This window comes from Symphalangus syndactylus, chromosome 24, assembly GCF_028878055.3.
Source record: "Symphalangus syndactylus isolate Jambi chromosome 24, NHGRI_mSymSyn1-v2.1_pri, whole genome shotgun sequence".
Classification (NCBI taxonomy): domain Eukaryota; kingdom Metazoa; phylum Chordata; class Mammalia; order Primates; family Hylobatidae; genus Symphalangus; species Symphalangus syndactylus.
The window spans coordinates 42,011,086-42,082,443 of NC_072446.2; the positions used below are offsets into that span (position 1 = coordinate 42,011,086).

General features: G+C 47.0%; 1 protein-coding gene across 2 annotated transcripts; it reads right to left on the reverse strand.

Moving 5' to 3' along the window:
* Positions 1 to 31,620: 31,620 nt before the first annotated feature.
* Positions 31,621 to 47,415, reverse strand: SLC52A3 (solute carrier family 52 member 3). Of its 2 annotated transcripts, none has more exons than XM_055266049.2 (6): positions 47,385 to 47,415; positions 39,758 to 39,943; positions 36,665 to 37,282; positions 35,043 to 35,548; positions 33,241 to 33,364; positions 31,621 to 32,780 (listed from the first exon to the last, which is right to left on the reverse strand). In XM_055266049.2, the coding sequence occupies exons 3-6, from the start codon at positions 37,229 to 37,231 to the stop codon at positions 32,568 to 32,570; spliced, it is 1,410 nt and encodes a 469-aa protein (XP_055122024.2). In that variant the 5' UTR covers positions 37,232 to 37,282; positions 39,758 to 39,943; positions 47,385 to 47,415; the 3' UTR covers positions 31,621 to 32,567. The 2 variants fall into 2 exon arrangements, with proteins under 2 accessions (XP_055122024.2, XP_063490220.1); XM_063634150.1 differs by having other exon boundaries at positions 39,758 to 39,940; positions 47,385 to 47,403.
* Positions 47,416 to 71,358: the final 23,943 nt, after the last annotated feature.

Consider the following 71,358-nt stretch of genomic DNA (forward strand, 5'->3'; position numbering starts at 1 on the left):
TCACGCCACTGCACTCCAGCCTGGGTGACAGCAGAACTCTTGTCTCAAAAAAAAAGTATCAGAAAAAGTGCTGTCTGGATATTGGGAAATGGCCATCAGTCTATGCACGCTCAGGAGTTCCATGTCTAGGAGTGTGTCCTATAGGTTTGCTTAACCCATGTGACATTTGACATGTTTACAAGGTTATTCACTGCAGCATTGTGACAGCAAAAGACTGGAAACAACCTAAGTGTCCTGTAATAGGGGACTAGTTAAACAAATTATGGGACATTTATACAATGGAGCATGATGGCCACAAACAAACATGAGGCAACTCTCAATGCACTGATATGAAATGGTATTTAAGATGTTTCACTTTGGTAAACAGTTTGGCAGTTTCTTGTAGAGCTAAACATACACCTCTCCTATGACCCAGCAAGTTCACTCCTAGGATTTTGCTCAAAATAAAAATATATATGTATATATAGCTCCACAAGGACTTCTATGCAAATGTTCAACAGAGTTTAACATGTGATAGACAACAATTGGAAGCGACCCAAGATCGAACAGCCAGTGAATGGATAAACTGGTGAGTCAAATATTACACTGGAGTTTACATGAGTGATCCAATGCATGCAGCCACATGGATGAATCTCAAAACATGCTGAATGAAAACAAGCTGGATACAAAAAATAGCATATTGTAATGATGCCATTTATATGAAATTCTAGAAGAGGCAAAACAGACCAATCTATGATGACAGAAAGCAGAGCAGTGGCTGCCTCTGGGGTGGAGGGATGGACTGGGAAGGAGCATAAAAGAATTTCTTGGGATGCTGGAAATGTTCTGTATCATGATTGGGGTGTTGATTGCACAGGTGCATTTCACTGCATGTAAATTATACCTCGATATTTTTAAAAAGCAGGGTGCAGAACAGTGTTTAAATTATGGAATCTGGTATGTTTAAAAAGCAAGGAAATTTGCTTGTATCTGCATTGACTGTCTAGAAGAGACTTGTAATAGTGATTGTCTGTGGGAGAGGAACTGGGTAGCTGGGGGCTGGGGAAAAGGGACACTTTGGGCCATATCCTGTTTTACCTGTTGAATCTTAAACCAGTTGAATGTACTACCTAATTAAAAACTAAAACTGAAAAGATCAGTTAGATGCATACGTGACATCACCACATTCACGTTTTAAATCTCCTAATGGCTCTTCCCGGCAATCTGGACGAAATTCAGACTCTGAGCTGTCCTGGCCTTATGTGGCCCCACTCAAGCAGCATCCTCTCCAGCCACTTTCCTGTTCCCTTCAGAGACAGCTCAGTGCCTGGCTCCCTCTGGTTTGCCTAAGTGCATATGTACCATTCCCTGATGCTCAGCTCCTTGGTGAATTCTCCCCAGCCCCCTGCCTGAGTTGGTCCCTCGGGGGGTCTCACTGGACCTGCTGCACTTTGCCTTCCCCTCTTCCTCATCTGTCAGATCAACACATGTTTCCCAGCGCTCTCTGTGAGCTGGACCCCAGAGGCCTGGAGATGTGTGGGAGCCACCCTTATGGGGGAACCTGCTTTCATGTTTCTGCTTCAGACAGCAGGCTTCTCCTGCCCTGAGACTCCCAGCAGAGTCCCCTCTTCCCAGGCCCAGATCTGGCCTGGGGTAGAAACTCTGATAAAATGTGCTGTCTTTAAGTTAAATATGGCTGCATAAAGAATGCATTCCATAAGAACCAACAGAGCCCTGGTTTCTTAGGAAATACAGAGAAAACACACTGTTGTGGGAGAATTGTGTCTGCCAAAAAGATACATCCCAGCTCTAACCCTGGGACCTGTGAGTGGGACCTTATTTGGAAACAGGGTTTAGGCAGATGTAGTCAGGTCAGGGTGAGGTAGTACTGGATTAGGGTGGGCTACTCCAATGACTGGTGCCCTTAAAGAGGGAAACAGAGGAGAACACCACGTGACCACAGAGGCGAAGATGGGAGTGATGCATCCACAAGCCAAAGAAGGCCAAGGAGGCTTGCAGTCATAAAAGCTGGGGAGAAGCGAGGAAGTGTCCTCCCTTAGGGCTTTCAGAGAGAGCATGGCCTTGCTGGCACCTGATTTCAGACTTTTAGCCTCCAGCACTGTGAGAATAAATTTCAGTTGTCTTAACCTACCTGGTTTGTGGTTATTTATTTCTTTTTTTTGAGACAGTGTCTCACTCTGTCACCCAGGCTGGAGTGCAGTGGTGTGATTTTGGCTCACTGCGACTTCCACCTTCTGAGTTCAAGTGATTCTCCTGCCTCAGCCTCTGGAGTAGCTGGGATTACAGGCACCTGCCACCACACCTGGCTAATTTTTGTATTTTTAGTAGAGACAGGGTTTCACTATGTTGGCCAGGCTGGTTTTGAACTCCTGGCCTCAACTGATCCACCTGTCTTGGCTTCCCAAACTGCTAAGATTACAGGCATGAGCTACCGCGCCTGGCCTGCGGTTGTTACTATAGTCCCAGGAAATGAATACACACACAAAACCAGTTAATACCTAAGACAATTTCAGCTAGTGGCAAGTGCTTTGGAAAAACAAAACAAAACAGGTGAGAAGGACGTGGGATAGAGAGGGACTGGGAACAGTGCCGCATTAGCCAGGGTGGCCAGGGAAGGCCTCTTGGAGGAGGAGGCGTTTCAGTGGAGAGGAGAAGCCCAGCATGTGAGGACCAGGCAGAGGTGCTGGTGAGGGGGCACTTGGTGGGTGTGAAAGCTACTGGATGCAGCTCTGACAATGGAGGATACTTGACTGGGATTTTGGGGGAAGTCTCCAGGAATGAACCAGGAAGGGGCTATCCTCTCTTTGCCTCTGCAGGTCTCAGAACTTGCTGCATGGCTGCTGCAGGCTGTCCCTCGGCCTAGGCCGGCTGGCAGCCGATGAAGGAGGCCAGCCTCGCAGCTGACATGCTGCTCTCTAATTGTGATTAACTACCAAGTCCTCTCCTGCTCGGGCCTGAGGCCGCTGGTATGACAGCTGCAGAGTGAAGCAATGAGGCCAGGAAGGGGTTAATGGGCAGCCCCTCCATCTGAGCCCTTCAGACAATAAGGGGAGGTGGGGAGGCCTCTGGTGGGGGTGTGTGGCATCAGCTGGGGTGAGTGAATGGAGGGGACAGAGGCCTTGTCCCTGGGGACAGGGTGTGAGTGCTCTGTGGGGAGAGGGGTCAGACCCCCCTCCCATTATTTTCATCCACCTCCATCGTCCTCTCCCCTCCCCCACCCAGCCAGAGCATCCCAGACAACTGCCCTCTTGGCTCCAAAGTGTGCAGCATCTTCAGCCTTACGGAATTCTGAAGCAGAAATTCTAAAAGCCAAAGAACTGCAGAATCATGACATATCACCGCTGTGGGAGAGTCCGTCTAGTCCTGTCATTCCGAAACTTTCTTTTGCAGTGGAACCCACAACTCCCACCCCACCTCATTTCCCCCCAAAATAATAGTGCATTGATAACATTGAGAACAGACTCTGGTACCAGCCTGCTTCATTCATCCTTCATTCAGCCCCGGTTCTACCATGTACAGCTAGGGTAACTTGGGGGTATAATGCATAGTTTATAGGGGGGTGTGTGTGTGTGTGTGTGTGTGTGTGTGTGTGTGTTTTCCCTAGAGACAGAGTCTTGCTGTATTTCCCAGGCTGGTCTTGAACTCCTGGGCACAAGCAATTCTCCAGCCTTGGCCTTCTGAGTGTCTGGGTCTTACAGGCTCACACCACTGTGTTCAATAGCTCCATAGGTTTTGACAAGTTTGTAAGTTATGTAACCACCACCACAATTAATATATAGAACATTTCCATCGCCGAAAAATGTTGCCTCATGCCCCTTGTAGTCCATACCCTTCCCTGTATTACCTGATATAGTAGCATGAATAAAGGTCATCTAGAGTTAGTGACTCTAGGCTGGGCAGGGTGGCTCATAACTATAATCCCAGCATTTTGGGAGGCCGAGGTGGGTGGATCACTTGAGGCCAGGAGTTTGAGACCAGCCTAGCCAACATGACAAAACCCCATCTCTACTAAAAATACAAAAATGAGCCAGGTGTGGTGATGCACGCCTATAATCCCAGCTACTCTGGAGGCTGAGGCAGGAGAATCGCTTGAACCCAGGAGCTGGAAGTTGCAGTGATCCGAGATCACATGACTGCACTCCAGCCTGGGCAACAGCAAGGCTCTGTCTCAAAAAAAAAAAAAAAAAAAAATTAGTGACTCTAACCCTTGAATTGTGTAAATGTTACCTTATTTGGATAAAGGATCTTTGCAGATGTAATTAAGAGGCAGAGGTTGGAGTGATGTGGCCCAAAGCAAAGAACACCAGGAGGCACCCAGAACCAGAAGGGGCAAGGAATGGATTCTCCTCTAGAGCCTCCAGAGGTAGAGTGGCTCTGCCAACACCTTGATTTCAGACGTCTGGCTTCAGAACTGAAAGAGAATACATTTCTGTTGTTTTAAGCCTCTCAGTTTGTGGTACTTTGTTACAGTAGTCTTTACAAACAAATATAACTAGCAACCACCATGCCTTGTTTTCTGTCTGTATAAGTTCTGCCTTTGCAAGAATGTTACATAGACAGAATCTTGCAGTATGAAGCTTTTGTGAGTTTGGCTTCTTTCACTCAGCATAACACAGTTGAGATGCATCCATGCTGTTGCATGCATCAGAAGTCTGTTGCTTTTGGATGCTGAGTAGTATTTCACTGTTGGATACACCACGGCTTATCCATTCACCAGTTGAAAGGCATTTGGGTCACTCCTAATTGGGAGCATTATAAATAATGCTGCTATGAACATGTGTGTATAGATCTTTGTGTGGACATACACTGTCATTTCTCCAGAGTAGATACCTTGAAGTAGAATTACTGGGTCATATTGTAAGTGTATTTATAATTTTATCAGAAATTATTACCCAGGCGTGGTGGCATGCACCTATAGTGCCAGCTACTTGGGAGGCTGAGGCAGGAGAATCCCTTGAACCCAGTAGGTGGAGGTTGTAGTGAGCCAAGATCATGCCATGGCACTCCAGCCTGGGCAACAGAGTAAGACTCTGTCTAAAAAAACCAAAAAACCAAAAAACAAAACTACAAAGAATCTGATGTGGCTCATGCCTGTAATCCCAGCACTTTGGGAGGCCGAGGTTGGAGGATTGCTGGAGCTTAGGAGTCTGAGACCAGCCTGGGCAGCATGGCAAAACCTGATCTCTAATAAAAGTATAAAAATTAGCTGGGCGTGATGGTGAGTGCCTGTAGTCCCAGCTACTCAGGAGGCTGGGGTAGGAGGATCACTTGAGGGTGGGAGGTGGAGGTTGCAGTGACGTGAGATTGTGCCAATGTACTCCAGCCTGGGTGACAAAGTGAGACCCTGCTTAAAAAAAAACCCAAAAAACAGAAACTGACAAACTGTTTTCCAGTGTAGCTATGCCATTTTGCATTCTCTCCAACACTTAGTGTTGTCAGGTTTTTAAAAATTTAGATATTTTAGGCCAGGTGCTATGGCTTATGCCTGTAATCCCAGCACTTTGGGAGGCAGAGGTGGGTGGATCACCTGAGGTCAGGAGTTCGAGACGAGCTTGACTAACAGGGAGAACCAGATACTCGGGAGGCTGAGGCAGGAGAATTGCTTGAACCTGGGAAGCAGAGGTTGCAGTGAGCTGAGATCACGCCATTGTACTCCAGCCCTCCAACCGGGCATCAAGAGCGAAACTCTGTCTCAAAAAAAAAAAAAAAAGCCTTCCTTCCTTCCTTCCTTCCTTCCTTCCTTCCTTCCTTCCTTCCTTCCTTCCTTCCTTCCTTTCTTTTCTTTCTTTCCTTCCCTCTCTGGCGCAGCTACAATCTACTCGGCTTGCTGCTGCCCGCGCCGCCGACTGCCTGGGACTGCCGGCGCGCGCCACCGCTGCCTGCCTTTTCTCCTTTGGATGCAGGCACGCGTTCGTCATCTTGGCCACGCTGGTCGCCAGCTCCTGACGCCGAGTGCTCTGCCCGCCTCAGCCTCCCGAGGTACTGGGACTACAGACGGAGTCTCGCTCACCCAGTGCTCGGTGTTGCCCGGGCTGGAGTGCGGTGGCGTGGTCTGGCCTCGCGGCAGCCTCTACCCCCCGGCCGCCTGCCTTGGCCTGCCAGGGTGCTGGGATTGTAGCCCCTGCCCAGCCGCCGCCCCATCTGGAAGGTGGGGAGCGCCTCTGCCCGGCCGCCCCGTCTGGGAAGTGAGGAGCGCCTCTGCCCGGCCGCCCCGTCTGGGAAGTGAGGAGCGCCTCTGCCCGGCCACCCACCGTCTGGGAAGTGAGGAGCGCCTCTGCCCGGCCACCCACCGTCTGGGAAGTGAGGAGCGCCTCTGCCCGGCCACCCACCGTCTGGGAAGTGAGGAGCGCCTCTGCCCGGCCACCCACCGTCTGGGAAGTGAGGAGCGCCTCTGCCCGGCCACCCACCGTCTGGGAAGTGAGGAGCGCCTCTGCCCGGCCGCCCCGTCTGGGAAGTGAGGAGCGCCTCTGCCCAGCCACCCATCGTCTGGGAAATGAGGAGCGCCTCTGCCCGGCCACCCTGTCTGGGAAGTGAGGAGCGCCTCTGCCCGGCCGCCCCGTCTGGGAAGTGAGGAGCGCCTCTGCCCGGCCACCCATCCTCTGGGAAGTGAGGAGTGCCTCTGCCCGGCCTCCCATCGTCTGGGAGGTGAGGAGCGCCTCTGCCCGGCCGCCCCGTCCGGGAGGAAGTGAGGAGCGCCTCTGCCCGGCCGCCCCGTCCGGGAGGAAGTGAGGAGCGCCTCTGCCCGGCCGCCCCGTCCGGGAAGAAGTGAGGAGCGCCTCTGCCCGGCCGCCCCGTCCGGGAAGAAGTGAGGAGCGCCTCTGCCCGGCCGCCCCGTCCGGGAAGAAGTGAGGAGCGCCTCTGCCCGGCCGCCCCGTCCGGGAAGAAGGGAGGAGCGCCTCTGCCCGGCCGCCCCGTCTGGGAAGTGAGGAGCGCCTCTGCCCGGCCGCCCCGTCCGGGAAGAAATGAGGAGCGCCTCTGCCCGGGCGCCCCATCCGGGAAGAAGTGAGGAGTGCCTCTGCCCGGCCGCCCCATCCGGGAAGAAGTGAGGAGCGCCTCTGCCCGGCCACCCATCTTCTGGGAAGTGAGGAGCGCCTCTGCCCGGCCACCCACCGTCTGGGAAGTGAGGAGCGCCTCTGCCCGGCCACCCACCGTCTGGGAAGTGAGGAGCGCCTCTGCCCGGCCACCCACCGTCTGGGAAGTGAGGAGCGCCTCTGCCCGGCCACCCATCGTCTGGGAAGTGAGGAGCGCCTCTGCCCGGCCGCCCCGTCTGGGAAGTGAGGAGCGCCTCTGCCCGGCTGCCCCGTCCGGGAAGTGAGGAGCGCCTCTGCCCGGCCGCCCCGTCCGGGAGGAAGTGAGGAGCGCCTCTGCCCGGCCGCCCCGTCCGGGAGGAAGTGAGGAGCGCCTCTGCCCGGCCGCCCCGTCCGGGAGGAAGTGAGGAGCGCCTCTGCCCGGCCGCCCCGTCCGGGAGGAAGTGAGGAGCGCCTCTGCCCGGCCACCCACCGTCTGGGAAGTGAGGAGCGCCTCTGCCCGGCCGCCCCGTCCGGGAAGAAGTGAGGAGCGCCTCTGCCCGGCCGCCCCGTCCGGGAGGAAGTGAGGAGCGCCTCTGCCCGGCCGCCCCGTCCGGGAGGAAGTGAGGAGCGCCTCTGCCCGGCCGCCCCGTCTGGGAGGTGAGGAGCGCCTCTGCCCGGCCACCCATCGTCTGGGAGGTGAGGAGCGCCTCTGCCCGGCCACCCATCGTCTGGGAGGTGAGGAGCGCCTCTGCCCGGCTGCCCCCTCTGGGAAGTGAGGAGTGCCTCTGCCCGGCCACCCATCGTCTGGGAGGTGAGGAGCGCCTCTGCCTGGCCGCCCATCGTCTGGGAAGTGAGGAGCGCCTCTGCCCGGCCACCCATCGTCTGGGAAGTGGGGAGCGCCTCTGCCCGACCACCCATCGTCTGGGAAGTGAGGAGCCCCTCTGCCCGGCCGCCCCGTGTCTGGGTAGAAGTGAGGAGCTCCTCTGCCTGGCCGCTCCGTCTGGGAGGTCTACCACGGAGGCCAGAAGCAATGTGGGGGCTGGAGGTGGTGGCTCACGCCTGTGGTCCCGGCACTCTGGGGGGCGAGGCGGGTTGATCACTTCCGGCTAGGAGTTCGAGACCAGTCTGGCCAACTTGGCGAAACATGAAGAATACAACAGACAAACCAACCAACCAACTCAATGACAACAAAACAGGTCTACCCTGGAGTCATACTCTAATTTTTTCTATTTTCCTCCCTTTCTGATCCTTTATCCCACTTTCTTTTTCTTCCTCTTCCTTCTCCCTCTTCTTTGTCAAATAGAGGATTGAGTTATTATCACTGATCCATATAAAGTCCCTCTCTCATTTATTTTAACTCCCACCCCCATTTCTATTCCCTGACTTCCCATGTGCAACCTTCCTAATATGTTTGATACGCATCTTTTTGTTTGTATGTATTTTTAGAAAATGTTTATTGTTTTTTTTTTGTATGCAAAAAAAATTAATAAAAAAAAGATATTTTAATAGGTATGTAACAATCATAGGGTTATTGTGAGAATGAAATGAACATATCTGAGAATACTGCCTAGCACATGGCTCCTGGCTTGGAAGGGTGGGCTCCTCTTATTGCCATCGCTATGGGGTTATGTCCTGTCCAGGACAAAAGCAGAGGTGAAAACTCAAAAAGGGCCAGGAGGAGGCTGTGGGGAGCCAGTGAGCTCATGTCCCATCTTGAAGGTCAAGGTCCCGGGAAGCAGCTCCTGAGATGGAAATCTGCATGTGGGTGTTTTTCCAGGGAGTGCTGTTACGATCTTGGAAGAGCCAGGGAAGTAGGCTCAGGCAGTTGCAATAGAGGCCTTGAGCAGTCCCATCAGGAGCTGGGCCAGCCCTTAGGACATGTCACAGCCTGAGACAGGGAGGTCACGCCTCTGTACTGTGCAATGATCAGACTTTGGAGTGGTTGCCCACAGGAGAGATGTTATTAATATCTTGGGTGAAGCAGCCCCTTTAAGCTGGTGCCTTGATCCGGGTGATGGCTTTGAGGTGGAAAACAAGCCTGAGTGGTTTCAGCTTTCAACTTTTCAAGAGAAGCTATGTATCTAGATTTTGATGTTAACTCTCCAAACTTTTTTAAAATGCTGGAAACTCTAGACTGTTCAAACCTGCTGTGAGGGGCTCATGTGCCAGGCACAAGGGCTGGAGGGGGCCTGTTGATGCCCCTTGATATAAAACCATGCTGGGCGCAGTGCCTTATGCCTGTAATCTCAGCACTTCAGGAGGCCGAGGTGGGTGGATGATCACTTGAGGTCAGGAGTTCAAGACCAGCATGGCCAACATGGTAAAACCCCATCTCTACTAAAAAATAAAATAAAATAATAATAATAATAATAATAATAATAATAATTAGCTGGGTGTGGTGGCTCACCCCTGTAATCCCAGCTACTTGGGAGGCTGAAGCAGGAGAATTGCTTGAACCCAGGGGCAGAGGTTGCAGTGAGCCGAGATTGTGCCATAGCACTCCAGCCTGGGCAACAAGAGCAAAGCTCTGTCTCAAAAAAAAAAACCAAAAAAAAAAAAACCAAAAAAGGAAAATCAAACAAAAAAACCCCCAAAACCTGCTGTGTCATCTGACATCACGCTAGTGTCTGGTTGCCCCACTGGAGAGGACATCCCATGGGGCAGGAATCTTTGGGTTTTGATCTCCACCACATCCCCAGCATCTAGGGCAGGGTCCAGGCCTGGATGCAGGATGAGAGAAGGAACGCAGGGCCCAAATGAGTAATTTGCCTCAGTGTGCAGGTTATTTAATTGCAAAGAGAGGAAAAACGACAACAAAAAACAACCAAATGAAAAAATGAGCAAAGGATTTGAATAGACATTTCTCCAAAGATGTACAAGTGGCCAATAAACACAGGAAAAGATGCTCAGCATCACTAATCATTAGGGAGATGCAAATCAGAATTGCAAGCATGAGATACCGCTTCACACCTATTAGGATGACTATTAAAAAACAAAAACAAAACAAAACAAAAAAATCAGGCAGAGTGCCGTGACTCACACCTGTAATTCCAGCACTTTGGGAGGCCGAGGTGGGCGGATCACCTGAGGCAGGGAGTTCGAGACTAGCCTGACCAACATGGAGAAATCCCGTCTCTACTAAAAGTACAAAATTAGCCGGGCACGGTGGCGCATGCCTGTAATCTTAGCTACTCGGGAGACTGAGGCAGGAGAATCGCTTGAACCCGGGAGGTGGGGTTGTGGTGAGCCGAGACCACGCCATTGCACTCCAGCCTGAGCAACAAGAGCAAAACTCAGTCTTAAAAAAAAAAAAAAAAAAAAAAAAATCGCAGCTCTGACTGTGTGACCTTGGGCAAGTTGCTTAACCTCTCAGTGCCTCCATTTCCTCCTCCATAACATGAGACTAAAAATACTACTCATACCTACCCATAGGGCTGTCATGAGGATTGAATAAGTGCATAGGTGCGGACATGCTTAGGACAGTATCAGCACATGCAGGAATTACATGGGAGTTGGCTGTTAATATTATTACAGGAGTGGATCAAATCCATCTCTGCCATGGACTTGCTGTGTGACCTAATGCAGGTCACTTTGCCTCTCTTGGTCCAGTTTTCTCACTTGTAAAATGGGATCATATTGCCACTATCCATAAGGCAAGTGTGCGGATTCGAGGAGCTCACATGTGAAAGGCCCCCTTCAGGCGCAAGGTTGGTCCTTGGTTATGCACGTATGTGAGCCTCTTGGCGTGCCTTCATATGTGGGGCATAGGCAAGCACTCACGTGGCCTGGACTCCTATCTCGGCTCTCAATGCCCCCGCTTCCTGGCCTGGGATCAGCAGGACCTCAGTCGATCCACCATCCAGGCACGTCCCTTTCTTTCCCTGCTTTTTTCCTGCTTCTTGGGCGGCACCACCACCTACTGGCCCAAAGCTACATTGCAGCCAATGTGCATAGGAGGGCGGACGGAAGGGAATATGGACTTGGGCAGCTGCTGTGCGCAGAATATTTACCTCTGTACACACTAAGATAGGTGTGATTACCTCTATTTTATATAGGCTGAGACTGAGGCTTAGGGGGCTCACACGGAGAGAGCCAGCTGTGAAGCTGGGGTTAGAATCCCTGTCTTCCTTTCACCTCTACTCCAAACACCCTCTTAGAATGGGAACTCAGTTCAGGTTCTGCCTTGGGCCCTAGAGGATCCATCCCTCCCTTCTGAGTAGGGAGCCAGGAGCTGAAGTCCAGGGTCCTTGGAAGTATGTCAGGGTTGTCCCCCCAGGGTCCTGATTACAGAAGAAAGAACACTGGACTCAGAGTCCAGAGGTTGGGGGTCTAGCTTTGCCTTCCCTACCCCCAACTATCAGCAGAACAGCCTTTGGAAAATCCTCACCCATTTATTCTAGCACTTGTCATTTTGAAATATATTTACTGTGGGAAAGCATTTAATGTGAGTGTTAGGTTCTAATGCAAGGAGAAAATTATAAAAATAAACAAAAGAATTTTAAAAACTCCTAAAAATCCTTTGTCACTCATAAAGTACAATATGGGCAGTTTTCTAAATATAGTCCTTTGCAGCAATAAATGCATGGACCATAAAGAACAGCGGTATATGGTGGTGATTGCATGCATTTGCAAACTGTAATTTTAGGTTCTGTTCTCTCTCAGGGGTGTGTGGGATTCTGCGCAGTGGATCCACACCCCCACATCTTGCTCACAGCTGGGATCATGTCCAGGCAGAATCGCCCACATTGTGTACATCATTCTCCCTTCTCTCTCTCTTTCTGAGCACACATAGCTGCATTTCCGAAGTTACATAATAAAACAGCTAACATTTATTGAGCTTTTATTATGTATTAGGCACTGCTCGGAGCCCTTCACTCATGCATTAATTCATTAATTCAGATAATCCTCCTAACAATGTTATGAGGTAGGTAGTATTATTATCTCTTCTCCTTACAGATGAGGAAACTGAGGCACTGAAAGGTTAAGTAACTAGCCCAAGGTCAAACAGTGTACCACCCAGCCCGAAGGGGTTCAGCTTTTTCCTGGGTGGGATCGCAGAACTGGTTAAGCTAAGTTACCAATCTGGGTGGTGTCAGCTGATCCATCAGCTGCTGTAGTGCAGAGTCTGCAAAATATCTCAAGCACTGATCTTAGGTTTTGCAATAGTGATACTGTCCCCAGGAACAACTTGGGGAGGTTCAGACCCTTGCTGTTGGAGGCTGCATGGCCCCTAAACCTTGATTTCTAATCTTGTAGCTAATTTGTTAGTCCTACAAAGGCAGACTGGTCCCCAGGCAAGAAGTGGATCTTTTCAGGAAAGGGCTATTATCAATTTTGTTTCAGAGTCAAACTATAAACTAAATTCCTTCCAAGGTTAGTTCAGTCTATTCCCAGGAATGCACAAGGACAGCTTAAAGGTTGGAAGCAAGATGGAGTCAGTTAGGTATGATCTCTTTCACTGTCATAATTTCCTCAGTTACAATTTTTGCAAAGGCGGTTTCAACAGCCAGTGAGTGGTACAGCCTGAATTTGAAGGCAGGAAGTCCGGGACCACAACCCACACTCTTGACTGGCATGCTTGCCACCTGAATGGAGGCTCCATAGAGCCATTCGTGCGTGCTTGTGTACATGTTGTCAGCCCGCAAGCTCCGTTAGGCAGGCTAGAACCTGATCCAGGTCAACTTTGCATCCTTAGTGCTGGTCCTTTCTGTCCAGGGCCCCACTCAGGGTATATGATCAGTGACTGTTGTACAAATGCGTAAAGCTCACTTTGCATAAATTTCACTTCAGCTTCTGTGTCTAAGACAAGAATCAGAGCCAGGCGCAGTGGCTCATGCCTGTAATTGCAGAACTTTGGGAGGCTGAGGCAGGCGGATCACGAGGTCAGGAGTTTGAGGCCAGCCTGTCCAATATGGTGAAACCCCATCTGTAGTAAAAATACAAAAATTAGCCGGGTGTGGTGGCACGTGTCTGTAATCCCAGATACTCGGGAGGCTGAGGCGGAAGAATCGCTTGAACCTGGGAGGCAGAAGTTGCAGTGAGCCAAGATCATGCCACTGCACTCCAGCCTGGGTGACAGAGCAAGACTCCATCTCAAAAAAAAAAAAAAAAAAAAAAAAAAATAGAATCGAAATCAGCTCTGCAGATTGCCGGAGGCTCCGACAAGCCCATTGGTGGGAAAACTCTCTTTAAAGACATTGATGTGGGCTGGGCGCAGTGGCTCACGCCTGTAATCCCAACACTTTGGGAGGCCACGGTGGGTGGATCACTAGAGGTCAGGAGTTTGAGACCAGCCTAGCCAACATGGTGCAACGTGTCTCTACTAAAAATACAAAAAATTAGCCAGGTGTGGTGACATGCACCCATAATCCCAGCTACTCGGGAGGCTGAGATGGGTGAATCGCTTGAACCCAGGAGGCGTAGGTTGCAGTGAGCCAAGATTGCACATCCGCACTCCAGCCTGGGTGACAGAGCAAGAGTCCATCTGAAAACAAACAAACAAACAAACAAACAAACAAACAAAACACTGATATAGTTTGGATTTGTTTCCCCTCCCAAATCTCAGGTGGGGTTGTAATCCCCAGTGTTGGAAAGGGGCCTGGTGGGAGGTGATTGGATTTTGGGGGCAAACATCTCCCTTGCTGTTGTGATAGTGAATGGATTCTTATGAGATCTGCTTGTTTAAAAGTGTGTGGCACCTCCTCCTACCCTGCTCCAGCCATGTAGAACATGCCTGCTTCTCCTTCGCTTTCTGCCATGATTGTAAGTTTCCTGAGGCCTCCCCAGCCATGTTTCCTGTACAGCCTGCAGAACCGTGAGCCAATTAAACTTCCTTTTTTAAATGAATTACCCAGTCTCAGATAGTTCATTATACCAATGTGAGAACAAACGAATACAGACACTAAATTCTCCCTTGCCCACCTCCTGCTTGGTCCCTTCTTGAATTTTCAAGCTGCTCAACTAAGTGGCCTGCACCAGCTTGGGAGAGCTAATTGTGTGTATCTGTACCTAACTCTACATTCAGTAACATCATGTTTGTAGCTTGAAATCAGCAATGGTGAGTATTTACACTATGGCAATAGGCAGATGCTTCAAACAGGAGTTTTCCCCTCTAGAGATGTTAAACGTTTGCCAGGAGGAAATGAATCCTCTAATGGCCCCCTTCAAGGAGGCAGCACAGTGGCGTGACTACGCTTGTCGGCTCTGGAGCCAGACCACCTGGGTTCAAAGTCCAGCTGTGTGACCTTGTTCAGTTACTTAACCTCTCTGAGCCTCATTAGTCTCATTAGTAAGATCATTACCTATTTCACTGGGGACTCAATGCCATCTTCCATATAAATGCTCTCTCAATTAATGTTACATATTAATATCAACCAGCTTAGGAGGTGGGGAAGCTTCCTTGTTTTCCATCCTAGGAAAGGGGGTGCTGAGGACAGGACTTGCAGTGTCAAAAAGGAACCTCAAAAATGGCAATGTGTAACTCCAGGTCTGGGCCAGTTTTGAGGGTCTCTTGAGCACTGGCAGACCAGATCTTTATGAGCCAACACAGGTTGTGCGTGTGGGGGTTAGAGGAGGAGAGGCCTTCTCAGTTCTTTGCAGGAAAGGCTACTGTTAGTTCTAGAGCCTAGAACAGATTTAGGGGGAGAGGTGATCTAACCAAACTTGACCTCTGCCCTCGGCTTGCCAGTCTTTTTGCTAGTGAACACTCCTAGTGTGAGGTAGAGGGTTCCCTGTTTCACCTGCTTCCTCCCTCCGTAGAGGAGGTATGCTTTGGGGCAGGTGTGTGTAGGGCTCTCCTGGGGTGCCCCTCCAGGGACTCTTCCCATCTTCTCCAGCACTGCCCCATCTGACATCCTGCCTGAAGCCACAGGTTTCCCTTGCAATCACTAAAGAAGCAGGAGGGAACAAGCAGAACTCTCTGCCCATGTGCACAAGAGGTGATCCAGAAACTTCAAGGGGAAAATCCTGCTCTCCACCCCAACAAGCATTGATTTTTGGCTGCCAAGATTACAATCTCTCTCTTTCTCTCTCTCTCTCACACACACACACACACACACACACACACTCCCGTGTGCCAGGAGGTTCCTGGAGGGTCCTCACTCCTCGCATTCAGGTGCTCCAGGGCTGGCCCACTCCTGGGAGGTGCCCACAACTGACCACGATGCCCACAAGACTGTGGGAAGGGTTGCCCCATGTGCATTTGTGCCCCTCCCACTGGATCCCAATGAAGGTTCTTTTCAGAACAGGAATCAGAGCATGTCACTCCCAACCTGTCTAAACCCTCCAATGGCTCCCACCACTTTTGATCAAGACCTAGATCCTTTCTGAGTCCACCCCGTCCATACAGGGTCTAACCTTGCTTCCATCCCTGTCTTCACCCCTCATCCCTCCCTCTGGGCTCCTCTTCAGGCCCTTGAGGTGCCAAGCTCACTGCTGTCCTGGGCCTTTGCTGCTGCTGTCCCCTTGGCCTGGAGCACTCTTCTCTGTCCTTTTTGCCCATGTGAGCCTGAGAGGCAGACAGAATCATGATTGCTAGTGTAGAGAGGCCACACTACTGGAGTTTATATTTCAGTTCTGTCACCTTGAACTGGGTGACCTCACCCATCTCTGCCTCCCTTTCCTCCCTCTATACAGTGGGAAAGATAATAGCACCTACATCTTAGGGTGTATGAGGATTGATTGAGATAATCTGTATGGTTTGTGGCAGTTTCTGAAATGCACTGTAAACTGTCTGGTTCTTCTCCTATCGGAAAGTGAGAATCTGACTGCTCCCCTTGACTCTGGGTGAGAGGGTAGGGCAACAGCAATGCTCCATGATTTCAGAGGCTGGGTCATAAAAAAGGTCTGCAGGGGATTCACTTCCAGAACAGTGGAGTGAGGAACACTGCAGACTGCTTTCTGGTGAAAACGACTGATGATGATTTCTAAAAAACAATCATTTGAAGTCTCTGGAAATTGTCCTAAGAGCATACAGCAAGTGAAGAAACACTTATTCAAGAAAATCTACTAAATCTAGGTAAGAACAGTGAGTTTGTAGAATTTGAGACACAATCCACTCTCTGTCTCCTCTCCACTCCATTCTACCGTTATGGAAACTCCACTGTGAGCAGCCAGGGTCAAGAAGATGGGAGTCATTTTCCCCAACGCTCCTAGTCGGTGGGTTACAGCATCTCCCCAGGAAGAGAAGGCTGCCAGCATTTGTCATCCTCCCCACAGCTATGTCTTACAGAGGCTAAACTCCAGGTAGGTGTGGCTGGGAGACTGGGATCTTCCTTCCTCTACGCAGTCCCCACTCATAGGGTGGTGGCTATGCCAAGTTCAGCAGGCTAAGAATATTGAAGCCCCAGTTGCTTTTGTCTTAGCTTACTTGTTAAAGCAGAGGTTCCATGCCTGGAGATGCAAGCTGAGAAGACCAGAGACTAAGACTACTGCCCCAACTCAGCCCTGCTCATAAAGCAAGAAGGTTACTCTGGGAGAAGTGAACCATTGTCCCCGCCCCCAGCTCCAGGGCAGTGTCACAGATGCTTTGCCCAAGAGAGAGGCAGGTCATAACAACACAGATCTTTAAAGTTGTCCGTAAAGGAACTGACTTTCTTTAGAACAGAGTATGCAGAAATTTAAGCTTAAAAGTGCCCTCAGAAGCAGTGGCGATTTTGACAGTGATCAGGGACCCAAAGTTGCTATAATATATCATCTTAAATGTTCATTTTCCAGCAAAGAATTTCAAGACTTGCAAAGAAATAAACACATGTGACCCGTACACAGGGAAAGACCAGTCAACGGAAACTACCTGTGAGAGTGCTCAGAGGTCAGACTTACACAGACTTCAAAGCAACCACTGTAAATATGTTCAAAGAAATAATGGAAGCCATGCTTAAAGAATAAGGGAAGGTAGGCTGGGTGCAGTGGTTCATGCCTGTAATCCCCGCACTTTGGGAGGCCAAGGAGGGTGGATCACCTGAGGTCAGGAGGTTGAGACCAGCCTGGCCAACATGGTGAAACCCCATCTCTACTAGAAATACAAAAATTAGCTGGGCATGGTGGCAGGTGCCTGTAGTCCCAGCTACTTGGGAGGCTGAGGCATGAGAATCACTTGAACCCAGGAGGTGGAGGTTGCAGTGAGCTGAGATTGCGCCACTGCCCTTCAGCCTGGGTGACAGAGAGAGACTCCATCTCAAAAAGAAAAACAAAAACAAAAAACAAGAATAAGGGAAGCTATGATGACTATGTCTCACAAATAGAGAATGTAAACAAGAAGATATTATTTTTAAAACCTTAATGGAAATTTTGGAGTTGAAAAGTGCAAAAGAAAAATTCACTAGAGGGGCTCAACAGTAGATTTGAGCCAGCAGAAGGAAGATTCTGTGAATTTGAAGACAGGTCAATAGAGATTTCACAGTCTGAAGAACAGAGAGAAAAATATGAAGAAAAATGAACAAAGCCTTGGAGAAATGTGGGACACAGCTAGGTGCACCAACATATGCACAATAACATATGTAACAGAAGGAGAGGAAAGAGAGAAAGGAACAGAAAAAAATGTGCAAAAATAATCACTTAAGCCTTTGCAAATTTGATGAGAAACATGAATTATGCATTGAAGAAGCTTAATGAACTCCGAGTAGAACAAATGCAAAGTGGTCAACAACCAGACACATAAAAGGAAAATGTTGAAACCCAAAGATAAAAAGAAAATCTTGAAAGCAGCAAGAGAAGCGCAGCTCATCACATATAAGGGAACACCAAATAAGATTGACAGCAGATTTCTCATGTGAAACGATGGAGGCCCTAAGGCAGTGGGACAACATATTCAAAATGCATAAACAAAAACTACCAAGCAAGAATCTTACATCCAGCAAAATTATCTTTCAAAAGTGATGATGAAAGAGATATTTCCAGATAAACATAAACTGAGAATTTGTTGCCAGGAAACTTACCTTACAATAAATACTAAAGGAAGTTCTTCAGACAGTAATTTGAATCCACACACACAAAAGCCAAAGTGCTCTGGGAAAGGCAATTAGATCATTATGAAAGGCAGTAAGAATGCATATTTATTCACCTTCTCTTAACAGATTTTTAAAAATAATTTGTATATAATTGTATTGTGGGACCAAGACATATAGAAATGTAATATATTTTGATAATAATAGCACACAGGAGGTGAGTGGGAGCAGAGCTGTATTGGATTAAGAAAGTGAGACCAGATGGGAACTGGAATCCACAGGAACAAATGAAGACAACCAGAAATTATAAGTAAGAAAGTTAATAAAACAAAGTCTTTTAATATATACTTGCTCTCCTTTCTTCTCTCAGCTTCTTCAAAAGACATAAAACTATATAAAGTAATAATTATAACAAAGTACTGTACTGTTGGTTTTGCAACATATGTAGATGTAATATATATAAAAAGAATAGTGCAAAGAGGAGGAAGAGAGAATAGAGCTATATAGGAGTCACCAGGCACGGTGGCTCACACCTATAATCCCAGCACTTTGGGAGGCCGAGGCAGGCCAATCTCTTGAGGTCAGGAGTTTAAGACCAGTCTGGCCAACATGGTGAAACCATGTATCTCTACGTATAATACAAAAATTAGCCAGATGTGGTGTCATGTGCCAGTAATCCTAGCTACTGGGGAGGCTGAGGCATGAGAATTGCTTGAACCCAGGAGGTGGAGGTTGCAGTGAGCCAAGATCACGCCACCACACTCCAGCCTGGGCAATAGCACAAGAATCTGTCAAAAAAATAAAAGATAGAAATATATAGGAGTAATATTTCTGTATATCACTGGAATTAAGTTACTGTAAATCTGAAGTCAATTCTGGTAAGTTAAGATGTATATAGTAAGCCTACACTGGTCATTAAAACAAACAAACAAATAGAACAGTGAAAAAGCTATTAAAGAAATTTAAGGCCGGGCATGGTGGCTCACACCTGTAGTCCCAACACTTTGGGAGGCCGAGGTAGGTGGATCACCTGAGGTCAGGAGTTCGAGACCAGCCTGGCCAACATGGCGAAACCTCCTCCCTACTAAAAATACAAAAAATTAGCTGGGTGTGGTGGCAGGCACCTATAATCCCAGCTACTTGGGAGGCTGAGGCAGGAGGATTGTTTGAACCTGGGAGGTGGAGGTTGTAGTGAGCTGAGATCATGCCATTGCACTCCAGCCTGGGTGACAGAGCGAGATTCTGTCTCAAAAACAAAAACAAAGACAAAACAAACAAAAAATCCAAAAAACAGAAATTTAAATATTACACTAGAAAATATTCATTTAGTGTAAAAGATGTTAAGGAAGAAAAGAGGAACAAAAAAGACATGAGACATATAGAAAATAAAAAGTGAAATGGCAGACATAAATCCAACTTCTCTCAATGATAGCATTAAATGTGAATGGATCAAGTCAAAAGGGAGAGATTTCCTGACTGAATAAAAAGCCAAGATCAACTATATACTGTGTGCAGAGGATACACTCAAGATTCAAAGGTTAAAAGTAGGTTGGGAGTTAAAGGATGAACAAAATATATCACGCAAACAACAACCATAAGAAAACTTGATTTGCTATATTAATATCAGCAAAAAGACTTTAAAGTGAAATATGTTACAAAAGATAAAGAGGAACATTTTATAATGGTAAAAGGATCAATCGATCCATTGGGAAGACAAAAAAATTATAGACAGATATGCCCCTAACAACAAAGCCCCAACATATATGAAGCAAAAACAGACAGAATTGAAGGGGCAAATAGACAATTCAAAAATAATATTTGGAGACTTCAAAACTCCACTTTTAATAATGAATAGAACAACTAAGCAGAGGACTAAAGAAGGCAATAGAGGCTGGGCGTGGTGGCTTATGCCTGTAATCACAGCCCTTTGGGAGGCCAAGGCGGGTAGATTACCTGAGGTCAGGAGTTCGAGACCAGCCTGACCAACATGGAGAAACCCCATCTCTACTAAAAATACAAAATTAGCCAGGTGTGGTGGCACATGCCTGTAATCCCAGCTACTCATGAGGCTGAGGCAGGAGAATCACTTGAACCTGGGAGGCAGAGGTTTTGGTGAGCCCAGATCACACCACTGCACTCCAGTCTGGGCAATAAGTGTGAAACTCCGTCTAAAAAAAAAAAAAAAAAAAAAAGAAGGCAATAGAAGACTTGAACAACACTAAACCAATAAGACCTAAAAGACATCTATAGAACATTTCACACAACAACAAGATAATACACATTCTTCTCAAGAGTACGTGAAAAATTATTTAGGACAGATTATATGTTAGACCACAAAACAAAAACAAACATCAATGATTTTTTTATCTTTTATTTTTTTTTTAAGATGGAGTCTTGCTCTCCAGGCTGAAGTGTTGCCCAGGCTGAAGTGCAGTGGCATGATCTCAGCTCACTGCAACTTCAGCCTCCCTGGTTCAAGCAATTCTTGTGCTTCAGCCTCCAGAGTAGCTGGGATTACAGGCACCCACCACCATACCCAGCTAATTTTTGTATTTTTGTAGAGACAGGGTTTCACCATGTTGGCTAGGCTGGTCTTGAACTCCTGACCTCAAGTGATCTGCCTAAGTCAGCCTGCCGGAGTGCTGGGATTACAGGTGTGAGCCACCGTACCTGGACAATAAATTTTAAAAGATTGAAATCATACAAAGTACCTTCTCTGACTACAGTGGAATGAAGCTAGAAATCAATAGAAGAAAACCAAGACAATTCACAAATATGTGAAAATTAAAAACACTCAAACAACTAATGTGTCAAAATAGAAATCACAAGGGAAATTAGAAAACACCGTGAGAGAATGAGAATAAAAAATAACATACCAAAACTTACGTGATTCAGTGAAAGCAGAAAAATTTACAGCTGTAAAGACCTGCACTAAAAACGGAGAAAGAGGCCAGGCGTGGTAGCTCGCGCCTGTAATCCCAGCACTTTGGGAGGCTGAGGCAGGCAGATCACTTGAGGTCAGGAGTTTGAGACCAGCCTGGCCAACATGGTGAAACCCCATCTCTACTAAAATATAAAAATTAGCTGGGTATGGTGGCACACGCCTGTAATCCCAGCTACTTAGGAGGCTGAGGCAGGAGAATTGCTTGAATGCAGGAGGCAGAGGTTGCAGTGAGCTGAGAGCGTGCCACTGCAATCTAACCTGGGTGACAGAGTAACACTCCATCTGAAAAAAATAAAAAATAAATAAAAAAAATTTAAAAAAAGGGAGAAAGGTCTCAAAACAACAACCTAACTCTACACCTTAAAGAACTACAGAAAGAATACAAAAATTAGCCAGGCATGGTGATGGGCACCTGTAATCCCAGCTATTCCGGAGGCTGAGGCAGAGAATGGCATAAACCTGGGAGGCAGAGCTTGCAGTGAGCTGAGATCATGCCACTGCACTCTAGCCTGGGCAGCAGAGCGAGACTCTGTCTCCAAAATAAATAAATAAATAAATAAATAAATAAATAAAAATAAAAAAAACTAGAGAAAGAAGCACAAACTAAACCCAAAGCTAGCAGAAGGAAGAAAATAATTAAGATTGGAGTGGAAGTAAACAAAATAGACTATAGAAAAATAGTGGTAAAAAATCAATGAAGCTGGGCATGGTACCACATGCCTATAATCCCAGCATTTTGGAAGGCAGAGGCAGGTGGATCACTTGAGACCAGCAGTTCAAGACCAGCTTGGCTAACATGGTGAAACCCCATCTCTACAAAAAACACAAAAATTAGCTGAGCCTGGTGGTGCACACCTGTAATCCCAGCTATGCGGGAGGCTGAGGCAGGAGAATCACTTGAACCTGGGAGGCAGAAGTTGCAGTGAACTGATATCATGCCACTGCACTCCAGCCTGGGCAACAGAGCAAGACCCTGTCTCAAAAAAAATGAAAAATAAAAAATAATAAATCAAAGAAACAAAAAAATTGATTAATCAAATTGACAAACTTTTAGTTAGACTGGCTAAGAAAAGAAGAGAAGATTCAAATTACTAAAATCAGGAATGGAAGTTTGGACAGTACTACTGACCTTACAGAAATAAAAAGAATTACAAGAAAATACTATGAACAATTGTGTACCAGCAAATTGGAGAACCTAGATGAAACGGACAAATTCTGGCCAGGCACGGTGGCTCACGCCTGTAATCCCAGCACTTTGGGAGGCCAAGGCAGGCAGATCACAAGGTCAGGAGATTGAGGCCATCCTGGCTAACACGGTGAAATCCCGTCTCTACTAAAAATACAAAAAATTAGCCTGGCATGGGTGGCACGTGCCTGTAGTCCTAGCTCCTTAGGAGGCTGAGGCAGGAGAATTGCTTGAACCTGAGAGGTGGAGGTTGCAGTGAGCCGAGATTGTGCCACTGGACTCCAGCCTGGGTGACAGAGCGAGATTCTGTGAAAAAAAAGAAGAAAGAAAGAAAGGAAAGAAAGAAAGGGACAAATTCCTAGATACACATGATATACCAAAACTGAGTCATGAGGAAATGGAAATCTTTATAGACCTGTAATGAAGCAGTGATCAAAAGCCATCCAAAAAAGAAAAACCCTTGACAAGTCCCTGGTGAATTCTACCACACATTTAAAGAAGAACTATCACCAATCTTTCTCAAACTCTTCCAAAAAATTTAAGAGGAGGGCCAGGGGGCTGGGAGGTCCAACATGACCTCATCCACATGACTGGCAATTGGTGCTGATCGTCAGCAGGAATGTCTGTGTTCTCCTCCTTGTGGTCACTCTTGCTCTGTTAGGTCAGACATCATCCCTTACATAGAGGCCCAAGGGTCCAATGGTCCAAGTCCAAGACTGAAGCTGCAAGGTCTCTTGAGGCAGAGGCTCTGAAAACCACATGATGTCACACGCTATTGGTCAAAGCAAGTCACATGGCTCACTCAGATTCAAGTCAGCGGAGAAACAGACTCCACCTTGGATGGGAAGAATAGCAGAGTCACATTGCAAAGGGGTGTGGATAAGGGTTGGGAGGAATGTGTGGCCATTAATTTATACCAGATAATGTGAGTGTTTGCACTTTACAAGGTCCACAGGTCCACTGATATGGTTTGGCTCTGTGTCCCTACCCACATCTCACCTTGAATTGTAATAATACCCACGTGTCATGGGAGGGACTCTATGGGAGGTAATTGAATTATGGGGCGGGATTTTCTTGTGCTGTTCTCGTGATAATGAAGACATCTCAAGAGATCTGATGTTTTTATCGGGGGAGTTCCCTTGCCTGCCACCATGGAAGATGTCCCTTGACTCTTCCTTCATCTTCAGTCATGATTGTGAGGCCTCTCCAGCCATGTGGAACTGTGAGTCCACAAAACCTGTTTCCTTTATAAATTACCCAGTCTCAGGTATGTCTTTATTTTATTTTACTTTATTTTTGAGACAGAGTCTTGCTCTGTCACCCAGGCTGGAGTGCAAGGGCACCATCTCGGCTCACTGCGACCTCCGCCTCCCAAGTTCAAGAGATTCCCCTGCCTCAGCCTCCTGAGTAGCTAGGACTACAGGTGCACGCCTCCACACCCGGCTAATTTTTGTATTTTAGTAGAGACAGGGTTTCACTATGTTGGCCAGGCTAGTCTCGAACTTCTGATCTCGTGATCCACCTGCCTCGGCCTCCCAAAGTGCTGGGATTACAGGCATGAGCCACCATGCCCGGCCTCAGGTATGTCTTTATTAGAGTGAGAGAATAGACTAATACATCCACCAACCCTAGGAAGTCAGTGGAAGGGTATTTCTGTATTTCATATGGAAGTCATTTCCATATGAAAATTTAGCCAGAGGATTTCATGCTGGTCGTCTGAAAGCCAGGAGCTTCTAAAAAACTTTCAGGGCGGCTCTCTAAGCATGACCTCATGTCATCCTGTTGTGAGTACTAAATTAGTTAAGTCAGGGGAGGCACTTAGAAAACTGAAGAAATGGAAATCTTTCTTATATAAATCTTAGAAATCTTATAGAAATCTTAGAAAAGTGCCTGGCATGCAGTAAACACGTGATAAATTTCAGTTGTTATTATCTTCACAATAATTTTATGGGTCAGGCTGGTTATTTTCCCTATTTTACAGATGAAGAGGCAGAGACTCAGAGATGCGCAGTAAGTTGCCTGAGGGTTATGCAGCAAATAAGCAGGGAAGCCAGATGAGAACCTACATGAGAGATCACCCATGTGTGAGACTCCAAAGCCTCACTCAGGTGCACAGAGAGGCGGGTATGAGGATGTTCACTGCTGCATTGCTTTCAGTAGCTTAACATCAGAAACAGTGCAGATGTCCACCAACAGGGGCCACCCAGTAAACCCTAGCATGCCCAGCCAAGGAGTGCTTTGTGCTGGTTACAAGAAATGAGGTCACGCTATACATAGGACATGGGATCATCTCCAAGACATTCTGTTCAGTAAAAAGAACATCTGAAAAAAAAGTTCCATAACCCACAGAAAATACTGCCAAATATTCCAAAAAATCTAAGTCCAAGTGTGTGTGTATGTGACCTCTGGAGGCTCATCTGAAGCCAATGTAGGTGAATTAAACAATAGGATCTATTTATAGGACTCTTCTTTTCTTACTTTTCTTTATTTATGTTGGATTTTGAAACATGTTCAAAGAAAAATTCAGAGTACAATAAAGTACCAGTTGGGCACGGTGGCTCACGCCTGTAATCCTAGCACTTTGGGAGGCCGAGGCAGGTGGACCACCTGAGGTCAGGAGTTCAAGATCAGCCTGGCCAACATGGTGAAACCCTGTCTCTGCTAAAAATACAAAAATTAGCCGGGTGTGGTGGCATGCATCTGTAATCCCAGCTACTCGGGAGGCTGAAGCAGGAGAATTGCTTGAACCCAGGAGGCAGAGGTTGCAGTGAGCTGATTGTGCCACTGCACTCCAGCCTGGGTGACAAGAGTGAAGCTGCGTCTGAAAGAAAGAAAGAAGAAAGGAAAGGAAAGGAAAGGAAAGGAAAGGAAAGGAAAGGAAAGGAAAGGAACCAAGAAGAAAAAATAATCACCTGAGATTCCTCCCCTCCCCTAGAGCTAACTAGGCTAACATTTTTGTATATATCTTTCCAGTCCACATCCTGTGTGAGTGAGTGTGTATATGCATATGTATTATTTTCAACTGTTGGCTTGCTCCTCGTGGTCCAAGACAGCTGCTCCAGATTTAGCCATTACATCTGTTTCCTGCCAGCAAGAAGGGGAAAATGGGAAGTAGAGGGCCTTTTAAGTATACAACCTAGAATTTACACACATTATTCTTTATCACATCTCATTTGTCTAAATGTAGTCACGTGGCCATCCTGGCCAGAAGGAAGCCTGGGAAATGTGGTCTTTCCTCTGGGCTGCCTTGTGCCCAGTGAAAAGTCAGGGGTTCTATGACTATGAAAGAAACAGGAGAATGGATATTGTGGCAACTAGCAGTGCTATTCACCTTTATTCTCTCAATGGTAATATTTTTCCCCATCAAGAGGAGAAAATTTGTGTCTTACATTCTAACCACTGAACTCTGAGAGAGGACACTGGCCTGTGCCATTCTTTTGAGATGGAGTTTTGCTCTGTCGCCCAGGCTGGAGTGCAGTGGTGTGATCTCAGCTCACTGCAACCTCCACCTCCTGGATTCAAGCAATTCTCAGGCCTCAGCCTCCTGAGTAGCTGGAACTACAGGCGCCTGCCAGCACACCCCCTTTTAGACCATATAGGGTAGCTTCCGACTGTTGCCAGGGCATTTGTGAATTGTCATGCGCTGGTGGGAGTGTCTCTTAGCATGCCAGTATATTATAATTAGCATATATATTATAATGAGCAGTGAGGAGGACCAGAGGTTGCTTTCATCACCGTCTTGGTTTTGGCGGGATCTGGCCAGCTTCTTTACTGCATCCTGTTTTATCAATAAGGTCTTTGTGACCTGTACCTTGTGAAACTAGTCCTGCCTAACTCCTATCTGAGGCTTAGCCTCAGCGGTGGGCGGGGGAGGGCAGGGGGGCGGTTGTTCAGAGTGAACAATTCAAAGTCGGGTCCTCCCTTTTGGAGCTCAGAGACTTGAAGAGCAAGGACCACTGTCAGCACACAACCCCATTTGCAAGGCCGGGGACACACATGCAGACCCACAGGCCATTGCAGAGAGAGTGTTAAAAGGTATAAGTCATACCACGGCCACTGGAAGCGGTGCGCCCTGAGAGGCAGAGGGTTCTCCCTAAGCCAGGGAAGGACAGGGCAGGGCAAGGCAGAGACTGGGCCTGGGGCCAGGATTCCTGAGCTGGGTCTAGATTTGCCCAAATCTAGGGCAGGGCTGACCGGGTCAAGCACAGCAGGGAGCCAGGGTGGGTAGGTCCCCCTGCCACAGGCTTCACTCTTCTGGCTCTGGTTTCCAGGCGTTCCAAAAGCCTCCCAGTGGTCCAGCGCAGTGGCTAACGCCTGTAATCCCAACACTGGGAGGCCTTAGGTGAGCAGATCACTTGAGGCCAGGAGGTCGAGACCAGCCTGACCAACATGTCGAAACCCCGTCTCTACTAAAAATACAAAAATTAGCCAAGCGTGGTGGCAGTACCTGTAATCCCAGCTACTTGGGAGGCGGAGGCAGGAGAACCCAGGAGGTGGAGGTTGCAGTGAGCTGAGATTGTGCCACTGCACTCCAGCCTGGGTGATAGAGTGAGACTGCATCTCAAATAATTAAAATAAAATAAAACAAAAAAGTCTTCCAGAATACACCACCCCAGCAAAATGACAGGAGGGTGTGTCTCCTGGGGACCTCCACTTTGGAGGTTTGAGTGGGCAGCTTTAAGCTGGAACAGTCACTCTTGCTGTGGGTTCTCAGGGCAGAGACTGAGCCCCCACCCTGTCTCCTCACATGCATTTCCTCTCAGCTCCCACCTGTCAGCCCGGGAGAGAGGGAGGGTCATTCTGTCCTTTTCCTGCAGAGTCCCTTTGTTCAGTTGGTGACCAACATCCTGAAAAACATTCTTAGGAGATCAAAAAGAAGAACATTTTGGTCTATGTGGTAGGTTGGCCCAGTGCACCACGCCCAGTGCAGGTCCCTCTTGAAACTACCTTTGCAAAATTATGACTGAGACAGTGAGAGATCTTTTTTTTTTCCTTTGAGACAGAGTTTCGCTCTTGTTGCCCAGGCTGGAGGGCAATGTTGTGTTCTTGGCTCACTGCAACCTCCATCTCCTGGGTTTAAGCCATTCTCCTGCCTCAGCCTCCTGAGTAGCTGGGATTACAGGCACGCGTCACCATGCCCGGCTAATTTTTGTATTTTTAGTAGAGACAGGGTTTCTCCGTGTTGGTCAGGCTGGCCTCGAACTCCCAACCTCAGGTGACCTACCTGCCTCAGCCTCCCAAAGTGCTGGGATTACAGGCGTGAGCCACCGTGGCTGGCCCACAGTAAGAGGTCTGACTTAACCTACTCTATCTTGCTTCTAACCTCCAAGCTGTCCTTGTTCATTCCTGGGCATAAGCTGAACTAACCTTGGGAGAAACTTAGTTTATACTTTAAACAGCCCTTTCCCAAAGCAGACCTCCTTCTTGCCTGGGGACTAAGTTGCCTTTGTAGGACTAACATTAGCCACAAGATTAGAAATTTTGGTTTAGGAATCATGCAGCTGGAGGCTACAAGATTCTGACCCTCCCTAAACTACTCCTAACATCAGTGCTTCAGACATTTTTCAGACCCTGCACTTGAGGGATCAGCTGGCACCACCCATGTCAATAAACTGGCTCATCTGATCTTGTGGCCCCCACCCAGGAACTGATTCAGCTCAAGAAGACAGCTTCAACCTCCCTGTGATTTCATCCCTGACCAATCTGCACTCCTGGTGCACTGGCTTCTCCCCACCCACCAAGTTATCCTTAAAAACTCTTCTCCCCAAATGCTCAGAGAGACTGATTTGAGTAATAAAACTCCAGTCTCCTGCACAGCTGGCTCTGTGTGAATTATTCTTTCTCTATTGCAATTCTCCTGTCTTGATGAATCGGCTCTTGATGAATAGGCAGCCTGCAAAGTGAACCCCTTGGGCGATTACACTCTTTGCCCAGGGTGATGTTATTTCTCTCCAGGATGGCTGCAGTGGCTTCTGAGCCTGCCTGCATCTGGTGTGGTCCCTTTCAATGTCACACAGGCCAAAGCAGCCCTCCATCTCTCCATGATCTTGGCTTCCAAGGTACTCTGTCTGTCTCTCTGGGTCCCCATCCTGGCTTCCATCAGGCCCTGGAATGCATCCTGCTGGCTCTATCCCTTGGCCTTCAAAAGTGCAGTTTCCTCCTTGAAGTCACCTTCTGGCTTACCTCACACTTCTTCCCTCCTACCTGTCCTGAGATACCAGCTTGCAGGGGCATTCTTGGGAAAGCCCACCCCTGGGACTGAGTCTGGAGTTTTGATCTCTCTCTCTCTCTTTTTAATTTTTTTGGAGACGGAGTTTCACTCCTGATACCCAAGCTGGAGTTCAATGGCATGGTCTTGGCTTACCGCAACCTCCGCCTCCCAGGTTCAAGTGATTCTCCTGCCTCAGCCTCCCAAGTAGCTGGGATTACAGGCATGTACCACCATGCCTGGCTAATTTTGTATTTTTAGTAAAGACGGAGTTTCTCCATGTTGATCAGGCTGGTCTCGAACTCCCAACCTCAGGTGATCCACCTGCCTTGGCCTCCTAAAGTGCTGGGATTACAGGTGTAAACCACCACCACATCCAGCCCTGGTCTCATTCTTCAGAGAATTTACCTAGCTGGTCACTTGGTGTCTGTAGGAGCATCATGTGTCTCAGGCCTGCCTTTAAACTGCATTTCAGTTGGGAGTGGGGCGGGGGCAGGCAGAGTGTAGTTTGGGGACATCAAGCGTCTGTGGTGGATCTCCTCCCAGAGTGAGACAGCTTTTTAATGATATTTATTGAGCACTTACTGTTTGCCAGTGCGGTGCCAAGCACTTTGCACATACTAGCTCGGTGCATCCTTACAGCAATCCTAGGGGGGAGGTGCTTTTCTCATCTGCATGTGCTGACAAGGCTGAGAAGAGCTGGGTCTTGCACGGTACCTTAAGGGCTAAAGACCTGCAAGGACGGTGCATGAAAGCAAAACCAGAGAGGTGCCTTTTCCAAATGCCAATGCACCCTCCACTCAGTCCTTGACAAACCACATCAGCATGGATAGCGCCACACTCCACATGCTTTTCTGCATCTCCTTTGTGTGTGTGCACCGTATAATTAATTCTGGGGCAACTTCCTACATCAGTACAGAGAGACTCCTTGATCATTATCCACTCCAACATCCTTCCTGGGAGGGACTGACTGGAAACCCAAATGCCCTTGTAAGGGCAAATACAGAAACTAAAATAATTCTCCCTGGTGCAGAAAAGGGAAAGAAACAGCCCGTTTCCTGTTCTTAAACACTCTAGAGCAAACACTTGAGAAAACTTCTCAATTATTTCTCTGTTCCTTTAAGATATGAGTCTTTTTAAAAGCCAGATGAGCCTCCTGCCAGTTTTACAAGCCAGGAATGTTTCCCCAAGGACCTAGGAGCCATCTCTTTGGAAGGTTAACATCAAGATAGCACCCTTCTCATCCAGTCTCCATGGGTGGATGGGAGCCTAACTTCAGTGCCCGGCTCCAAGTTGCAAAACAATCTATCATCTATCATAAAGATGTGAGTTTATATTTTCTCTGGATAAAGACAACTAGCTAACACAGATGGCCACTCCAATTACCAGGTGAATTCGGGATGGAATAAGTTGCAAATCGTGTTGTGTAGTCATCTGACTTGAGGACTATTTTTTTTTTTTTTTTTTGAGACAGAGTCTTGCTCTGTTGTCCAGGCTGGAGTACAGTGGCGCCATCTCAGCTCACTGCAACCTCTGCCTCTCAGGTTCAAGCAATCCTCCCACCTCAGCCTCCCGAGCTGGGATTACAAACATGCACCACCACACTCGGCTGATTTTTGTATTTTTTGTAGAGATAGGGTTTTGCCATGTTGGCCAAGCTGGTCTCTAACCCCTGACAATTAAGTGATCTGCCCGCCTTGGCCTCCCAAAGTGTTGAGATTACAAGCATGAGCCACCACCTCGGCCCTATTATTCGAGGACATGTATGCAATAGGTAATACCTGCTTGGTTATATAGGGGGGTGAAGTTTATTTCTCTTTGTAATCTCTTTTGTGGATTGCCTGTGATGCTCACTGCAGTCTGGTTTAATGCTTATTTAATAATAAAACTGTTTTCTCTTCTACTTTTGTGGAAAGGTTTTCTGGATCAGATCTTTGTCTCCAACACTTCAAATGTCTTTCTACAGAGGACTGGTTAAATAAATGTGGCATCTCCACACAAGAGAATACTACACAGCCATGACAAAAAACAAGGAGCCTGTTTTCATTGTTGAATGAAAAGTGCAAGGTGCACAACAGTTTACTACTTTTTCTGTAAAAAAGGTCTGAGAAGACTGTATTTGCCATTTGTATAATCTCTGGAAGGGTAAACAGGGAACGATAAAAGTGCTCGTGTGTGTGTGCGTGCATGGGCATGTGTGTGCGTGCGTGTGTGTGTGTGTGTATGCATGTGCGTGTGTGTGCGTGTGTGTGTTAAGAGAAACTGCGCAGATGAGGGAGAGGAAAGGGTTGAAAACTTTTCTCTGTACACCTTATATTTTTTGATTTTTTGAAACACTTGACTGTATTACCCATTCACAATAAATTAACAGGGAAGGGAAGCGTGGTGGTGGCAAGCAAACAAAACCTCTAAAACAAAGTCCCAGGGGCCGGGCGCAGTGGCTAACTCTTATGATCTTAGCACTTTGAGAGGCCAAGGTAGGCAGATTGCCTGAACTCAGGAGTTTGAGACCTGCCTGAGCAACATGATGAGATCTCATCTCTACTGAAAATACAAAAAATATGCTGGGTGTGGTAGCGCGCACCTGTAGTCCCAGCTACTCAGGAGACTGAGAGGCAGGAGAATCACTTAAACCTGGGAGGCAGAGGTTGCAGTGAGCCGGGATCACACCACCGCACTCCAGCCTGAGCAACAGCAGGACTCTGCTTCCAAAAAAAAATTAGCCGGGTGTGGCGGTGGGCACCTGTAATCCTAGCTACTCAGGAGGCTGAGGCAGGAGACTCACTTGAACCTGGGAGGCAGAGGTCGCAGTGACCTGAGATCGCACCACGGCACTCCAGCCTGGGTGACAGAGCAAGACTCCATCTCAAAAAAAAAAAAAAAAAAGCCCCAGAACCACACATCCTCTAAGCACTTGATTCTGTTCATTTCTGAGCTCAGCCTTGAGCTTAGAACCAAGTGAAAACTAATTACACATTTTGGGAGTTCACATTAAACTTCTTCTTTTTAAAATTATTATTTTTGAGTCAGAGTCTTGCTCTGTCACCCAGGCTGGAGGGCAGTGGCACGATCTCAGCTCACTGCAACCTCCACCTCCAGGGCTCAGGCAATTCTCAGCCTCTTCGGTAGCTGGGACTACAGACATATGCCACCATGACCAACAAATTTTTGTATTTTTAGTAGAGATGGGTTTTTGCCATGTTGGCCAGGCTGATCTTGAACTCCTGGCCTCAAGTGATCTGCCCGCCTTGGCCTCCCAAAGTGCTGGGATTACAGGTGTGAGCCACTGTGCCATGCCTGAACTTCTCCTTTGAAGGAAGATCTGAGTGTAAAAGCAGGGAATGTCTTTATTTTAAAAAAATGAAAAACAAAAACTAAAACTAAATAACAATCACTTCTGCCGCCTCCATTTGAGAGAATACTTCCAGGGGTTCTGCGTGTCTGGTCCCCAGCCTGGTTGGGGAGTTCACTTTCAGAGGCTCAGGGATGGGCCTTCCCCAGCCCCACTGGCAAGTCATCTCTCCCTGCTTCCAGGAGGGTACTTACTCTCCAACAAGTGGGCTTTATGGGCCAAGAAGGATGACAGGAAGGGGTGTGTGGGGTACTATGTCCCTCCACACTGAGAATCCGAAAGCCAAGATACCCAAGATTCTACCGCTAGCTGCTTGTCTTGTAGAAACCCCTCTGTGAGACTGAGGGGCAAAGGAGATAGGGCAGGGGCCTGTCTCAACCCTTCTGGCCACTTCTAGGTTGTGCAGACTGCCACTCTTGTTACTACGATGGACTGTCAGATCAGCAGGTGGCCCAGGAGGGCTTGCTTGATGCCGGCTGCTTCTTCCTTTTGTCTCCGTGCCATGCCTGTGAGGTAGTTGGTACTTACTGTAATCCCCATTGCATGCATGAAGAAATAGGCACAGAGAAGCCAAGTGACTTTCCCAAAGTCACATAGCCTGAAGGGACAGCTCGCCCTCCCAGCTGTTTCCCTTCTGACACCCTTGGGCCTGCCTCCAGCTAGATGCTGCAAATCAGTCCTCTCTTGAGAGTCAAAGCAAAGGAGATCTGAACTGGTAGTCACAGGTACTGTGACACAGAGTTGGGGATAGAACTGCATCTTGCATTTCCAGGTCCCATCTTCCCCACAGTCCCTAGTGGGCACTTGCGTTCATGATTCAATTACTCAGGCTCTGCCTCCCTGTTCCTGCCACTTGCTCTGTGACCTTGCCTCTCTGGACCCCAGTTCCGTCCGTTAGCGATGGGGGCGGGGTTGGTGGCCTGCCTAGGCGGGACAGTGCAGATTGCAGAAGTCAGCAGACGAGAAGAGCCGCAGCACGTTGACCAGAGGGAACATGAGCAGCGCTCCAAGCAGCGAGCCCAGCTGCACCGCCGCCCCGCACCACAAGAGGGCGCTGCGGCTGAGGTCGCGCAGGATCACGCCCAGCATCACCTTGACGTAACTGAGGCAGCCGCTGAAAAGCACCCACGAGGCCACCTGCGGGGACGGGAGGGAAGAGATGCAGAGTGACGGGGCTTGCGGGGCGAGCGCCAGGGCAAAGAACTCTCACAGGGCTCAGGGAAACCCATGGAATACTCTCTAGGTGCAAGGAGAGCCTTCTGGGAGTGATCCTGCAGGGCTGACGGGTCCCATGAGTTGACCGCCGGGGGCAAAGGAGAATCCAATGGCTTTTCTGGGTTCATGTGCCCATGATCAAGTCAAGGGCCCTTGAGAGAAGGCCACTGCTGAGGTACACATGGTGGGAAGAGGCCTACCAGTCACCTCGATTCCCTAAGCCTCCACTCCCAAATGAGGAAGGGGCACTTCTCCCACCTGGGCTTCCCGGGAGAGCCCCACAGACTCTGCTCGCGGGAAAGGCTGCTTCCAGGCTCTCCCAGGCCTTGGCTAGGAGGTGAGGGGTACAGAGCGGGAGCAGCCCCACCGGCCGGATACTCACAATGAGGACTTCCCCACCCCAGTGGCCCTGCAAGAGGGGGCAGGGGCTCATCACCGCCATGGCCATGTTGTAGCCCCCGAAGCAGGTCCCAAGCACGGAGAGGACCCCCAGGAACAGCAGAGACCTAGAGGAAAGTGGGGGAGGTGAGTGGAGGTGAGAAGCCTGACCTCTGACCCCCACCCCCCTGGGTGCCATGTGGATGGCCAGTGTCTCCAGAGTTAGTTTAGACCCATGTGGAAAATTCCAGGTTGCCTGGCTCAAGTGGGTCAGGGAGGCTCCTGAGCGGGCAGGGCTGGCCTGAGTCATCCCCAGCATTAACGGCAGGGCCTGGCATCCCAGCAAGAAATACAGAATGGACTCTGGCACCGGATGGTCCTGGTTCAAATCCCAGTTCTACTGTTTAAGCTGAGACTGGTCGCTGAGCCTCCAAATCGGAGTTTTGCAAGGCTGCGTGACTTCCAGGAGCAGAGCATGCAGGGCCTGGCTCAGCTGTGGGCCCACCTGGTGTTTACCTGCTGCCATTTCGTCCTGCAACACACCCTCAGCCTCAGCCAGGAAGCTGGGCTGAAGTGAAGATGGCTGGATCGGGCATTGGCACAGTAGGGTTTGCTGTGCCTCCTCAGAGGACCCCTCCCCATCTGGCTTCAGCTACCTGCCTCTGCAATGTGGAGTTTGCTGATCTCCAGGGGTCCTGGCAGTTGGCTTGTTGCTGCTAGGAGCATCTCTCTACAGGTGGCCTTCCATGCAAACCTACATCTGGGACCAATGTCCTTCTTCAGAGGTCCTTGTCCCTGGGATCCCAATTTCCAGAACCCCAAGACTGGTCCACACCCTGGGTAAAAACAGACAGAGTTCTGCCTATACCCTTAAAGACTCTTTCTGCTCCAAGATTCTTGGATTCCATGACTTAGATTCTGTAATTCTAATATTTGGGGTTTCTTGGATTTGCAGGTCTGGGCCTTTGGTCCTGCTTCCCTCAAATCCTCCATCCTCTTTCCAGTTTCTAGGTCCCAAGGTAGAAAATCCAGCTTCCTGGCAAGCTTTCTGTCAAGCTCTTCTGTCCTCACTGTCCTCCTTCTGGGCTGGGAGAGTGGGTGTAAGCAGGCCAGGGAGGGCAGGCAGGCCAGCGTGGATACGAGGCTGTAGGACCTACCTCAAATGTCAAGATCCCGAGGTGGTATTTCTCCCACAGGGGTCTGAAGCCCCTGCCTCAGAACCATCTGGGTTCCTTACTAAAAATTGAAATCTCAGGTCCCAGTCTAGGCTGGTTCAATCTGCATTTTATCAACTTGCCCAGCCATTCTTCTAGAACTGTGGCTCTAAGGGAACCAGCAGGAGGTTAGAGGCAGGAAGGCAGGGCCAAAATCCTGGGAATTAGACCAGGTCAAGCTCTTTCTCCAAGCCTCAGGGTTTTCCCCTTATAAATGGGAACCCTAGTGGCTGTCTGCCCCTCCTCATGGACTGATCACAGTGATGTGACTGTCCACTTAGGCTGGACCTGCCACGTGCCAGGCACCGTTCCAAGAGCTTTATAGAATCAGCTCATATCATGCTTCCAGCAGTCCTAGGAGGTGGAACTGTTACTACTCCCATTTTCCAATAAATATCCCTGAGGCACAGAGAACTGAAGTGACTTGTCTTACACACAGCTGACAAGTGGCAGAGCTGGGATTTGGACCGGGGTGCTCCCAAAACATGTTCTTAACCACTACATGTACAGCCCAGTAGGTGCGTTTGGAATTCTGGGTTCTGAAATGAAGTGTTCCCCCACTAGGATTCCCTAGGACCAGATGAGGGCACACCTGTTAGGCAGGAACATGGAGACCAACGAGGCAAGAGGGTTGGCCACAATGCTGAGGGTGGCGGCCAGGTGGTAGGCAACTGGCCCATAGGACAGGCAGGAGTAGGTCTGCACAGAGGGCAGCACGCCGTTGGTGAGCGCGTTGACGAAGGCCACCAGGGTATAGATGAAGGCCAAGTGGGCCGGGCAGCAGGGGGCTGCTTTCTCCTCTAGATGCCCCTGGCCCTGGCTGCTGTCCACCGTGCCTGCAGGACCCAAGTCATTCTCTTCCCGTGGCCGGATGGAGTGGAGGGTGACCTGGTCGTTGAGGAGGTCTTCCACGGAAGCCTCCCAGCACCTGGGTTGACGCTGGAGGACAAAGAACGCCACGAGGCAGCAGGCCATCATGATGGATAGCAGGAGGAAGAAGACTAGGGGTGAGAAGTGGGCGGGGAGGTAGCGGCTCTCCAGGTGGGACAGGGGTGCTTCCATTCCGGGGAGGGCAGACACCAAAGCTCTGGGAACTCCCTGCAAGGGACAAGACAGGTCAGTCAGATCCCTAGTCAGGGGAGGGGATCAGACTGCAGAACAATCATGACAGTGATAATACAGAATACAGATCACCTGTTATTATTAATAGATAATTAATAAATAAACATAACTAATAAAGTGGCAATAATGACTGCTCATACTGACTGCCCACGGAGCACAGGCACTGTGCATGGATAAGCCCCTGTGCCTCCTAACAGGCCTGTGCAGTGGGGACCATCATCCCCAATTTTAGAGGGAACTGACGTATCAGAATGCTTTGTCCCTTACCTGAGGGTCACAGGGAGAATGTGGCAAAGCCAGACTCCACCTGGTGCTTTCTGACTTGGAAGCTGCACCTTTTATAACTCTGCTACCCCGCAGCAGTGGCAACCACAAACATGTTCAGAGGAGGAGCTAGCTGGAGACTGAGCAGGGGAGCCGCCCACCTAAGGGGAGAATCCCCTACCTAAAGAAGAACACTGCTCCACCCACCGTCTAGGAAACAAGGGCCCTCAGGACATGCCATCCCAAAATATGACTGTAGGAGGCCAGAATATGCCACCCCAAAATTGACCTATTGGCATATTATTTATTTCTAGCTGGTTATTTTGAAAAATTGCAGGCTAAGGAGTAGCTCTGAAAAGTTGCCATTTTGTAAGGTAAGTTTACATCTAAAGGAAATTTTTATTAGTAAAGCTATCTTATCTGTACCAAGAAGAGGTATCTGAACCACAAAGAGAAATGTGACGGCCTTTATCACCTGAGGAACTTTTATTTGCATAGCAGTGCAATGTTTATTCACCATAAGTTTCCTGCCTTCACCCTCCCATAATTTGTCTCCACCATCCTGCGGTAGCCCCAAGCCCCTATTCCCTTTTGTAGCTCAGGATGCTATATAAGCATCTGGCCTTTTTTTGAGTCTCGTATTTTTGGGGGACTCCCATGCATATGTATGTAAGTAATTAAATGAGTTTCCTGCTGTTGATCTGGCTTATGTCAGTTTAACTCGTAGACTGACCAAAGAACCTAGAAGGATGGAGGGGAGCAGATTTTCCCTCCCCTACATTTGTGATCAAGCCAAGTGCTGAGATGGCTCTGGGTGATGCTGGGTACCTGTGCGATGTCAGTCTCCCCTGTGGGTACAGGGCTTGGTAAGCTGTCTGATATCTCAGTGACATTGACGCAGGTAGTGAGACCTGAGCCCTGGGCAAGAGCCACCACGGCAGGCAAGAGGCCGCTGAGTCCTTCACCCACAAAGAAGGTGGTGAGGTAGTAGGTGGGCAGCCGGCTCATGAATGGCAGGAAGGTCACCGAAGAGGTGCAGTCCACCAGGGCCAGGAAGAAGGTGAGGACCAAGAAGGCGATGCTGTGATGGCCGTCCAGCACCCAGGAGGTCATATTCCAGAGGAAGGCAAAGATGATGCAGGTGATGGTTCCCACGCCCAGCAGGGTGAAGATGATGGGCACTTCGGAAAGGCAGCTGGGCCGGAAGCGATGGAGCAGGGTGACCAGGAGGGGCCCAATGTTGGCCAGCTGGATGACCACCGTGAGGTAGGAGGGCAGGTACCAGCCCTCGGGCAGCTCCATCACCAGCAGGGGCAGCTCTACCCAGAGCCCATTGATGGTCACCCAGGAGCCCATCCCGAAGATGCAGACCAGCAGGTGCATCAGGAAGGCCATGGCGGTATCTGCCCTGGGCCAGAGGCTTCCCCAGATCAGCCTGCAGCAGAGCTGGCAGAGAAGGACACCAGGTGAGTAATTTCAACTTCACCACCTAGCAAGATGCTGGGACCTGGGGCCCAGGGTTTTCTCTTATTACTCCCTTTCCTGCGAACAAGCTGGCTTTTTTGTTTCTTTGAGACATAGTTTCGGTCTTTTAGCCAGGGCTGGAGTGCAATGGGATGATCTCGGCTCAGTGACCTTCTGCCTCCTGGGCTCAAGTGATTCTACTGCCTCAGTTTCCTGAATAGCTGGGATTACAGGCGCATGCCACCATGCCAGCTAATTTTGTATTTTTAGTGGAAACAGGGTTTCACCATGTTGGTCAGGCTGGTCTCGAACTCCTGGCCTCAGGTGATCTGCCTGCCTCGGCCTCCCAAAGTGCTGGGATTACAGGTGTGAGCCACCACGCCTGGCCCAAGCTGGCTTTTTATTAGCAGAAAACAAGGGAAGCCTTTCCTAACCATGATTCATGAAAGAAAAGTTCAATCCAACATACAAAAGCAAACAAAGCAGCTTCTGCAAAAGATACCAACAGCAAGGTCAAAAGTTAAATGAAAACATGGGGAAAATATTTGCCGTATAAATCACAGACAAAGGGCTCATCTTCCTTGTCAGGCCTCTGAGCGTAAGCCTACACGTATACATCCAGATGGCCTGAAGAAACTGAAGAATCACAAAAGAAGTAAAAATGGCCGGTTCCTGCCTTAACTGATAATATTACCTTGTGAAATTCCTTCTCCTGGCTCAGAAGCTCCCCCACTGAGCACCTTGTGACCCCTGCCCCTGCCCGCCAGAGAACAACCCCCTTTGACTGTAATTTTCCACTACCTACCCAAATCCTATAAAAGTGCCCCACCCCTATCTCCCTTCGCTGACTCTCTTTTTGGACTCAGCCCGCCTGCACCCAGGTGAAATAAACAGCCTTGTTGCTCACACAAAGCCTGTTTGGTGGTCTCTTCACACGGACGTGCGTGACATTCCTAATATATAAAGAGTTTTTAAAAATCAAGAACAAAGAGATCCCATATAGAAGAGGGCCAAGGATAGGAACAATTCAGAGAAAAAGGTACAAATAAGCTTTAAACACATGAAAATATTATCACCTTCATTCACAATAGGAAAACTACTCCAAGTGCCATTTCTCACCATGAGATTGTCCCAAAGCCTGACAAAATGACTCATGTACAAAGTTATTATAGATTGCGATCTTGTTGGTAATAGCAAGTTATGGAAAATTTTCTCCTGGGTGGCTACCGACAAAGAGGGGGCTAATTAAAGGGACCTGCTGGAATACCACATACCTGTTTAAAGGAATCAGGAATAAGGAAAGCGGATCTTGGTGACTGATAAGGAAAGGTCTCCAGGCTATAATGATAATCTTGAAACAAAATCAAGGCAAGTAAATGGAACTAGGAAAAGGTGTACTGCCTTTTGGTCATAGAAGAGGAGGAAAAACATGTTTTCTTTGCTTGTACTTGCACAAAGCAACCCTTGAAGGACACACAGGGACTGCAGTGATGTTGGTGATGCCTCTGTATATCTTTTTTTTTTTTTTTTTTTTTGAGACAGAGTCTTACTCCGTCACCAGGCTGGAGTGAAGTGGCACAATCTCAGCTCACTGCAACCTCTACCTCCTGGGTTCAAGTGATTCTCCTGCCTCAGCCTCCCAAGTAGCTGGGATTACAGGCACCCACCACCACGCCCGGCTAATTTTTTGTATTTTTAGTAGAGACGGGGTTTCTCCGTGTTAGCCAGGATGGTCTCAATCTCCTGATCTTGTGATCCACCCTCCTTAGCCTCCCAAAGTGCTGGGATTACAGGTGTGAGCCACTGCACCCGGCCCTGCCTCTGTATATCTTTTAATAAGAGTTTTGATTTGTGAACCATGTAAACATATTATCTGATGCAAATATATGGTTACCTGAAATAAAATTTCAATCTGGCTTTTTTTCCTCCTGAAATTATATCACTCTCTAGGTGGCCTTTGGAGACCACTTCCTCCAGCCCTCCAGAACCATTCTGCCATCTGTTTACCCCTTTGCCAGCTACCAGTGGCAGCCCACCTGTGCTGTTACTAACAGCTTTCTTCTATCTATCCTTAGTCTGAGCAGTAATATGGGAGATGCCAGGAGTGAGGCTCTGGAGCCAGCTGTTTGAGTTTGACCCTGGCTCTGCTGCTTACAATCTGGGTGACCATGGGCAAGTGGCTTTGCCTCTCTCTGCCTCATCTCCTCATCTGTAAGTAGGGGATAGTGATAGTATGAACTCCGTGGTTTGTAATGAGATATAAGGATGCTGGTGAGTTTATGCTGTTTCCAACAGTCCCAGCATACGGTAAGCACCACTAAGGGTTACTGATCATTATCGTGAAATGGCAGGTTTGGTGACATTGTTATTTTTGTCTAATTCACATGAGAATTAATACATGACTATGAAAATTTAAAAAGGGAAAAGATTCCCCCACTAGGTATCAACTGAACTCACCAGTGGTATATGCACCTTTTTGTAGAGACACGTCAACTGGGCCAATTTCCACGTTTTGTAGATGGGAGACGAGGTCCGAAGGGGCAGAGGGGCTCTCCTGGGATCTGGACTGGGTCCTCTGCAGCAAGCGGCCTGTCCAGGATTCCTCAGTTCACACTGCAGTCTTTAACTCCATACTCCTTCCTTCTAGTACAAAGCAGGAGTGTCAGTTGTGGCCACGCCTCACCCAGGAAACTCCTGAATCCTGGCAGCTCCTCCCCACGGTTGCCACACACGGAATTCCCTCACAGGGCTGGGACTTCCTTCCTTATACCTTCACGGAGCGAACCCAATGCTCGGTTGCCTTTCTGGTCACCTCCTTTTCCTCTCTGGGAGGAGCCACTCCTGGGGTGTAACGCAGTCAGATCCCCTAGCAGTCCCACTCCGCCCCCTCCCTTCTGGGGGCCTTGGACTCCGTTCCCTCCCCCAGGAAGCTGACTTGACTAATAGCACAGGCGAGGCCCACTCCAGGCGTGCCAAGAGGACCCAAGGAGGGAGGGGAAGCTCCCAGACAGCAGTGGCACACCTTTGCCTGTGCTGTCCTCCCAGCCTGGAGCACCAGCCCCCTCTGCTGTCCACATCCAAGCTTCCTACAAGATCCCGTCCTCCAGGAGACCTCTGGCTGCCTCGCCTTCTCAGGTGTCCTCACCAGGGCCCATGACCCCTTCATTTCAGTTTGTTCTTGTGTGGGTGCATGCAGGCACATACCTTGAGACTGAAGCTTTTTGAGGGCAGGGACTGCTTGGGAATCCGACATTTTGAAGGTGGAAGGGCCTTTCTCAATGACTTAGCTTAGGATTTGTAAATTGTTAACTCACTGGCCACTGCCAGACAGCAGATATATTTGGTTTGCCCAGTGTGTTTAACAATTTGTTACTGTAATCAGCAATGGAGGGGATGGCAAGCAACCTTCAACATTTCTGGCTTCTCAGGAATATTTTGGAAGAAGTGGCCACACCCACTTCGGCCTCTTTCTCTGTTCTAGACTCAGGCCATCTTGGAGCTCTCCCCTGCGGTAGCATCTGGAACCAGTTACCTGGGTTCAAATCCCAGCTTCAACCCTTACAAGCTGAGCAAGTGACTTAACCTCCTGTGCTTCAGAGTCTTCTCTTGCAAAACAGGTAGGCTGTCAGTACCAACATCAGAATTGTTGCTAGGAACATGCAAAGTGCTAAAACTGTGCCTGCCACATAGTAAGGGCTCAATGAACCATCATTATAAGATTACTATTTCAGCAAACATATCAGTTGCATTCAAAAACATGTAGTTATCAGCCACGCGTGGTGGCTCACGTCTGTAATCCCAGCACTTTGGGAGGCTGAGGCGGGCGGATCCCTTGAGGTCAGGAGTTTGAGACCAGCCTGGCCAACATGGCGAAACCCCGCCTCTACTAAAAATACAAAAATTAGCCAAGCGTGGTGGCACACACCTGTAATCCCAACTACTCGGGAGGCTGAGGCCGGAGAATCGCTCCAACCCGGGAGGTGGAGGTTGCAGTGAGCCGAGATTGTGCCACTGCACTCCAGCCTGGGCAACAGAGTGAGACTCCATCTTAAAAAAGAAAAAATAAAAAAAGAGACCCAGTTTTTTTTAGGCAAATGGCCACCCAACTAAAGGACTACATTTCCCAGCCTTCCTTGTAGCTGCACATGGCCATGTCATCAAGCACAGGCCAATGGATTCAAATACGACTTTGAGTAGTCTCCTTGGCCCATTTCCTGTATAGAAAAAAAAGTGCAGCTCGTTGCCAGCGCTCATTTAATTTTATGTAAACATGCTATTTGAGGCTGAAGCAAATCTGACTGATTCTGACTGCTGTTTTTTGTTTTTTTTTTTTGAAACAGAGTCTTACTGTGTAGCCCAGGCTGGACTACAGTGGCTTGATCTCGGCTCACAGCAACCTCCGCCTCCCGAGTTTAAGCAGTTCTCGTGCCTCAGTCTCCTTAGTAGCTGGGATTACAGACGTGCACCACCATGTCCGGCTAATTTTTTGTATTTCTTAGTAGAGACGGGGTTTCTCCATGTTGCCCAGGCTGGTCTTGAACTCCTGGGCTCAAGTGATCCCCACGCCTCAGCCTCCCAGAGTGCTGGGATTGCAGGCGTGAGCCACCACGCCCAACCCTAAATCTGACTGATTTTCAGTGTGAAAATAACATATAAAAACTGTTTTTGGAGTTATTTCTAACCAGAACTAACATCAGACTCATCTATTTCAGAAAAACTGGATTCATCAAATGAATCTCTGGCCAACAACTGTTCAAGAACAATGTCAACATCACACGTAGGAATGCTAGGATTTGCTATTTTCAGGGATCGAGAATTACTTTGTTTTGTAAATGGAAATACCACGACTAAAACCAGAATGCTATAGAGTGATGTCTTTTGTTTCCAAAGTCAATATACTACAGCAAGGCACAAATAATAATAAAAGCGAGGTATTTTGTGACAAAGTTATCTTGGGGTAAACGCTGTAGTCACAAGTGGGTATTCCTTCTGGCAAACAGAGAAAGAGTTAACAATAAGGGAGTGTGCCCTTCTGCTCTTCCTCCATTTGGCTGTCTGGAATCAGATGTGATGGCCAGAACTCCAGCAACAATTTTGTGCTATGAGGCATGTGGTGGGGGTTAGATGCATACTAGGCTCCTTTGGGATTTTGTGGCAGAGAGCACCCGTACCAGCCCTGTTTTGCCTGTGTTGAACTGTTTTGTTTGTTTGTTTAATGTTGTTGTTAAATTGTAAACAAACTTCTATGTTGTTTAAGTCACTCTTATTTTATATACAACAAAAATACGCAGAGGCTGGGCGCAGTGGCTCACTCGTATAATTCCAGCACTTTGGGAGGCTGATGCTGGCAGATCACTTGAGGTCAGGAGTTCAAGACCAGCCTCCAACTGGTCAATGTGGTAAAACCCTGTCTCTACCAAAAATACAAAAAATTAGCCAGGTATGGTGGCGGGCGCCTGTAATTCCAGCTACTTGGGAGGCTGAAGCAGGAGAATTGCTTGAACTCGGGATGTGGAGGTTGTAGTGAGCCAAGAGCATGCCAATGCACTCTAGCCTGGGCGACAAAGCAAGACTCTTGTCTCAAAAAACAAAAAGAAACAAACAAACAAAAACTACTCCATACTAAGTGCACAGAGATACACGTTCCAGGATATATATTGACAGATTATAGTAACCAAAAACTAATGGATACATTTATCTCCTTTACCACCTACTTTCTGACTCTGAAACTTAGGTCCTGTCCCAACCAGGATTTGATCAAAAATCAAAATTTAACAAAAGTAGTTGTTTAGACACTTGGGGGCAAATGTCTTGCAGAGAGATGAAAAAAAAAAAGGAGAAGAGAGAAAGAGGGAGGAACAGAGGAACAAAGAATCCTCCATATAGAATTTGGTATCAAAAGCATAAATTGAGACCAAAAGTCATTTCATATATCGTAACTCTAATTCATAAAGGAGTTAAAACTGTAGTTACTATCTGTATTCTGAATATTTCCCGAAATAGCCTCAGACATTCCAGGAGAAATGGACAGAAGCACAGTCCAGCAGTACAGGCCTGACTCACCCTTCCAGGTCAAGACAGCAGACGAAGGTGCAAAATAAACAAGGATATAGCAAAAGCAATAAATGATATACCTAGTAAAGAGGGCTAAGTCAGTAGTTAAGGGGAGCAGGTGAATTTGCAGATGATGGTGACCTTTGCCATATGAAAAGCTATTAAACTAATGAGAGTGTCCAGTTAAACATTTACAAACATCAGTAGCTTTCCCACAGAGGGCTGGATGGGGAGATGAGGGCAGACAGGGTAGAAGGAGTCTGACTTTCTTGTATGTTCAACAACTCCTAAGCACTCAACGCCTAAATCCCTGCTCCCCACAAAGACGAATTCTCTGGTTCTGACCCAGGTGCTGCCACAGCTGTGTCACTTGAGGGATGGGATTTGGCTCTGGGGGTCTCTTTCCTTGTCTGGAAACCAGGCACGGTGGGGGTGTGTCCCCACATGACCCATCTGCCCTATGACCCTGGCCCGCTCCCAAATTATCTCCTTCCTCAAAAGTGAGGTGTGCTTTTGGGCCTCCGGGACACAGTGAAGAACAGTCATCAATGACAACGAAGGGGATGTCTTAAGCAGAGGGAACTACATGTGCAAAAAGGCCCCAGAGAAAAGGAGAGACTCTGAATGGCTGGTGTTCGGAATGTGTTGGGATACTTTTAAAAGATGCGTATCTGTATTTTCTGTTTGTTGTTGTTGTTGTTGTTGTTTGTTTGTTTTACAGTGACCTTGCAGTTCTTGTTTATGTATTTTAACCAATATTTCTTGGGCACCAACTGTGTGCTCAACCACAATCCCTGCTCTCAGGAAGGTGGAGGAAGCAGTCACGAAGCAGAATAAAAAGCAGAAACATAGAGCAAGTCAGATGGTGGCAAGGATTCCGGAGGAAAGCAAAGCTCCTGAACGGGGAATGTACAGCTGTCAAGGAGAGGACATGAAGGGAGTGTGGGAGTGAGCTGTCTGCGGAAAGCATGGTCCAGGGGAGAAAACAGCAAGTGAAAAGGCCCTGGGGTGCGGCCACACCTGCTCTGTCCCAGAAGTGGATTTTGCTGTTCAAAGGACAGCTAGGAGGCCAGTGTGGCTGCAGCAGCGGGAGCGAGGTGGGAGGGGAGGAGACAGGGCAGGTCCCCTATGGCCCTGTGGTGACAGCTTGGGTGTTTTCTCTAGAGCAAAAATCTCCGTGAGTGGGCAGAGGAGACCAGCTCTAATCTAGTTTTTAAGAGGATCGTGCTGGCTGTTGTGAGGAGAAACATGAGGCACCAGGGAGGAAGCAGGAGTAAACCTTCGGAGGGTTAGGAAGCTGTAGCAAAGGGGCTAACAATCACCATGACAACAGAGACCGCCATAGCTGCCACTCATCAGCTACTTATTGTGCCAGACCCTGTGCTAAGCTCTTTGAACACATTACCTGTCAAATCTTGTTCCACAATCCTGAGGCTGGCATTATGATTATCTCCATTTTACAGATGAGGAAACTGAGGTTTAGAAAGGGAAATACATTTGCCTAGGGTCATACAGCTGGGAGCTGAGATTTACATCCAGACATGCTTGACTGTGGACCCAGCCCTGAGAAAGGCCTCAGGGTGAAGGGGTTCTGAAGGGGCCATGAGGGCCAAGCTGAGCAGGATCTCTTTCTGCTCACAGATGGCCTCCCGAGACTTGGGCCAGAGAAAGAGAGAAATGGGGGACAGGTTCAGGAGAAGCTGAGAGAGGCTCTGAGACATATCTGCTTCCCAAGGATCCAGGACCCCTTCTGTGATCACCAGGGACCAGAAACCTAAGGCTTCACATGAGACAATTAAGATGCCCAATGGGTGGGCGACAGAGAAGCTAGAAGGATCAGTTCCAGGCAAAGGTTTCTCTTTTGCATTCATGCATCAGAAGCTGTGAGCCCCCAGCGCAAGAGAGTGAAGAGAGTTGGGAGTGGGGTTCTGACCAGGGCCAGTGCACCCTCATTGTGTGGGCTGGGCCATCTCCTCCAGGGAGCTCAGGCAGCTTCCACCCCACTCACTGCCTCCAGCTCCCCTCCGCATTCTCCTGCCCTCTGCTTTCCTCTATCAAAGTATTACTGACACCAGCTCAGTTACGGGAGTTTATCTGTGTCTATCTGTTGAGCGCTGGTCTCTCCCATGGGAGTGTAATCTTCATGTGAGCGGGGGCTTGTCCTCTCCCCCAGTGCACAGGTGACCATCTGGCTTGCCACGGGCTGGGCCACCTGAGCTCCTGGCACCATGGCTGGGTTCTCGCTCTGCAGGGATAATCTGCCAGCTGGTAGGCACCTAGCCCTGTGGGCCAGACTGGAGGAAACCCGCCTCAGCTATGAGGGTTGTGTTGGCCAGGGTGACCCCTGGGGCAGTGCCAGGTGGCAGCCTGACACTGGATACATCTCGCTCCTGGGCAAGGGTCTGAGCCAATGCTTTCCTGGGTTCCAGGCTCCTGGAGAACTTAGTGAGGCCTGTAGGCGTCTACCTAGGGCCTGGCCTCACCCTCATCAGAGTGCGTAGGAATGGATTGACTTTGAGCCCATGAAGAAGGGAGGCTGAGAGGTCAAAACCACAAAATCCAAACGGAGAGATGGGGAGATGAAGAGGAGTGAGAGAGAAGAGACTGAGACAAAGAGACAGAAAGAACCAAAAGCTAGAAGCAGAAATGGGGAAAAAGGACAACAGAGGCACAGAGACGAGGAAAAACAGGAAGCTGCGGCTCAGAGGGAGGCAAGGAGGTGCCAGGAGGCAGGAGGCAGCTGGGGCGCTGGGAGCCTGGGCCCAGCTCAGCGACCCTCACTGCTCACAGCTACATGTAGCAGAAGGTCATCTCTACCTCTTGTTGCTGGGACCTCAGAGTTCCCCTGGAACTCATCCCAACTCAATGTCCCTATTGCACAGGTGGGGAAACCAAGGCCCAGGGAGGAGATAGTGCTTCCCCAAACCCTGCCCCACCCCTGATCTCAGGCTGTGGCAGACATCCAGGCCTGTGCTCACCGGCTGTGCAACCTCAGGTCAGCTGCTCACCCTCTCTAGGCCTTGGTTTCTCCATCTGTGAAAGGGTCTGGGAATGCCCAGCCTTTCTGGGCTCAGCAGACCAAGAAAAAGGGAATGAGATAACAGGCGCTCAGGCTGGCCAGCAGAAGGGGACTGTGAGTTCTCTTCCCCCTTCTCCTCCCTCCCAAGGTCAGGCAGGGCTTCAGGCCTCCCATGGGGCTGACCTTGGTGGAGCAGCCTCCCCCAGGCCAGTTCCCCTCCCCTCCACGTCCATCCCAACTCCCAGCCTACTTCCCAGGCTCCTGCGACTTCAGCCTGGTCAAGTTATTCGGAGATAGCATGGAGATGGCCGTGGGTAAAGTCAGTGGGGGCCCAGTCTTTTTGTTTTTTTTAGACAGGATTTGGCTCTGTCACCCAGGCTGAAGTGCTGTGGCATAATCTGAGCTCACTGCAGCCCCAACCTCCCTGGCTCATGCAATTCTCCCACATCAGTCTCTGAGTAGCTGGGACTATTAACCCATGCCACCACGTCCGACCTGGGTAATTTTTGTATTTTTTGTACAGATGGAGTTTCGCCATGTTGCCCAGGCTGATCTTGAACTCCCTGAGCTCAAGGGATTCACCTGCCTCAGCCTCCAAAGTGCTGGGATTACAGGCGTGAGCCATGACACCCAGCATGGGCCCAGCCTTTTGGTCTGGAGGCACCAGGGGTCTGGAATTGACCTGGCTGGCTCAGCCTGTCCCGACTCCACATGCCAGCTGAGGAGGAAACCTTTCTTCCCTCCTATCTCTTTGATCTCTTACCTGGCTGGCTCAGCCTGTCCGGACTCCAACATGCCAGCTGAGGAGGAAACCTTTCTTCCCTCCTGTCTCTTTGGACTCTCCCGACATGGCAGCCTGAAACTAGGGGAAAGGCCATGGGACACCTGCGGGCTCCAGATAAGTGCCCCTGCCACATCCCGGTCAGCGTCCTGTGCTCCTGGCTAGCAGCTGGCCTTGGTAGCTGCAGCTGCACCCTCACAGGCCTGAGCCGCCCCGCTCTGCCCACTTACCTGCTGGTCCAGTTCCCCAGCCACTCTGCATGGGAGGGGCCAGAGGCAGCTCGTTTTGTATAAAGCTGTCCCCGCCCAGAGCTCGGGGAAAGGCAGGCGGTGGGTGGGTGTGGCTCCCAGCAAGACCAAGAGCCTACTATGTGTCTCTAATCTGCCCTACAGCCCAGCTAGGAGGAGGATCCGGATGGTAGAACTGTACAATAAAGGGCTTGCTTTATTGAGGCTCTCTGCCATCCAGATTTCATGAGGGTTGATCCCCAGTTGACAAAAGCTATGTGCAAACAGTTGGTTCTGGCACCACCCTGAGATCTCCAAAATTCCTTTCACACAAGAAGAGAGTTCCCTGGAGCAAAAACAGTTCAAATACTGGTGCTTCAGTAAGTCATGTGGAAAGCGGGGATAATAATAGTGCCCTCTTCATAGGACAGAAATCCTAACTGCCAGTGTGTACTGAGCTGACCCAGTGTCAGGCGTGTTCTTGGGGCTTGTACGAATTAATGCATTTAATCTTCGTGGCCTTTTGGAGAGATGCTATTACTATCCCTATTTTCTAGATGAAGAACAGGCCAGATAAGTCGAGAGCCTTGTGTAGGTCACACACCTTGTATATGGCAGAACTGGTCTCTGATGCTCACTGAGCTACCCCTACAAATACTGTAACCACCTGAGGGGTTCTTTCTGCCCACTGCATAAAGAAAGACCATGAGGCTGGCCATGCCACAGGGGAAATGAGTTTGTACTCAAATCATCTTCAAAGCTTGTAGGTGAAGGGTTTTTCAAAGGCAGTATAGGGGAAGAGTTGGGGGTGGCCAGGTAACAGGTGCTTGCTGCTGATTGGTTGGGGTGGAGATGAAATCATAGGGGGTTGAAGCTGTCCTCCTACAGGCTGAATTGCTTCTGGGTGGGGCCACAGGAGCAGGGTTGGCGGTCCTGGTGGAGCCATCAGGTTTAGGTGGAGCCATGGGGTGTCAAATCTGCAAAAAACCTGGAAAGATGGCGGGGCGTGGTGGCTCATGCCTGTAATCCCAGCACTTTGGGAGGCCGAGGCAGGTGGATTACCTGAGGTCAGGAATTTAAGACGAGCCTGGCCAACATGGCGAAACCCTGTCTCTACTAAAAATACAAAAATTAGCCGGGCATGATGGCGGACACCTGTAATCCCAGCTACTCGGGAGGGTGAGGCAGGAGAATTGCTTGAGCCCGGGAGGTGGAAGTTGCAGTGAGCCGAGATCGCGCCATTGCACTCCAGCCTGGACAACAGAGCAAGACTCTGTCTCAATAAAACAAAAACAAACAAACAAACAAACAAACAAAAAACAAAAAAAACACCAATTGGAAAGATATCTCAAAAGGCCAACCTACAATAGTGGTGTTATTTGCAGGAGTAATTGGGGAAGTTGCATATCTTATAACCTCCAGAATAACGGCTGGCAATCATTTATGTCTACGCCTTAGGAGGACCCACGCTCCTCTTCTTCCTGCAGCCTGATGGCCTCTCATTAACTTTACAAAAGTGGTTGCTCACAGTGCTACGGCCTGTAAGTGCAGGGCCAGGATGTGAATGCAGACTCAAATTGGTGCCTCCATGGACGTAAAACATATTGCACAGATTCTGACACCTAGTAAATGCTCAGTGCATATTGACTTCTACAAATAATTCTTGCCTGCATGTTGTGTTATTTTCCAAGACATTCATTTACTTAGCAAGCAATCAATCACTTTCCAGGCTAATGCTTGGGGCGAGAGGTGAGCAGGCACTAGGGAAGGGGCCAGACCCCTCGCTCAGCAGGCAGGTGTTCAGGAAGTGTTGCCACTGCTGGGGCTTAGGACATACACACCCCCAAAATATGACTGTGGGAAACCAGAATGTGCCACCCCCAAATACACTTCTTCGACATACTTTGAGCTGGTTATTCAGAGAAACTGCAGACACAGGAGTAGCTCCGGAAGGTTATTCTTTGGTAAAAGAAATTTACATCTATCAAGGAAATCTACATTAGTAAAGGTGCCAGTATCAGGAAAAGGGCTACTCCAGAAGAATTATCCTAGAGACTTTTTTTTTTTAAGACAGAATTTCACTTTTTTTGCCCAGGCTGGAGTGCAATGTTGCTGTCTTGGCTCACTGCAGCCTCTGCCTCCTGGGTTCAAGTGAATCTCCTGCCACAGCCTCCCAAGTAGCTGGGATTATAGGTGCAAGCCACCATGCCCAGCTAATTTTGTATTTGTAGTAGAGACAATGTTTCACCATGTTAGCCAGGCTGGTCCCAAACTCCTGACCTCAGGTGATCTGCCTGCCTCTGCCTCCCAAAGTGCTGGGATTACAGGCTTGAGCCACCGCACCTGGCCACCGGAGAGATTTTTATCTGCATAGCAAGACAACCATTATTTACCATACAATAATTCTTCCCCTCACCCCCCATAACTGTGTCTCCACCAACCCCCAGAAGCCCTGAGACCCTATTCCTTAAACTTCAATCATCTGACCCTTCTTTGAGCCACTGCACCTGGCCGCAATTTCATACTTATCTCTGCCAAATACTATAAGGTGTCAAAATTTGGCATAGAGGGTACAAAACTATAACTCATTCCAAACAGAATAATCCTTGCTTGTATAATTTTTAAATAATGGAACATCAATATTGGTTTAATAAAGATAGCTGTATCTTGAAATATTTAGTTAAATACCCTAACTTCTAATCCTGTGGCCTTAGGAAGTCTAGTCTACAGACATGAAGGAAGTTTCTTTAGGGAAAGGAGTGTTATCATCTTTGATATTAAAGAAAAGAGAATTTATATAAAAAACAATCTTATATGGTAAATTTTTTTTCTAAAGTAAATGAACTGGTTGTTTAAAAAGAGGGATGTTTACAACAAGTCAGAAAGTTGAGGCATGTCAGAGATTGTGTAAATTGTAAAAATGTTATAAAAGGGAATTTATGCAAGAAATGTACAATTTAAAAGTGATTAGGGGTCCGGGCACGGTGGCTCACACCTGTAATCCCAGGACTTTGGGAGGCCAAGGCAGGTGGATCACCTGAGGTCAGGAGTTGGAGACCAGCCTGGCCAACATGGTGAAACTCTATCTCTACTAAAAATACAAAAAATTAGCTGGGCATGGTGGTGGGTGCCTGTAATCCCAGCTACTCGGGAGGCTGAGGCAGAATAGCTTGAACCCAGAGGCAGAGGTTGCAGTAAGCTGAGATTGCACCATTGCACTCCAGCCTGGGCAGCAAGAGCGACATTCCATCTAAAGAAAAAAAAAAAAGGGACTAGGCCTCCTGAATGCTTTATAAAATGCCACTATAACTCTTAGCTGTACAACTTGCCTGCTTTGTAGCTAGGTAAGACCTAGGACATATGGAGTTAAATGCTGGAATAAGTCAGACCTTATCTGCACTTCTGTCTAGGTCCTAGGCTCTACATCTAGTACATAATTACAATCTCAAACTTACTAAGAAAAGTAAAAGTTGCTAAAAGTTAACAGTGTAACATGTATTGTTCCATAGAAAGAATCTAAGACAAGACTGTAAAGCTGAGCCTAGCCATGGAATTGTACCATTAAATACCTATGAGTTTCCTCTTGAGGTTACAAGATAACCGAGGGTTCCTGGTCTCTCAGAAAGGGCATTCTTTGCTTACTACAGATCAGAAGCCCTGTACAGGGACTGTGTACACAAAATATAAGGCCAGTTTCCAAGGGCTTTCTTGGCTTCGTAAGTCAAGTTCGATTCCTTAAAGGAAAGCATACCATTCCAGTCAAGGCCTTGGTAAAAATAACCAGTTTTTCCAATTGTGCCCTGTTACAAAAGAAAACAGATTCTTATTACACTTGTGCAAATAACTATATTGCCATAACTTAAGAATACTCACAGATAGTTTCCAAATTCCGGAGAAAATCAGGGAGAGAGAAACAAGTATGCTACAAATTTTGTTCATGGGAGTATACTAAATTGTTAAAAGCTGTTAATAGCTCAAAAGAAAAGTTTCGAGGCCGGGTGTGGTGGCTCACGCCTGTAATCCCAGCACTTTGGGAGGCCGAGGCGGGCGGATCACCTGAGGTCGGGAGTTGGAGACCAGCCTGACCAACATGGAGAAACCCCATCGCTACTAAAAATGCAGAATTGGCGGGGTGTGGTGGCGGCACATGCCTGTAATCCCAGCTACTTGGGAGGCTGAGGCAGGAGAATCGCTTGAACCCCAGGAGGAGGAGGTTGTGGTGAGCCGAGACTGCACCATTGTACTCCTGCCTGGGCAACAAGAGCGGAACTCCGTCTAAAAATACAATAAAATAAAGAAAAGTTTCTTTGACTTTGAAAAGCAAAACAAAGTATTAGCAATATTTTAGGCAAAATATCAAAAAGATCACTCCAGTCTCCTACTAGTTCAGTTCATGCAGTTAATTCCTGTCCTGCTTGATGTTAATGAACATTTTAGCTCTTCAAGAGTCCTAACCGTTTTTCCTGTATTCTGATGTCACAATCTCCAAAGTTATCAGAAACCTGCATTCAACAGCACCTGTTAGAGCTTTATAGCTAACTATAAAACCCTTCTAAAGAGGACCAAAACAAGACAACAATTGTTTATGGATGACCAAAAGTTTTCGGGTAGCCATAGTTAAAGACACAATTGACAAGGAAATCTATTACCTCTGTGGCACACAATAATTAACAGTTATAATTTTACTGCTGATAATGCACACTAAGACATATCAGAATCACAGGAGTCTCCCATAACTTTGGAACACGTACCAATAACATATTTATACAAATACAGCCCGAAGAAAGCCAAACATCATTTTATATTTGACAATGCTTCCTGTATGACTTATACCAAATAAGCCAAATTTTACCTTTATATTAGTGTGTTATTAATGTTAAACTCAATTTTAATGTTTTGATCATAAGGTCAGATTTTTATGGACCCCCCCTTTTTTTTTTGAGACGGAGTCTCGCTTAGTCACCCAGGCTGGAGTGCAGTGGAGCAATCTCGGCTCACTGCAACCTCCGCCTCCCAGGTTCAAGCTATTCTCCTGCCTCAGCCTCCTGAGTAGCTGGGGCTACAGGTGCGTGCCACCATGCCTGGCTAATTTTTTTGTATTTTTAGTGGAGATGGGGTTTCACCGTGTTAGCCAGGATGGTCTTGATCTCCTAACTTAGTGACCTGCCTGCCTTGGCCTCCCAAAGTGCTGGGATTACAGGCGTGAGCCACTGCGGCTGGCCTATAGACCCTTTTTAACCCTTTATAATTTTTGTTAAAGAGCAGGTTAATGCTTTAAGAAAAACCCATTTTGCTTTTATTTTAATACTCAATTTACAGAAAAACTAGATGATACAACTTTAACTTCAGCCAATATGTTTACACACAGAATGTCTTTACAATTAACCTTCCAAAAGTTGCTTATACCTTCATTTTTATTTTATTCAACTTAAAACAATCCTTTAGCCTTTTAATCTAGGTAAAAATCCACATTCTCATGCCTCTTTATAATCTTTTTACCAAAAGTATATGTAAACTGTTTTTTCAATAGTCTTAAATACATGTTACCCTGTTAACTTTTCTTTTTAAGGCCTATATAACAAATAATTATTCTTGGCTCGGTGTGGTGGCTCACGCCTGTAGTCCCAGCACTTTGGGAGGCCGAGGCAGGTAGATCACCTAAGGTCAGGAGTTTGAGACAAGCCTGGCCAACATGGCAAAACCCTGTCTCTACAAAAATACAAAAATTAGCCAGGCGTGGTGGTAGGTGCTTGCAATCCCACCTACTCGGGAGGCTGAGGCAGGAGAATCACTTGAACCCGGGAGGCAGAGGTTGCAGTGAGCTGAGATTGCGCCACTGCACTACAGCCTGGGTGACAAGGGCGAGACTGCGTCTTGGGGGTTGCGGGAAGGGAAACTGGAGAGAGAAAATTATGTTTCAGAAACTATCGCCCACCTGTTACTAAATTCCAGTGTTGCCTAATGTTTTTCAATTTTTATTATTTTAAATTAAATTCTAATTTTTCTGACTACGAGTTTCCAAAATAAACTTTGTTTTCTTAAAGCCCTATGAACTGAAAACTAGATGTTTCAGCAGGCACTGCCTCTAAACACTCCCCTAGCCATCACAGGAGGAAACCTCTTCACTGCTGGCGCTGACAACTAATAACTGAGGGTGCCTGGAATCCTTCGCCCCCACATCTAGTGAGTCCATGGAACCCAGGGTAATTGAGACAGCATCTCTTACAACTTCTGGGTCAGATGCGGTGGCTCATGCCTGTAATCCCAACACTTTGGGAGGCCAAGGCGAGCTGATCACTTGAGGTCAGGAGTTTGAGAGCAGCCTGGCCAACATGGTGAAACCCCATCTTTACCAAAAATATAAAAAAGTTAGCCAGGCTTGGTGGTGCATGCCTGTAATCCCAGTTACTTGGGAGGCTGAGGCAGGATAATCACTTGAACCCAGGAGGTGGAGGTTGTTAAGTCTCCAAGGAATGCTAACTTTTCCCCCCCTGCCATGAAAGGCACAGGTGAAGTTAACATCAGGGGCTGGAGGCTGGATGGCCATCCAGGCTGACCCACAGGGCTCTTGACCTCGGAGAACAGTGGTGAAAGCAAACAGCAGTGAAAGAGTTTTGCCTGACTCATTGCCCCAGGCTGTGGGGTTCTAGAAGAGAGCTACCATACAGCTCATGCCCTGTCCGTGAGAGGACCACCCAAGGGGAAAGGGGACAATTTGGGTCTCTGGTCTGCCTGTCGCACAAGCAGTCACTGTTTTTTAGCATGCAAACAGAATGTTTAATCCATTTCAGCCAAGCATGTACATTCTGGTACTCTGTTTCAATTGCTATAGTTTGTTTTAAATCTATAACTTCTACAACAGCTACTTTGGTTTTATCATTGCGTATATAATGAAAGAAGGTCTGGTTAGCGGAAAACTTAGGAGAGGGACAAGAGGGTACAGGAGGTGAGGAGGCAATGAAGCACATTTCAAAGGATCCTATGGGGTCCTTCCCTGAGACTTCTGCTCCTCTACCATAGAAACGGTACTCTGGGGAGCAGAGGTGGTAATCTGTACTGGATTACATTTGTTCATCTGACAATGGGGCGGTCCATCCTTGCTCTTTGGTAGTCCATAAGCCATTAGACCAGCTGTGGCATAAAAGTTCTGTTCTAGGAGGGCAAGAGTCCCAGTTCATACTGGGATCATCATCAAAATCTTCCCAGACTAACTGATCCCAGTTAACAGATTTTCAGTCTGAGGAGAGCCAGGAAGGACAAAGGTACTTTTCTGAAGTGGAGAGTTGCCTCTGGTTTGGCAAATCTCCACAGGGCATCACAAGGCAAGCATCAAAAGTAATGGTTTGGGGAGAACTTGACCTAGTTACATTAATAAAGAGAGGACTAGCAATAGAAGGGGAAAATAAAGAGATGCAGTGTAAGAGGATCAAACCCAATTTAGCTTTAGCTTGGTTGGAGTTGGCCCTGGAATAGCTGTCCACGATTCTGGAGGGGGTGGTGATCTTTTGACCCAGGTGTGATGAGTCCATCCTCTTTCTGCGGTTTGAACTGTGGTTTCGGTGGTTAGAAGCAATAGGTAGGGTCCTTCCCAAGCCAGTTTGAGTTTCCCTTCCCTCCAACTTTTGACAGGGACATGGTCCTCAGGCTGATGTTGGTGTACTGGAAACTCTAGGGGTGGTACCTGTTCTAAAAGACTTTTAGTTCTAAGGGAAGAGAAAGTGGAATATAAACCAAGTATATGATTTCTGAGAAACTGATCTTTTGTTTTGAACGTGGGAATGTCAGCAGTGGAGTGTAAACAGGGCAACCTACACAACATTTCATAAGGGGATAAGCCAACGTCTCTCCGAGGAGCAGTTCAGATTCTCAACACGGCAATGGGAAAGCATCTATCCATGGCAACCGAGTCTCTAAGACTAATTTGGTTAGGTGGCCTTTTTTTTTTTTTTTGAGATGTAGTCTCGCTCTGTTGCCCAGACTGGAGTGCAATGGCGCAATCTCGGCTCACTGCAACCTCCGCCTCCCGGGTTCAAGTGATTCTTCTGCCTCAGCTTCCCTAGTAGCTGGGACTACAGGCATGCGCCACCACGCCTGGCTAATTTTTGTATTTTTAGCAGAGATGGGGTTTCACCATATTGGCCAGGCTGGTCTCGAACTCCTGACCTCGTGATCCGCCTGCCTTGGCCTCCCAAAGGGCTTTTTTTTGACAGAGTCTCGCTCCGTCGCCCAGGCTGGAGTGCAGTGGCGCTATTTTGGCTCACTGCAAGCTCTGCCTCCCAGGTTCACGCCATTCTCCTGCCAAAGGGCTTTTTAAAAAAATAGTCTGGTTCATTCTTTCCACTCCTCTTGATGAAGGTGGGTGCCAGGGAGTATGATATGCCCATGTTATATCCAGTACCTGGGCTAATTTCTTAATGACATGTACAGTGAAATGAGTCCCACTATCTGAATCAATGTTTTCTATTAATCTAAACTTGAGTATAGTATTTTCAACTAATGCCTTGACTATGTTATTATCAGTTGTACTTGAAAAGGAAAGAGCTTCTACCCAATGAGTAAGGTGATCTACTATACTAAATAAATACTTTAGGTGACCAATTGGAGGCATCTCTGTGTAGTCAATCTGGATGCTTTGGAATGGCCTTAAGCCTGAACTCCTTCCCCCAAGGGGTAATCTTTCACTAAACAACTGTCTGTAACCTGTTTGGCCTGGGTATAAATTCCTATGCACCCACAAACTCTGACGAATGCCTCACACGTGGCTTGGGGCCTCCAATGGGTCCCTTAATGCAGTTGGAACAAGACTTCCCTCATAAGGGGTTTGGATAACATTTCTCTCTGGTCTAGCAATATCCATTTTCCTCCTGAATTCTCTTTAGCACCTATTTTTATTAGTTTTTAAATCAAAGAAAGCCAAACACCATTTTATATTTGATAATGCTTCTTGTATGATTTTATACCAGATAAGCTAAATTTCACCTTTATATTAGTGTGCTATTAATGTTAAACTCAATTTTAATAAAACCTTGCAGACATATTTATCCAATTTTAATGTCTGACCATAAGGTAAAATTGTTATAGACTCTTTTTAATGCTTTATAATTTTTGTTAAAGAGCAGGTTAGTGCTTTAAGAAAAACCGGTTGTGCTTTTATTTTAATGTCCAGTTCACAGAAAAACTGGATGATACCCCTTTAACTTTAGCCAATATGTTTACACACAGAATTTCCTTTACAATTAACATTTCAAAACTTGCTTAAACCTTCAAAACAATTTTTTAACCTTTTAATGTAGGTAAAAATCCACATTCCTATGCCTTCTTATAATCCTTTTAACCAAAAGTCTATTTTACTTTCCTTACACACGTTGCACATAAACTGTTTCTTCAGTAGTTTTACATTCTGGAGGCCTAATTACTTTTAAATTATACAATATTTCTTGCATAAATTCCCTTTTATAACATTTTTCACGACTTTCGCAGACAATCTTTGATATGACTTAAATTTCTGACTTGTAAACATCCCTTTCTTTAAACAACCAGTTAATTTATTTCAGGATGAGAATTTACCATATAAGATTCTTTTTACATAAATTTTCCTTTTTTTTGATGTCAAAGATGATGACTGTTTTTTCCCAAAGCAAACTTCCCTCATGTCTGTGGACTAGATTGCCTAAGGCCACAAGATTAGAAGTTAGGATAATACAAGTTACACTGTTAACTTTTAGCAAATTTTACTTTTGTTGAAAACCTTGTAAGTTTGGGATTTTAATTAAAGGAAGGCTTTTTTGGTGTCTAGGGACATGGACAATAGTTTTTTTTTTTTGACAACTGAAGGTTATTTAATACTTGGGTGATTAATTCCTCGCGGACCAGGTCTTGGCCTTTGCTATTAATAAGACCTGGTTCACTCCAAATTTTTCCAAATGCATGAGCCACTCCAAAGGCATACTTAAAATTGGTATAGATGGTTCCTTCCTGGTTCTGTAAGTACTTTAAGGCTTGGCCGAGTGCAAACAGCTCACACGATTGAGCAGACCAATTATTAGGCAATATTACTAACTCTGTCTCTACACCTTTAACCATTGTTCCCTATTTCTCATTCAAACTTGGACATAATAGTATGTGAAAAAGAGCCCCTTACCTCTTTACAATGGAATGTTAAGCAACCCCTCAGAAAGTAGGGAGTAGCCAATCAAATCTCTGTAACTACATTTCAGCCTTTGCAGGTTGAAGTGTCTGATGCCCCGGCATCAGAAAGTGATCAACTCAAGGGCTGATAAGAAGAATCTACCAACAACAGTATAGGTTTGAAAAAGTAAAGTTTTAGTAGAAAGAAAGGACACTGCAGAAGAGTGCAGCGAGGTGCCTCAGCAAGAGGGGACTGAGAGCGCTGTGGTGGATATTCCTTAGGAGCATTTATGAACCTTAAGGCGAAAGCTTGAGGGTAATTTGGACCATACTAGCCACGTAGGTTATGATAAATGGTTACATTTGTAGTTATTTTGGTGCCTTAATATCAGCAAGGATTGCACAATGAGTTTCGCATAGAAATTCTGGTTACTACAAAATTTTTGAAAGACGCCTGGAACCAGATGCCAACTTTAGATATGTTGATGAAGAGTCAAACTCTGTAAAATATTTGAAGAGATTTATTTTGAGCGAAATATGAGTGACCATGGCCCGTGACACAGCACTCAGGAGATCCTGAGAACATGTGCCCAAGGTGGTTCGGGCGCAGCTTGGTTTTATACATTTTAGACAGGCATGAGGCATCAATCAAATACGTTTAAGAAATACATTGGTTTGGTGCAGAAAGGCAGGACAGCTCAAAGTGGGAGCTTCCAGACTATAGGTAAATTTAAACATTTTCTGGTTGACAATTGGTTGTGTTCGTCTAAAGACCTGGGATCAATAGAAGGGAAATGTTTAGGTTAAGATAAAAGATTGTGGAGACCAAGGTTCTTTTGAAGTCTTACAGTGGCTGACCTTAGAGACAATAGATGACAAATGTTTCCTATGCAGACTTTTAAAAGCTGTTAGACTCAAAAAAAAAAAAAAAAAGAATGATGCTGCCAGGCTCTTAGTTTATCTCAGAGGGCCTGGAAGAAAAAGATGTAGCTATATTAGGCCTGGAAGAAAAAGATCTAGCTATATTAATAGAGATTCTTTACAGATGCAGATTTCCCCCCACAAAGGACAGCTTTGCAGGGACATTTCAAGATATGGCAAAGAAACATGTTTTTGGGTAAAATATTTTTACTTTCTTCTTTGTCACATAATGTTATGCCAGAGTCAGACTGGAAAGTAAGACAGGATATATAGGGTTAAATAAAATCCATCTGATGAGGATTTATGGCTTGTAGGGCATGACTCCCCAGACTCCTTAGATACGAATTTCAGCAAAATAAAAAGATCAGAGCTTAGTCATCATAATCAAGAAATAACCATAAAAATGGGCAACCCTATGGAGTAGCCATTCTTTCATTCCTTTACTTTCCTAATAAATTTTCTTTTGCTTTGCACTGTGAACTCGCCCTGAATTCTTTCTTTTGTGAGATCCAAGAACCTCTCTGGGGGTCTGGATTGGGACCCTTTTCCAGTAACGATTATACTTCTAAATTCCTGAGATAAGGAGTTTTTTTCTCTGGGGCTGCTTGATGGTCACCAGGTGATTTTTGCTCTCCTCACCCCTTTGTTCATCTTCTCTGTTTTTGCCTATGTACATGACTCTCAGATTTGGCCACTGGGGAGAGCAAAGTTCACCTGGTGACCATCAAGCGGACCATTCAGAGACAAAGCTCCTTATCAGAACTCCTTATTCGGAAGCAATTAGACTTCCCTATTATCTAAAGCAGGCATCTCATTCCAGGCTTATTTCCCCCAAATTTATAAGTAACTAGGATTTCTATGCATCTCTGGAATGCATGCATATCAAAACTCATTGTGCTGGAAATTTGCATCTGTAAAGAATCTCTGTTAACATAGCTGGATCTTTTTCTTCCAGGCCCGCACAATCCTGAAGAGATTAACTAAGAGTCTAACACCTTTTGAAAGTCTGAATAGGAAACATTTCCCATCTGTTGTCTCTAAGGGCAGCCAACATAAGACTTCAAAAGAACCTTGGTTTCCCAATCTTTTATCATAACCTGAACATGAGTCCCTTGCTGATATTAAGGCATTGAAACCACCTTTGCAAAATTATTACAGACAGCATCATTGCAGAAATCCAGGACACTGGAGTAGAGAATGTTCCAAACTTTTGGGTTACAAGCCACTCCCAGGACCTTGTCCTCACTGCATACAAGAGGGTCGTTGTGATATGGAAGTGCAGCAGGGGAGTGCTGGGTACAGAAATGCAGGGTTCCTGGTGAGGGCTCCACCCTTGGGCCTGTGCCCACAGACCTAAGTAAGAACGGGCACTCCTGTTTTCATGCCTGAATGTTGTATTTTCCAAGACCACTCTGGCCCATCACACCCCCTTCCTGTGTCCATATTGTTAAATATGAATTCTAAATTTCTCTTCAAAGAATTAATATGTCAGTATGTTCAATTCTTTGACTTCTGCTTTTAAATTTAACTTCCTCATAAAGCAACCCTTTTCGATTACTTACTCCACCCTGACTCATTCCGATTATCTACTCCACCCTGACTCTTGCAGGTTACTTGCTACCTGCTCCACCCTGACTAGTTATTCTCCACCCTGCATAACTATTTTTTTCCCACCGAAGCACTCATCCTGTCACACTCTTTAAATCAGCCAATCGGAATCAGTTTAGCCTGTGCAGTCTAACCCTAGCCAATAGGGGAATGACACAGCAGCAGGGGCCTCGTGCATCAGGGATAAGAACCCCTTTCCCTCCCTTGTGCAGGTGTGCACTCACCATTGCTCTATCTGTGGGAGCGCACCCTTCTATAGAAGTACCTTGCCTTGCTGAGAATTAAAAAGAAAATTTTATATTCGAGTGCTATTTCTTTTGCGGCACTGAAACTTTATACGTAACAATTTGGGGGCTCGCCCATGATTACATTCCCCTCTGGGGGCAGTCTCTAGTTCTCTCTTGTGAGGAGCGCTCCGCCCCTTGTGGCGGCCTCAGCCGGGAGAAATCAGAACCCACCCAGTGCGAGGAATAACACAAGGAGCTGTTCAACCAAGTATTGAATAATCTTCAGTTGCCGGAAGAAATAGCTATTGTCCATGTTCTCAGACACCAGAAAAGCCTTTCTTTTGAAATTTGAGGAAATAACGTAGCAGATCAGGTAGCCAAGCAGGCTGTTGTGTCTTCTGAAATGCGTGTTTTTCACTTAACTCCCTACCTGCCTCCTCCTACCATAATCCCATTTTCTCTTCCACCGAAAAAGAGAAACTAATAAAAATAGGTGCTAAAGAGAATTCAGAAGGAAAGTAGATACTGCCAGACCAGAGAGAAATGTTGTCTAAACCCTTTATGAGGGAAGTCGTAACCCAACTACATCAGGGGACCCATTTTGGGCCCCAGGCCATGTGTGATGCAGTTCTCAGAGTTTATGGTTGTATGGGAATTTATACCCTGGCAAAACAGGTTACAGACAGTTGCTTAGTATGTAAGAAAACTAATAGACATACTATAAAATGATTACCTCTCAGGGGAACGAATCCAGGCTAAAGGCCATTCCAAAGTATCTAAGTTGATTACACAGAAATGCCTCTGATAGATCATCTAAAATATTTACTAGTGATAGTAGCCACCTCACTCCCTGGATTGAAGCTATCCCCTTTTCATATGCAACAGCCAATAATGTAGTTAAGGCCCTAATTGAAAATATAGTACCCAGGTTTGGACTAATGGAAAATATTGACTCAGACAATGGAACTCATTTCACCACACACATTATTAAAAAGCTATCCAAAATATTAGACATTAGATGGGAACACCATACTCCCTGGCACCCACCCTCATCAGGGAAAGTAGAAAGAATGAATCAGACTCTAAAGAACCACTTAACCAAATTAGTCTTAGAGACTCGGTTGCCAAGGACCAAGTATCTTCCTATCACCCTGCTGAGAATTTGAACTGCACCATGGAAAGACATTGGTCTTTCTCCTTATGAGATGCTCTGTGGATTACCTTATTTGCACTCCACTGCTGATATTCCTACCTTTGAAACAAATGATCAATTCCTTAAAAATTATATACTTGGTCTATCTTCTACTTTCTCCTCTCTTAAAACTAAAGTTCTATTAGCACAGGCACCGCCCTTGGAGTTCCTGGTGCATCAGCATCAGCCTGGGGATCACGTCCTCATCAAGAGCTGGAAAGAGGAGAAGCTTGAGCCAGCCTGGGAAGGTCCTTACTTAGTGCTCCTAACTACTGAAACCGCAGTTCACACAGCAGAGAGAGGATGGACTCACCACACCTGAGTCAAGAAAGCGCTGCCCCCTCCAGAGTCGTGGGCTATAGTCCCAGGGGAAAACCCTACCAAACTAAAGCTAAGAAGAATTTAACTCTCTTTCATCTATTCTATTACTCTTTTTTCTTTCCTCACTCTATTGCTGACCATATGGTTATTAACATAACCAAGTCAATTTCACCTCAAACTATTGCATTTGATGCTTGCCTTGTTATACCCTGTGGGGACTTGTCAAGCCAAAGACAGCTCTCTACTTCAGAAAAGTACCTCTGTCCCTCCTGGTTCTACTCAGACTAGGCATTAGTGAATCGAGACCATTTAATCTGGGGAGATTTCTATAAAGACCCCAGTGGCAACCAGGAGTCTTCCCCCGACGATGTAGAGCTTTTAAGCCGTAGTTGGTCCAACGTTCTGTGGATCACTAAAGAGCAAGGATGGACTGCCCCAACCCGTTTTTATAATTTCCTAAAACCATACATTCGTTTTACTAAAGGGACAGCCCCCACTAACTGTCAGCTAAACCAGTGCAACCCTATACAGGTTATTATTTTGAGCCCACAAAGTTCTTCCCCTTTTCTAAGCTGGTTCCCTTCTTTAAGCTGGTTTTATGGTATGGGGGCTGAGGTTTCAGGGACAGACTCTATTGGATTCTTTGAAATGCACTTCTTTGATCCCCTGCCACCTGCACCTGCCTCTGAGCCTTTTTCCAAAACCTCTCACAATGGAACCATTGTTTCTCCTCTATCTAACGCAAGGCCAAGATACCGATGGTAGAAGTTAAAAACTTAAATTTTGGCAATTGAGACAGGATACCAAGATGTAAATGCCTGGTTGGAATGGATCAAATAGTTCATTCACACGTTAAACAAAAGCAATTGTTATGCTTGTGTGCACATCAGGAGAGGCCCAGATTGTCCCCTTTCCACTAGGGTGGTCCTCCAGTTGACTGGGCATGGGCTACATGGTAGCTCTTTTCCAGGATTCTACAGCCTAGGGTAACAAGCTGTGCCAAGCTCTCTCTCTGCTATATCCGGAAGTTCGACACCCTGCGGGTCAGCCCCCAAGGGCCATCCAGCTTCCATCTCCCAACACTACGTTTACTTCGTGTCTCTCACGACAGGGAGGAAACTTAGTGTTCCTTGGAGACCTGAAGGGACGCAGTGAGCTTAAGAACTTTCGGCCGGGCGTGGTGGCTCATGCCTGTAATCCCAGCACTTTGGGAGGCTAAGGCAGGTGGATCACAAGGTCAGGAGATTGAGACAATCCTGGCTAACACGGTGAAACCCCATCTCTACTAAAAATACAGAAAAAAAAAAAAATTAGCCAGGCGTGGCGGCATGTGCCTGTAGTCCCAGCTACTCGGGAGGCTGAGGCAGGAGGATGGCATGAACCTGGTAGGTGGAGCTTGCAGTGAGCCGAGATCGCGCCACTGCACTCCAGCTTGGGCAACAGAGCGAGACTCTGTCTCAAAAAAAAAGAACTTTCAAGAGCTTACCAATCAGCCGGCCCTTGTTCATCCCTGAGCAGATGTGTGGTGGTATTGTGGTGGACCTTTACTGGACACTCTGCCAAATAACTGGATTGGCACTTGTGCTTTAGTCCAACTAGCTATCCCTTTCACCCTGGCATTTCATCAACCAGAGGAAGGAAAAATGAGACATCGTAAAGTGAGAGAAGCTCCTTACGGGTCTTTAGACTCTCACATCTATTTAGACGCAACTGGGGTCCCACGGGGAATACCAGATCAATTTAAAGCCTAGAATCAAATAGCTGCAAGATTTGAGTCAATATTTTGGTGGGTGACAATTAATAAAAATGTAGACTGGATGAACTACATCTATTATAACAGTGATTTATTAACTACACTAGAGATGCTGTTAAAGGAATAGCTGAGCAAGTAGGGGCTACTAGCCAGACGGCTTGGGAAAATAGGATAGCCTTAGACATGATATTAGCAGAAAGAGGAGGGGTTTGCATCATGATTAAGACTCAATGTTACACCTTTATCCCAAACAACATCGCCCCTAACGGAAGTATAACAAAGGCATTGCAAGGTCTGACTGCTCTATCCAATGAGTTAGCCAGCAACTCAGGGCTAAATGACCCCTTTACAGGATGGCAAGAAAAGTGGTTCGGTAAGTGGAAAGGAATAATAGCCTCAATTCTTACCTCCCTCGTAGCTGTAATATGTGTACTTATTCTTGTCGGGTGCTGTGTCATACCATGCATCCGTGGGTTGGTGCAGAGGCTCATAGAAACGGCACTTACTAAAACCTTCCTTAACTATCCTCGCTTAACTGTCCACCTTATCCAGAGAAGCTTCTTCTTTTGGAAAATCAAGCAGAACAACTAAGTCAAGACATGTTAAATAAGTTTGAAGAGAAAGCCATAAGAAAAATGCAAGAGGAGGAAGTTGTTAAATATGAATTCTAAATTTCTCTTCAAATAATTAATATGTCAGTATGTTTAATTCTTTGCCTTCTACTTTTAAACTTAATTTCCTCGTAAAGCAACGTTTTTCGATTACTTACTCCACCCTGGTTCATTCCAATCACCTGCTCCACCCTGACTCATTCCGATTACCTGCTCCACCCTGACTCATTCCAATCACCTGCTCCACCCTGACTCATTCCGATTACCTGCTCCACCCTGACTCATTATTCTCCACCCTGCATAACCATTTTTTTCCCGCCATAGCACTGACCCCATCACTCTCTTTAAATTAGCCAATCAGAATTAGTTTAGCCTGTGCGGTCTAACCCTAGCCAATAGGGGAATGACACAGCAGCAGGGGCCACGTGCTTCAGGGATAAGAACCCCTTTCCCTCCCTTTTCCAGATGTGCACTAACCATTGCTCCATCTTTGAGGGTGCACCCATCTATAGAAGTACCTTGCCTTGCTGAGAATTAAAAAGAAAATTTTATATTCGAGTGCTATTTATTTTGCGGTACTGAAACTTTATATATAACAATATAAACCCAAGACCTTGGCGGGCACACAAATAAGCAGCTGAATGTCAAGAGGAGCAGAGGTATAGAGTGGCAGAGAATGGCAGAGAGTGCTGGAGAGTGGCAGAGCAGCACGGCAGAGAGGGAGGGAAGAGGCGTCTGAACGTTGGAAGCCACCTTCACTGCTCAATAAAGTCTCCGCATGTATCACCTTTCAAACAGTTCATGTGACCTGATTAATCCAGGATGCCAGACAAGAATCTAGGGAAGTTAACATTCAGCCATCCCCGGATGGCAAGGCTGAAGGAGCACGCTGTAACATATGCCCACTTGGGCTCCAGCACCTGTCCATCTGGGTGCTCCCCCTTCCCTCAGGGGTTTGAGCAGTGGGGTGACCAAACAGGTGAGCCACACCCCCTGTTGCATGTCCTGCAAGGAGAATCAGGGAACTTTCCTGTTTCAGTTGGAAGAGCAAGTGTCCCTCTCTCTCTCGTGGTGGGAGGGCCACCTGTTCCTTCTGGGCTATCACAGCCACAACCTCACCAACCTACCTGACAAGGGGGTCTGGCAGAACAAGGGCAAGGGCAGAGAGAAGCACCTCTAACTCTATTCCTGGATAATAATCAAGCCTCTAAAAGTCATCCTGGGGCCGGGCGCAGTGGCTCATGACTGTAATCCCAGCACTTTGGGAGGCTGAGGCAGGTGGATCACCTGATGTCAGGAGTTCGAGACCAGCCTGGCCAACATGGTGAAGCCCTAACTCTACTAAAAATACAAAAAAAATTAGCTAGGCATGGTGGCAGGTGCCTGTAATCCCACCTGCTTGGGTGGCTGAGGCGGGAGAATCACTTGAACCTGGGAGGCTGAGGTTGCAATGAACTGAGATTTTGCCACCATGCTCCAGCCCAGGCAACAGAGTGAGACTCTGCCTCAAAATAAATAAATAAATAAATAAATAAATAAATAAATAAATAAAGTCATCCTCTAGGGCTTTGAGGCCATTTAAGCCCCTATTTTTTCCATCTCTATGGATGAGCCTCTGTTAAATCTGATTGATTGTGGCTGAACAAGAGATAATGTTTCTAATAGATACAGGGACCAGTTATTCAGCTGTAAGTGTTTATTACAGCCCAATGTGCTAATCCTCCATTTCATTGTGGGTATTAATGATAAACTTCAATGGTGCTGTTTCACACCGCCACTCCCTTATAAAATGAAAGGCTATTCCTTTACCCACTCTTTAGTCCTGCCAAGCTTCCCTGTTTCTTTTTTTTTTTTTTTTTTGAGATGGAGTCTCGCTGTCGCCCAGGCTGGAGTGCAGTGGCGCGATCTCAGCTCACTGCAGTCTCCGCGCCCCGGGGTTCATGCCATTCTCCTGCCTCAGCCTCCCGAGTAGCTGGGACTACAGGTGACCGCCACCTCGCCCGGCTAATTTTTTGTATTTTTAGTAGAGACAGGGTTTCACCATGTTAGCCAGGATGGTCTCGATCTCCTGACCTCGTGATCCACCCGCCATGGCCTCCCAAAGTGCTGAGATTACAGGCGTGAGCCACTGTGCCCGGCCTCTGTTTCTTTGTTAGGTCACAATTTACTCACAAAATTACAAGCGAATTTACAGTTAAGACCTCACCTTCTAGCTTTATTAACTCACACTTCACCAAAAAAGCTGCTGCAGTCTATAGAACATCACATTTTAAAACAAGTGCCAGCCAGGTGCAGTGGCTCACGCCTGTAATCCCAGCACTTTGGGAGGCTGAGGCGGGTGGATCACTTGCGGTCAAGAGTTCAAGACCAGCCTGGCCAATATGGTGAAACCCCGTCCCTACTAAAAATACAAAAATTAGCTGGGCGTGGTGGCACACACCTGTAATTCCAGCTACTCAGGAGGCTGAGGCAGGAGAATCACTTGAACTTGGGAATTGGAGGTTGTAGTGAGCCGAGATTGTGCCATTGCACTCCAGCCTGGGAATCACAATGAGACTCTGTCTCAAAAAAAAAATTAAAAAAAATTTTAAAGTGCCATTTGAGATTTAAAATACTTTTATTCCTGGACATTCAAGATCAGCTGCTCCCATCGTCATTCAGCTTAAAAATGCCACTAAGATCGTGCCACTGCACTCCAGCCTGGGGGACAGAGCAAGACTCCGTCTCAAAAAACAAACAAACAAAAAATGCCAATAAGTTCCCCAGAACCCCCAATATCCCTTGAAATCAGAAGCACAAAAAGAGTTAAAAGGCCCTAATAACATAATTTTTAACCCATTGATTATTGCACCATGCAACTCCTGCAACACTCCCATTTTATCTGTAAAGAAATGAGATGGGTCCTACTGAATAGTGCAGGACCTTAGAATTATTAATTAAGCTGTTAATCCTATTCATCCTATTGTCCCAAACCTTTACACCCTTTTAATACAGATTCCCTTCACCACAGCTTGGTTTATTGTACTTGATCTCAAGGACACCTTTTTCTGCATTTCTGTACACCCACATAGCCAATTTTTGTTCACTTTTGAATGGCAAGACCCAGATACTCAAATAACTCAACAGTTAACTTGGGACAGTCATGCCCCAGGGATTCAGAGATAGCCCCCTTTTTCTGGGTACGCCCTAGCTGAAGACCTGTGCGTCCTACACCTTCTCCCAGACAGCAATCTATTCCAGTACGTGGATGGCCTACTAATCTGTAGTCCTAACAAAGCTGTTTCAGACCAAAATACAGTATTAGTACTAAACAAACTTGCTGATGGTGGGTACAAAGTATCTCCTTCTAAGGCAGGAATATCTACACAATGGGTTCAATCTTGGGGTCTTATTTTAGCCCCCAATACAAATAGCCTCTCTAGTGCTCTTAAAGATCTTATCTTAAACATGACAACCCCAATAACCCCAATCATTTTGGTCCTTCTGGGGTGTGGCTGGATTTTGTAGAATATAGATTTATTCCTTTGAATAATAGCAAAACCTTTATATGAAGCCCTCATGGGAACTGAGGAACAACCTCTATCCTGGACTAATGATATGAAGTATGCTCTAAACAGTTTAAAACAGGCTTTAATCTTGGCCTTGGCCTTAGCTTTACCAAATCTGGCTAAACTGTTTTTTTTTTTTTGGTATATACATGAACAAGGGGAAAAAGGTTTGGTAGTTTTAGCCCAAGATCTGGGGTCCTCTAAGTGCCCTAATGCATATTTTTCAAAAACTTTAGACCTAGTATCCCAGGAATGCACTCCATCCCACTCCCCTCACCACCACCTGCTTAAAGCCTTAGCAGCAGTGGCCCTCTTAGTCCAAGAAGCCTCAAGAATATATTACCTGCCCCTTCTGAACTCTTATGGCTTTTCAGCACTGCCAATAATTATTTAAACCCTTTTCGAGCTTTGGCCCTATGCCACCTTGATAATTCTCTTCATTATGGTGATCGTACTCTGGGAATAATAGCTCTCACCCAAATCAATGTCTTGAACATAACTTCCAATCTATAATTCCATTCTAGAAGAAAATGGGCCCTAGGATTTATTGTGGCCATAGTTATGCAAACTATCACAACTCTTGCCCCTTGAGGAGGTTTTACTTACTATGAAACCACACTATGAGAACTTACCGCCTGTCTTGAGATATCCTTAGCAAAAACTGGCACGTCTATCAGCGCTAGAAAAGTCTTTAGTCTGTGAAAGGAAAATACATCTCGACCCCAAAATCACTAAGCCTAAAGGAAAAGACAAGCTGGGAACTGCATCGGGCAAACTGCCTCCCATTCTATGCCTAAATAAGATAGCTACAAAGATTTTAAAAAGCTACATACCTCCCTCACAGTGTTCCCACAAGGAAATTCCTTGTGGACATAGAACAGACAGAACTCAAAAGTCATCCCTCTGCTCATGGGAGATAAATGCATATCTGATGGCTTCCTTTGCCCTATTGTTTCACTAAGCCAGACTAAGGCATATGTGACTATTCCTGTAAATTGCATATTCAGTGAAATGTTAATCAGAAGCTCAAAAGAATGCAACCCTTTGTCTTTTATCTACTTATGATCTGGAACCCCCCTCCCCACTTTGAATTGTCACACCTTTCTGGACCAAACCAATATACATCTTATATATATTGATTGATGTCTCATGTCTCCCTGAAATGTATGAAACCAAACTGTGCCCTGACCACACTGGGCCCATGTCATCAGCACCTCCTGAGACTGTGTCAAGGGTGTATTTATAACTCTGGCAAAATAAGCTGTCTAAATTGATTGAGACTTGTCTCAGATACTCCTGGTTTACAAATTGGCCATCCAAGGAAGGGACTCAGAGTGGATATGGCCCTGGCTTTTGACAAATCTATTGGTGCTTGGTGCTGGGTTGAGCCATCTTTATGGCTCAAACCAATAGGACAACTGGCTGAGGCCTGGGAGCCCCCTCCAGATAATTCTTGATCTCCCCAAATTTGGTCAAGATATAAAGTTTATTTTGCTGTACAACTCTTTTTTCTTGAGTTTTATTTGCTTCCAATGAGGAAGGCAAGGTTTCCTGCCTCCATGATGATGGAAGGCAGGTAACTCCTTTCTGGAGTTTGAGCTTCCTTCCAAGAGGGAAGGTGAGTTTGAGTTTTTCCTGCTTCTAGGATGGTAGAGAGCAGTCTTCAGCCTGAGACTCAACCCTAGGTAACTAGCTGAATTGGGAATTTTGTCTTGATAAAGTTAATATTAACAACCAGCTAGTCTTAATTTCTTCTTACCATTAGACTGCTCGGTAATCATATTGTTGGGTTTTTTTCTTGTTTGTTCTGTCTTTCTTGCATCAGATTTTAGCAAGTTTACCTGGCTTCATTGAATCTGAATGAGAATTTCAAATTTTGGGGAACAAGGCCTCTCTGAATTGGCTAAAATTCCTCACAGCTGGAAAAAAATATAATCAACCACCATGAACTTGGTTTCTGTGTTTGCTTTCTGTCTTAAGAAAAAAAAAAACTGGCTGGGTGTGGTGACTCACGCCTGTAATCCCAGCACTTAGGGAGGCTGCAATGGGTAGACCACCTCAGGAGTCAAGAGTTAGAGAACAGCCTGGCCAACCTGGTGAAACCCCATCTCTACTCAAAATACAAAAAAATTAGCTTGGCATGGTGATATGCACTTGCAATCCTAGCTACTCAGGAGGCTAAGGCAGGAGAATCACTCGAACCTGGGAGGTGGAGATTGCAGTGAGCCAAGATTGTGCCATTGCACTCCATCCCTGGCAACAAGAGTGAAACTCTGTCTCAAAAACAAAAAATTGTTCTTTTTTTTGCTTTTTTTTCACCCTGATTCCTCCTTCTCCCTTTGCCATCTTCAGTACCAAGCTACAAAGTTAGGGGTGGCTGAGAACAGTAAACAGAATGTGGTCTTAGCTGGTTTTTTCCCTCCTGGGAAGTTGTTGTTTAGGATCCTAATTCTAGTTCAGAGGTGCATTCTAAATCGTCTTCTCCATTGCCTTTCCCCCTAAAATTAATCTCACACATTGGCTTGTGTGTGCATTCACATGAGGAACTGAACCGTCATTTTCGTAGATAAATAAGAGATTGAGTTTCCTCAGCTCCAGAGAGAAAGGGCATTTTGCTCCTCCCAGTAGAGAGGTACCCGAGTGACTGGAGGACCTTGTGGGAGTGTCTGGGGGGTTGAGCCCCTAGCGACATGAAGTGGTTCTGCAGGGAACTCACAACAAAATTAGTTTTAAAAAGGCTCATCCTTGAAGCACATATAGGAACTGGTCACTCTGAGTTTTGAACCCTCTTCGAGGTGCTAGACCTCCAGAGAAAACACCGAGACACCTAAGAGGGTGGTGGCAATGATTCAGTGGTGACACACTGTGGAGTCTCACCCACAACCACTACACTTTGACCTACTCCACAAAAACCCTAGGCCACAGCTCAGTTACTCCTTTAAAAAAAAGTGGGAAACAAATAATCTAAGAATAAGGAAAAACAAGGTGTTGACAAAAAGAGTTAAACTGTGTAAAATAGTTGAAGATATTTATTCTGAGCCAAATATTAGTGACCATGGCCTGTGACATAGCCTTTAGGAGGTCCTGAGAACATGTGCCCAAAGTGGTTGGGGTGCATCTTGGTTTTGTATGTTTTAGGAAGTCATGAGACATCAATCAAATACATTTAAGAAATACATTGGTTTGATTCAGAAAGGCGGGACAATTCAAAGCAGGGGTCAGGGTGGGGGTGGCTTCCAGGCTATAGGCTATAGGTAAATTGGTAAATTTAAACTTTTTTGTTTTTGTTTTTGTTTTTTGTTTTGAGACAGAGACTCACTCACCCAGGCTGGAGTGAAGTGGCACAATCTCAACTCACTGCAACCTCTGCCCCTCCGTGTTCAAGTAATTCTCCTGCCTCAGCCTCCTGAGTAGCTGGGATTACAGGCACCCACCACCATGCCTGGCTAAATTTTTTATTTATAGTAGAGGCAGGGTTTCCCCATGTTGGCCAGAGTGATCTTGAACTCCTGACCTCAGGGGATCCACCTGCCTCAGCTTCCCAAAGTGCTAGGATTATGGGTGTGAGCCACCTTGCCTGGCCTAAATTTAAACATTTCTGATTGACAATTGGTTGAGTTTGTCTAAAGACCTGGGATCAATAGAAAGTAAATGTTTAGGTTAAGATA

What these genes read in the sequence shown, in the direction of transcription:
- SLC52A3 (XM_055266049.2), bottom strand. Translation starts at nt 37,231, where the DNA reads ATGGCCTTCCTGATGCACCTGCTGGTCTGCATCTTCGGGATGGGCTCC. An exon ending in GGGAGACTGACATCGCACAG is followed by an intron (nt 35,549 to 36,664) that starts GTACCCAGCATC and finishes TGTCCCTTGCAG; the next exon opens with GGAGTTCCCAGAGCTTTGGT. An exon ending in TCCATGTTCCTGCCTAACAG is followed by an intron (nt 33,365 to 35,042) that starts GTGTGCCCTCAT and finishes ACTTTCCTCTAG; the next exon opens with GTCTCTGCTGTTCCTGGGGG.